Source organism: Mirounga angustirostris, unplaced genomic scaffold (genome assembly GCF_029215605.1).
Source record: "Mirounga angustirostris isolate CCGP_5_RB_7025 unplaced genomic scaffold, mMirAng1.0.hap1 SCAF_1, whole genome shotgun sequence".
Classification (NCBI taxonomy): domain Eukaryota; kingdom Metazoa; phylum Chordata; class Mammalia; order Carnivora; family Phocidae; genus Mirounga; species Mirounga angustirostris.
In genome coordinates, this window is record NW_026991709.1 from 195975713 (window position 1) to 196046134 (window position 70422).

Genomic DNA, 70422 nt, shown 5'->3' on the forward strand with positions numbered 1-70422 from the left:
GTATGGGTTTATTATTGGGCTCTCTATTCTGTCCCATCAGTCTGTGTGTCTGTTTTTATGTCAGTAAGTACTATAGCTTTGTAATACGAGTTGAAACCAGGAAGTGTGATGCCTCCAGTTTTGTTCTTTTTTTTTTTTCTCAAGATTACATTGGCTATTCAGGATTATTTGTGGCTAGATACAAATTTTAAAATTGTTTTTTCGATTTCTGTGAAAAATGCCATTGGAATTATGATAGGGATTGCACTGACTCTGTAGATCACTTTGTGTAATGTGGACATTTTAACAATATTAACTCTTCTTAACCATGAACATGGCATATGTTTCCATTTATTTGTCTCTCCTTCGGTTTCTTTCATCAGGAAGGTGAATCAGGCCTGCTTCCACCCGCAAATGAGAAATTGGTGGGTTCTGCTGCTACCACTTCTGAGGACAACTTGGGCACTGCAGCTGGCTAATGTGGGTTGTGGAGAGGGTAGATAAGCCTGGGTTCCACTACTACTGCTATGGGCAGATCATGCCTGCTGCTACCAGTGGTTATGGAGCATGGGATGGATTGACCTATCTGGGTACTAGTGTCACTACTGCAGTCAGTTTAGCCTGTTGTTGCCATTAGGTATGGGTCTCCCTGCATAGTTTCTTCTGGGCTATAGAGAGCAGGTTTTCTTGTTTCTGTTTTGTTTTTCCTATACCTGTAAGTGGTTCTGGATTGCAGACATTTCTGGTGTCCAGTCTGAGATATATGATAGACAAAAAGATAACCAAGGGAATTCATCATGGTGTACATTTTAAAACCTTGAGGTTCCTAGCTTATCCACTTTCTTCTTTCCACATTCCAGAGTCATTTTATGATTGTCTATTGAATTATTTTCAGACTATTTAGTTTCTATGTAGAGGGGAGAAGAAAGGAAAAGTGAGTTGAAACCATCTTGTGCCAGAATGGGAAGCTCCTAGATCTAGGTTTTTAACCAAATAAATAAAATAAAGTGCAAAACTTAGATTCATACAAAAAAGTACACAAGTATACATAGCATATTCATTTGTAATCACCAAAAACTGCAAACAACTCCAAGATCCTTCAACTGCCAACCAAGAATACTATGCCTAGCAATGATGTCCTTTTAACATCCATACAGTGGATTGCTACTCAGCAATAAAAAAAAATGAATCCCTACAACACCATATAGAATTCTCAAATGCATTATGCTAAGTGAAAGAAACCAGATTCAAAAGGCAACAAACTATTATTCATTCTATATGAAATTCTCATAAAGGTAAAATAATAGAGACAGAGTACAGATCAGTGGTTGCTAGGGTCTGGTGGTGGAGTAGTGGTTGACTTCAAAAGGGCACAGGGGAATTATGCTTTATGTATTTTGAGGCTCAGTTATTGGGTGCATATACATAGTCTATGGTATTAAAGAATTATTGTGAATGTTGAAAGAAGTAATAATATTGAGGTTATATTTTTTTTACAAAGTTCTCATTTATTAAATATATATTAAAGTATTTATGGATTAAATGGTGGGATTTTTGTAGTTTGCCTTTTTTACAAAATTATGTATTCCAATAAGGAGGAAGTAGTTAACTTTGTAGCCTGATGTAGAGAGGATGCATAAGGTAAAAACAGAAATAGTCATTGGATTTGGCCAGTTGGAATATTGGTAATGTTGATCAGTGCAGTCTCTGTGGAGTGAGAGTGATAGAGCCTGACTGGAATGGGTTGAAGAGGAAATGGTAGAAAGAGAAGTGGAAACAGCAACAACATGTTTTGCTATGAAGAGAAACAAAAATCTGGAACAGAAATTGATCAAGGGCATATATTGTTAAAGATGGAAGGGTAGACACTGATAATTTGGATAGTGGGGTTTGAATGCAGGATCAAATACCTTGAGATGGTAGCAGGGTAGTGGAGGGATTGGGCTTTGATGGAATCAAAGACCATTTATTTAAACTGAAGGGAAGGCAGCAATGATGGTCCAGATGGAGCTGGGTTGGATAATGTGGTGGTAGGAAGATGGGGGTCCAGTCTGCTCCCATTTCTTCAGTTAAATGTATGGTGACATCACCAACTTCAAGGGGAGAAAAAATAAAATTGGACATTTGGAAAGGAGGTGATATGGATATTCAACTCAGAAAATGGAAATGCAAGCATATCAGAGAAATGTATTGGGGAATTTGTCCAGTAGAGATCTGCAGTCATGAATATAAACTGAGACCATGCCTCAGGGTTGTTTATTTTGCTCCAGCCATGCTCGCTTTTCTGTAGGTACAGAGCAGGTAGATGGTTGAGTTCACCCCATGCATGTTTGCACAGAGACGGCTAAGAGAAGTCAAGTTGTGCAGGGCAGAGATTACAATGATTAACCATAGAATCTAAACTGGGAAAAGAAAGATGCAAGGACATGACAGGGATGGTGACTGTAAAAACTAAAAAGGTAGGGTCAATAGATTAGAAGACCTCATCTGAAGAAACATTCTATTGAGAGTATTTAAAAGGTGAACTGGAAGGAGAGAATAAAGTAATTAGAAAATGGAACAGTAGGAAAAGCAATCTGGGCAAGAGAACAATTATTCGTACTGGTGAGGTCTACAGCCACACTGTCTAATGGAATAGCCATTATCCTCGTGTGCCCATTTAAACTTAAATTAAATTAAAGATTCAGTTCTTTAAAATTGCACTAGGCAGATTTCAAGTGCTTCACAACCATATGTGGCTAGTGACTACTACATTGGACTGCACAGATACAGCACATTTCTATCATCCCAGAAAGTTCTATTGAATCGCATTGCTTTAGTATGACTATGGGAGTGAGTGGCTTTAGTATGACTATGGGAGTGAGGATGGGAGCCAAAATAACTTATTAGAGGCCAGGAGATTGAGGGGACCCTCCGGCCAATGATAAAATCACCAAAAATGGAGATAAGAGTAAGGATGGGATACTATCAGAGGGAACCCTGTTCGTATTGCAGCCCTTAGGGAGAAGGGTTTGGGTAAGGATATTGTGGAGACAGAGTTGGAGTACCATGAACTGTTTTCCATTAGTTCCCAGGGTCATCACCTGCTTATCAGCATGCCCAGCTGCACCTATCACTAAGACCAGCCTCTTGTCCTTCACCTGGAGCTGCATTGCACTGCTTCCAGTAGAGTCAGGCAAATGTTGGCATTTTCTCTAGGGGCTTGTCAAAGATACCTTGTCTGAGGTATCCCCACCGACCCCCAACCCCAGGCTGACAGAGAACAGTCTCAGCATCTCTTCTCATGTGCAGAGGTGCTCAGAGTCTTCAGGAAGATGCAGCCCACCTATTTTCAGATCCCCAGTTAAGAAAAAAGGAATGGGGCTGGGAGTGGGAACTGAGACTTCTGGCTCTGTCATATATCAGGATAGACTAGGACCTCAGTTTCTGTTTTGGCAATTGAGTAAATAGCATATGGTCATCATGAGTTCAGAATGGGGTCCATGGGCACAAAGGGAATACCTCACTGAAGTTCTTTCCCAGGAAGAAGAGGAGGTAGCATGGCCTAAGACCCAACATTTCCATTAGCTAGGGGAGAACATGAGACATACCACACCAGGTTAGATCTTTACTGGGGACAGGAGACACAGTGCCCCTTTTTGCCAGCCCTTAGGAGTTGATGATCTCAATGTGGAACTGTAGGTGAGTGGCTGTGACTACACAGTGGCCCCGAAGGAGAGCACAGGTATAGCAGTTGTGGCATTCCCAGTGGCATTGGATGACACGGATGGCATTGAGCACTTGACAGTATCGCCAGTGGATACGCCACATACGGACCAAAGACTGGATCTTGACTACTGCCCTCACTGTATTTGCGTAGGTAACCAGGGCTTCCCTTCGCTTCTTCTGCAGCAGCTTCTCCAAGGTCTGCCTCCACCAGCGCTGAATGATCCAGGCCCTGAGGGCTGCATGCAGCAATGTTCGGCGTACCAGGGTGCCACGCCACCAGGCCTGAATCTCTGAGGCTGCTTTTGTTTTTGTTTCTAAACTTTTCTGGGTGGAGATAAGAGAGACCACTCAGGGAACTTCCTGCCATCAACTTCCAAGATCTTCCTGGAAGGGGCCCAGATTCTCTTAACCATTATCACTTCTTTGGAGAGTTCAGGGGAGTTAGGACACTGCTTAGGAGCCAGAAGACCTGGGTTGTGAGCCCTCCTCTGTCACTATGGGCAGATCACCCTGTTCTCAGAGTCGCATCCTCCTCCTGACTATCTCACAGGTGTATGGATAAAGGGAAAACCTTTAGTAGCTAGGAGGGTGCATTAGGGATGTGAAGGACTTTGTTAGTCATGCTCTACCTCTTCAGTGCTTATTGGGTTTGGGAGGTTTGGCCTCATAATGCCTTTGTCTGGTATTCTCTGCTAATTCTAGTCCCAAACCATTGTTGGTTGATTTCTCTCTGCCACAACAATGTACTTCAATACTGTGGTGGGTTTTCAGCACCCTCATCCCATTTTCTACTCCAGCCCATATTTTGAACAACACCCTCATCCCATTTTCCACTCAGCCCATATTTTGAACATTGTACTCTCTAATTCAGAGTCCTCACATTCTCACCTCCCAACCCTATTCATTTCTTGATGGCTTTCATTCTCTCCATTCACTTTTCATGCCACAGTCTAACTGAGACCAAGAGAGCCCAGGTAGAGAAGGGAGTGGAGAAAAAATGAGCCAATATTGAGTTGACACCTGATTATTTTAGACTCTGGGTCCATAAAAAGCACAATTCCACAGCCTCATGACACAGACATAAATGTTCTGGATATCTCTTAACTACATGGAGATTTTACCCACCTTGAGTTTCTGCTTCTTCCTCTTCTTCAATTCAATTACTTCCTCAACATCTTCAGTTATAATTAAAATTAAACTGCCATGAGTCTGTCATCAGAATTAAATGGGAAATGAATGGATGAGGTAAGACTGCTGTTTCTCTTTAAGGCTCTGTGCTCAGATACCCCCTGCTTCAGCATCCCTTCTTTTCCCAAGACCTGTGAAGTCCCAGGTGATTTCCACCCACTCCTAGCTTGCCTACTAAATCTGGCCACGTCTCTTACGCAAAATCGGATCCCCATGGCTTGTCTATAGATGGTTCATTAGCCTTGATTTCTCTACTTCCCAAAGTCTGGCATGAGTAAAATGAGGGGGACAAGTATGAGTTCACAACTGCATTATGACATAAAGATTGGGATATCTACCACAGAGTTGAGTCTTCCTCAGAAACAAGCTCCATGGGAATTTTTACTGCCTGTTTACTTCCCCCGGATATGTCAGAGATGTACCAGAGTTCAGAATGGAAAGATAGGGCACTTGAAATACCAGGGCTCTCCTCCAGTAAGCCCATCCACATTGCTCCTCATTATCAGTCACACAGGAGAGTAGGAGGGACCATGGCAGTGTATCTCCTTATAGTTCTCCAGTGTCTTCTCAGACTTAGCATTTCCCGTCTTCCCCTGACTCAGGTTTCAGTACCTCAATACACCATAGGAAACTAGAAGAGAGAGAGCAGATGAATCTAGAAAGCAGCAAAATAGAAATAAAAATGTAAATTAAATAGAAAATTTAAAAGGTGGTATTTTTTAAAAGACCAGTATTAAAGATAAATGCTCCATGAACCGGGGTGATGGAGAAAGAGAACAAAAATGGAATGAGAAAGGCAAAACAATCACAAGGAGATTTAAATAAATATAAGAATATCATGGTAATAAATTTGAAAGCTAAGAGGAAATGATTTCCTAACAAAAAGTAAATTACCAAAATTAATTGAAGAAATATGTAAAACTTGATAAATTGAGAAGGCTATTAAAGATCCACCATAAAGGGGCGCCTGGGTGGCTCAGTCGTTAAGCATCTGCCTTCGGCTCAGGTCATGATCCCAGGGTCCTGGGATCGAGCCCCGCATCAGGCTCCTCACTCCGCGGGAAGCCTGCTTCTCCCTCTCACACTCCCCTTGCTTGTGTTCCCTCTCTCGCTGTGTCTCTCTCTGTGTCAAATAAATAAATAAAAATCTTTTAAAAATATATAAATAAATAAAGATCCACCATAAATAAGGCACCAAGACCAGGTAGAGTCATATCCAAACTCTAAAAAAACTTTACAAATTCAGATATATCCAATGTGACAAATATTCAAGCCTATTAGACAGAGATTTCCATTAAGTATTTCACAGTGTTAGTGTTAGTTCCCTGAAAAGTCCTGCTAGGATTTTCACTGTAAGTACATTGATTTGGGGAAGAAAAGCTATCTTCTGATACTAAGTTCCTTCTAAGACCATGGACTATTCCTCTCTGCTTAAGAATTCTTTTATGTCTTTCTATAATGTTTTAAAATTTTTCTCTATAAAGGTCTTCTTTTTAAAGATTTTATTTTTGAGTAATCTCTACAGCCAATGTGGAGCTCGAACTCACAACCTTGAGATTGAGAGTCACATGCTCCACCAACTGAGCCAGCCAGGCACCCCTGTGAAGGTCTTTTTGAGATATAATTTATATTCTATGAAGCTCACTGTTTAAAACTGTACAATCCAATAATTTTTAGTATATTCATAAAGTTGTGCAACTATCACTACTACCTGATTTGAGAACATTTTCATAAACCCCCAAATAAGCCTCATACCCATTAGCAGTCAATCTCCATTCTTCCCTAACCCAATCTCTGAAAACCACTGATTTACTTTATGTCCTTATAGATTTGACTATTTTGGATATTTCATATGATTTGAATCACACAGTAAATGGCTTTCTGTGTCTGACTTCTTTTGCTTAGTATAGTGTTTTCAAGGTCCACTCATGTTGTAGCATGTCAGTATTTCATTCCTTTCTATGGCCATATAATATTCCATTGCGTGTATATGCTACTTTTTTAAATCCATTGATCAATTAATGGACATTTGAGTTGTGTCTACTTTTTGACAATTTTGAATAATATAGCTATAAATATTGATGTACAAGTTTTTGTACGGGCATATGTTTTCAATTCTCTTGGGTATGTACTTAGGAGTGGAATTGTTAGGTCATATGGCAGGTTATTTTTTCCCTAAAAACAAAATAAAACACATGCATTTCTCCACTCACCCACCTGCCTCTTGCAGCCATCAATCTGTTCTCTGTATCTATGAGCTTATTTTTGTTGTTTTTGGGTTTTTTTTAGATTCCATATAAGAGAAATCATATGATATTTGTCTTTCTTTGACTTATTTCATTTAGTATAAGTGAACACTTGAGGTTCATCCATGGTGTTGCAAATAGCAAGATTTCATTATTTTTTATGGCTAAGTAACTTTCCATTGTACATACCACAATTTCTTTATCCATTCATCCATTGATGGACACTTAGGTTGTTTCCATATCTTGGCTATTGCTGCAATGAATATAGGGGTGCATATATCTTTTCAAATCAGTGTTTTTATTTTCTTCGGATAAATACCCAGAAGTGGAATTGCCAGATAGTATGATAGTTCTATTTCTAATTTTTTGAGGAAACACCATACTGTTTTCCATAGTGGCAGCACCAATTTACATGCCACCAACAGTACACAAGGGTTCCCTTTTCTCTGCATCCTCACCAACTTATTTCTTGTCTTTTTTTTTTTTTTTTTTAAATCACAGCCATTCTATGGCTAGGTGTGAGGTTATATCTCATTGTGTGTGTGTGTGTGTGTGTGTGTGTTTTAAAAGATTTTATTTATTTATTCCAGAGAGAAAGTGAGCAAGTGAGTGGGGAAGGAGCAGAGGGAGAGGGACAAGCAGACTCCGCATTACGGAGGACCCTGAGATCATGACCTGAGCTGAAACCAAGAGTCTGATGCTTAACCAACTGAGCCACCCAGGCCCCCCTCTTATTGTGGTTTTGATTTGCATTTCCCTGATGACTAATGATATTGAACATATTTTCATGTACCTGTTGGCCATCTGTATGCGTTCTTTGGAAAAATGTCTGTTAGCTTTTCTGCCCATTTTTAAGTTGGATTGTTTGATTTTTTTTTCTATTGAGTTGTATGTGTTCTTTATATATTTTGGATATTAACCCCTTATCAGGTATATGATTTGTAATTATTTTCTCCCATTCAGTAGGTTGCCTTTTTATTTTATTGATGGTTTCCTTTGCTGTGCAGAAGACTTTTAGTTTTAAGTAATCTCACTTGTTTATTTTTGTTTTTGTTGCTTTTTTACTTTTGGTGTCAGATTAAAAAAATCATCACTAAGACCTATGTTAAGGAGCTTACCACCTATATTTTCTTCTAGGAGCTTTATGATTTCAGGTTTCAAGTCTTTAATCCACTTTGAATTAATTTTTGTGCATGATATATAGATGGTGGGCCAGTATCATTCTTTTGCCTGTGGCTGTCTAATTTTCCCAACATCATTTATCAAAGAAACTGTCCTTTCCACATTGTATATCCTTGACTCCTTTGTTGTAAATTAATTGACCATGTGTATATGAGTTTATTTCTGAGATTTTTATTATGGTACTTTGACCTGTGTGTCGCTTTTATGCCAATACCATACTGTTTTAATTACTATAGATTTATAATATAGTTTGAAATCAGGGAGTGTGATGCTTCCAGTTTTGTTCTTCTTTCTCATGACTACTTTGGCTTTTCAGGGTCTTTTGTGATTCTACACTAATTTTATGACAGTTATTTTCTATTTCTGTGAAAAATACCATTGGAGTTTTGATAAGGATTGTATTGAAATCTGTAAATTGCTTTGGGTAGTATGGATATTTTAACAATGTTAATTCTTCTAATCCATGAGCATGAAATATATTACCATTTGTTTGTCTTCTTCAATTTCTTTCATTAATGTTGTGTAGTTTTTGATTTATAGGTCTTTCACCTCTTTGTTTAATTTATTCCTAGGTATTTTATTCTTTTTGGTGCAATTGTAAATGGGATTGTTTTCTTAATTTCCCTGATAGTTCATTATAAGTGTAAAGAAATGCAACAGATTTTTGTGTATTTATTTTGTATTCTGTAACTTTACTGAATTTATTTATTCTAACAGTTTCTTGATGGAATCCTTAGGGTTTCTTAATATAATATCATGCTATCTGCAAATAGTGATAGTTTTACTTCTTCCTTTCCAATTTGGATGACCTTTATTTCTTTTTCTTGCCTAATTTCTTTGGCTAGGACTTCCAATATTATGATGAATAAAAGTGGCAAGATTGGACATCCTTCTCTTGTTCCTGACCTTAGAGGAAAGCTTTTAGCTTTTCTCTATTAAGTATGATGCTAGCTGTGTGCTTGGCATATGTGACCTTTATTATGTTGAGGTACATTCCCTCTATAACCCTTTTGTTGAGAGTTTTTAAAATCATAAATGAACATTTAATTTTGTCAATTTTTTCCTGCATCTGTTGAGATGATATGATTTTTATCCTTCATTTTGTTAATGTGGTGTATCACATTGGCTGATTTGTGGATATCCAATCATCCTTGTATCCCTGGAATAAATCCCACTCAATCATGATATATGATCCTTTTAATGTATTGTTGAATTCAGTTTGCTAATATTTTGTTGAGGACTTCTACATTTATGTTTATCAGGGATACTGGTCTGTAATTTTCTTTTCTTATGGCATCCTTGTTTGGTTTTGGTATCAGGGTAATGCTGGCTTTATAAAATGAGTTTGAAAGAGTTCCTTCCTCTTCTATTTTTTGGAAGAGTTTGAGAGAGATTGGTATCAATCCTTCTTTGAATGTTTGGTAGAATTCACCAGTGAAGCTCTCTGGTCCTGAACTTTTATTTGTTGAGAGATGCTTTGTTTGTTTTTCTTAAAGGTTTATTTATTTATTTGAGAGATAGAGAGTGGGCAAGTAGGGGGAGAGGCAGAGGGAGAGCGAGAGGGGAAGCAGACTCCCTGCTGAGCATGGAGCTGGACATGGAGCTTGATCTCCCGACCAGGAGATCATGACCTGTGCCAAAACAAAGAGTCGGTTCTTCAACTGACAGGGCCACGCAGACATCCAAATGGGTTTTTGATTACTAATTCAATCTCTGCTAACAATCAGTCTGTTCAGATTTTCATTTCATCATGATCAGTCTTGGGAGGTTATATGTTTCCAGGAATTTATCAATTTCTTCTAGGTTGTATAACTGTTCAAAATAGTTTCTTATGATCGTTTGTATTTCTGTGGTATCAATTGTAACATCTCTTTCATTTCTGATTTTGAGTCCTCCTCACTTTTTTCTTCAGTGAGTCTAGGTAAGGCTTATCAATTTTGTTTATCTTTTCAAAGAACCATGTTTCATTGATATTTTTATTGTCTTTTTAGTCTCTATTTCATTATTTCTGCTCTGATCTTTGTTATTTCCTTCCTTTTACTAACTTTGGCCTCTTTTGTTCTTCTATTTCTAGTTCCTTGAGGTTCAAAGTTAATCTCTTTATTTCATACTTTTCTTGTTTCTTGAAGTAGGCATTTACCACTACGAACTTCCTTCTTAGAACTACTGTTGCTGCATCTCATAAATTTTGGTATGTTATATTTCATTTTTGTCTCAAGGCATTTTTAAATTTCTCTTTTGATTTCTTCTTTGGTCCATTGGTTATACAGTAGCATGGGGTTTAATATCCACATATTTGTGAATTTTCCAGTTTTATTCATGTAATTAATTTCTATTAGAGTCAGAAAAGGTGCTTGATATGATTTCAATCCTCTTAAATTTATTAAGACTTATTTGTAGCCTAACATATGATCTATCTTGGAAAATATTCCATGTGCACTCAAAAAGAACATGTATTCTGTTGCTTTTGGATGGCATGTTCTGTATATTTGTTAATTCCATCTGGTCTAAGATGTCATTGAAGGCAGAATTTAGGAGAATTTAGTCCATTTACATTTAAAGTAATTATTGCAAGGTATGTGCTCATTGCTATTCTGTTAATTGTTTTCTGGCTGTTTTTGTAGCTCCTCTCTGTTCTTTTCTTGCTCTCTTCCTTTGTGGTTTGAGGACTTTCTTTAGTGGTATGCTTATATTACTTTTTATCTTTTGGGTATTTACTATAGGTTTTTGCTTTGTGGTTACCATGAGGCATACATGTAACAACTTATATCCATAAGTCTATTTTAAGTTGATAAAAAACTTGTTTGGCAAACCATGAGGGACTATGGACTCTGAGAAACAAACTGAAGGTTCTAGAGGGGAGGGGGTGGGGGGATCGGTTAGCCCAGTGATGGGTATTAAAGAGGGCACGTACTGAATGGAGCACTGGGTGTTATACGCAAACAATGAATCAGGGAACACTACATCAAAAACTAATGATGTAATGTATGGTGATTAACATAACATAATAAAATAAAAAAATGTAAAATACAAAAGATTTTTTTAAAAATCAACTAAGTAGTTATATTCTAGTAATTATTAATTGAAGGGACTATTCAAATCTGGATTTTTAGATCTTTTCACTTTCCTCCATATTTCAAATGTCTGTTCAGTCAAATATTCCACTGTCTTACCTCGGTCTTCAAATAAATTTGAAAGGAAAAAAAACCTTAAGTTTGATCCCATTCTAAAGCTCAGTATTTTTACTCTTCCCAACATGTTTTGTTTTTGATGTCACATTTTACACCTTTTAATCTTATATCTTACATCTTTTTGTCTGTGTATCTCTTAACTAATTATTGTAATCATAGCTTTACTACTTTTGTCTTTTAACCTTCTACTAGCTTTATTTTATTTTATTATTTTTTAAGTATAGTTGACACATAATGTTACATTGGTTCCAGGCATACAACATTGTGATTCAACAATTCTATACATTATGCTATGCTCACCACCAGTAGCTCACCAGTAAAATAGCTACCATCTGTCACCGTGCAATGCTATTACAATACCATTGACTATATTTTATAGTCATTTTCTTTTTTCTTTTTTATTTCCTTGATTTACTCATTCTATAACTGGAAACCTATATCTCCCACTCCCCTTCATCGATTTTATGTATCCTCCACCCCCTACCCCTCTAGCAACCATCAGTTTATTCTCTGTATTTATAGGTCTGATTCTTCTTTTTGCATTTCTTTATTCATTTGTTTTGTTTCTTATCCACATATAAGTAAAACCATATTGAATTTGTTTTCCTCAGTCTGACTTATCTCACTTTAGTCTAATACTCTCTAGGTCCATGTATGTTGTTGTAAATGACCAGATATCATTCCTTTTTATGGCTGAGTAGTATATATATATAACATATTTTTTATCCATTCAACTATCGATGGACGCTTGAGCAGCTACTATGTCTTTTTGAATTAGTGTTTTGGGGGTTTTTTTTGGTAAATACCCAGTAGTGAAATTACTGGATCATATGGTATTTTTATTTATTTTTTGAGTAACCTCCATATTGTTTTCCACAATGGTTGGACCAATTTACATTCCTATAACCAATGCATAAGGGTTCCTGCTTCTCTGCATCCATGCTAACACTTGTTATTTCTCATCTTTTAGATTCTAGCCATTCTGACAGGTGATATCGAATAGTAGTTTTGACATACAAGGTTTATAAGCTATTAATCCGCTATCTTTACTATATATTGACTCTTCCAGGGAGATTAATTCTTTCATATATATTCTTGTTACTAATTAGTGCCCCAAATTTATTATACTACAAGTCCAAAAAAGGAGGTCACTGCAAGTCACACATGGTTACAGGGGAAGCAATAGGTTTCAGTCAGGTGCCAGAAAGCAAGAGTAAGAAAAGAGCTTTTCCCATGGCTTTTGTTGGAGTGGGAAAGGCAAGGCAGGATAGGGTAAACAGTTTAGGTTTGGCTGGTTTGAATGTTTTCTGTGGTCTCTAAGCTATATAGATGCCTAGTACTTGGCTTGGGATGATTAAAGCAGAGGAATATGGCCTTCTGGGGGTGTAGAGGACAAAGAGAGAGGAAGTGGCCCTGAACTTGTTCGTTTGTGGATGAAAGGCATGTTCTGGGATGAGTCCTTTGCTATCTCTAAGAACTGGCTGGCCCTGGGAGGGGCAGTCTCTCCCAACTCAGAAAGGGATTTTTTTAAGGATGACAAAATGGCCTAATATGAAGAACCTAAAAATATATATATATAATAAGATATTGGAAAGGGAGAGAGAGGGAGAAGCAGAGAGAACCTACTGACCTAGGTTCTGGGAACAGCACTGAACCCAGAGTCCTTGCTCTCCTGGAACTCGCCTGCTAGTGGGGGCAACAGAAAATAGAAAATGAGGTAAGATAAGCTTGGGTAGTGATTGGGACTTTGAAAACAGGAAAGCAGAGTCAGGTAGTAGAACATACAGTAGCGGGTGGGGAAGCCATTTCAATAAGGTGGTCAAAGAAGGTCTCCCTGAGGAGGGAGCATGGAGCAGAGACATGTGGGTGGAGGGGAGCTCCATCTGGAAAGGCTATCTAAGGAGAGGAGGCAACAAGTGAAAAGTTCTGAGATGGGAGTGTGTGTGTGGGGGGGAGATCTGAAGAGCAGGGTGGCCAGGAGGGACATAGAGAGGGTGACACGGCCAGGGCCAGATCATGCAGGCTTATGGAGACCCAGGAGGGCTTTTGGAATTGTTCTAAATTTAATGGGAAGACACTGAAGAATGAAGAGCATCAGGTGACGCAACCTCCATGTGGCACAACCACAGGGGGCGCCATGTACATGGACCACACTGTAAAGGAGTGTCTCTGGAGTTGGCTGAGTGGGCGGCCCTGCAACCCCAACTCTCCTACCCATGGCAGACACTGCTCATCAATTACAGGCCCCACTCACCCAGCACTGGATGCTCAGAATCCTTCTCCACCAGGGACCCCAAATGACCTCAGCCACTTCCTCAGAGCTGAGTGTGCCAGGCCCAGTCTCTGCCATCATTTTCCCTGACCCTGCTGACGCAGGGACCTCTGGGGCTGGTCTGACAGAGACCCAGTGACACAGAGTGGGAGCAGACCTGATCAGTTAGTTCTTTATTGGGAAGGGGATGTTGTCTGTAATCCGACACATCTGTGACCCCAGAGAGATCTCAAGTTCAAGTCCCAGATGGGTTGCTGTGAGGTCGTAGGTACCATGGAAAAAGCCACGGGAATGGCAATTATGCCAGCGCCAATAGACCTGGATGATGCGAGCTGCGTGGAGCAAATTCCAGTATCTCTGGCGGATGCGCCACATGCGGACCAAGGACTGCAGCTTGACCGTTGCCCATTCTTGCCACAAGAAAGACTCGAGGACTGCTCGTTTTCTCTTCTCCAACAGCTTTGCCAGCGTCACCTTCCACCAGTGCTGAATGATACATGCTCTGAGTGCTGCGTGTAGCAAGGTCCTGCGCACCAGAGTGCCCCGCCACCACGCCTGGATCTTTATGGCTTTCTGCTCTTGGTCAGGGTGCTTCTTTTTCTTTGGGGGGAGAGGTTGCAAAGATAAAGAAGGGATTCTCAGGGAACATTCCCCACCCACCTCAGCTCCAGGGCATGCCAAGAAAGGCTTCCTCAGAAGTTCAGGAGCACTGGGCAGGGACCCAGTAGACCAGATATGTTTCCTGTCTGTGCCCCTCTCTCTTAATGCACCTGGACACATCACATTGTCCCCTGAGGCTCAGGCTCCTCATCTGTAAAATGGAGCATTCTGGCACTAGCTATCCCACCATTACATGGACCTGGTTGGCCTGTCTGGAACAAGCATGTCATGAATCATGTTCCACCTGGGTCTGGCCACCTACCTGGGCTGCATAGTCCTTCCCTCCCCCCGCCGCACTGAGACGGCTGGAGAAGCAGCATCCTTTGTTTGCTTTCATGCCTGACTCCAGCTCAACCCACAACCTGCTGTGTCCCTCTTTCAAGTCACAGTATTAGAAGTTTCTCTGCTCCACACAGTGTGGAGTCCTTCTCATTTAGCTCTCACTTTCACTTCTTTGGGTTCTCACATCTTAAACTTCATTTAGCACGCATGCATGCACATATGTGTCTGCACGCACACACACAGTTCTAGACTCGGCTTTCCCTGTACGTGGCAATGCCTTCCCCAAACACAGCCTCACTGCCCCACTCCCCAGCTTGGCATGGTCTGATTTCCTCTTGTCAGGGGTTCCCCTCCCTCCAACCAAGTCTCTGTGCCTCAGTTACCCACCTTTCTCTGAGAAGGAACTCGGGGCAGAGGATAACTAAGGATAAACCAGAATGTCCCAGGCCAATCAGGATGAATGGTTGCCCTACTCAGTTCTGCTCTGGATAGGGCAACCATTCATCTTGATTGGCCTGGAACATTCTGGTTTATGCTTATTGTTCCTAAGGAATCACTCAGAGCCCAATCGTTTACTCACAAATGGAACCTGGTTCAGATGACAGATTCCAGGATCATGCCATGCTATGGGGCACAGAGAAGACAACTTATCACTCTTTGCAAATAGGAGTCACCCTCAACTTTGAGGGCCTCCATTGACCTACCTTTGGTGGAGGGGGTGGAATTGGAAGTAGAGGCTCTTCTTTCTCTTTCTCTTTCTCTTTCTCTTTCTTTTTCTCTTTCCCTTTCCCTTTTTCTTTTTCTTTCCCTTTCTCTTTCTTCTCTTTTTCTTTCAGCACTGTGGTTTCATCTGGATCCTTCTTAATGATTTCATCCTTATGTAATTAGAGTTTAGAAGGGAACGATATCAGTAAGAGTTCTCTGTACAACTGTGTGCCAAGTCCACCACACATTACTGCCTTGCCCAGAGATCCTAGATATAGGACGTGCAACCTGAGTTAACTGTGGAAATCCACCTTCCCCTGCCTGCAACTTTGGGTGGCTCTCACTTATACAACATCAAATTCCCATGGCTTGGATATAGATGGTTCAAATACCCTCAGGTCTGCAATCCCCTGAATTCCCCATAGTTAAGAGTTCAATTGTCCCATCACTTTCGGGTCTGCTCTCTTCTTTGAGACCCATACAATTTGTTGCATGTATCAGTAGTTTGTTCCTTTTTACTGCTGAGTAGTAGATATACCACAGTTTGATTAACCATTCACCCATTTGGGTTATGTCCACTTTTTTTGGCTATTATTCTACTATGAAATTTTTGTAGAAGTTTTTGTTTATGTTTTCAGTTTTCTTGGATATATACTTAAGAGTGGAATTGCTGGGTCTTATGGTAACTCTATATTTAGCTCTTGGGAGACCAAGAAACTGTTTCTACATCAGCCATCCCATTTTACATTCCTAAGAGCAGTGTGTGTAAGATCCAGTTTCTCCAATCCTACTATCTGCTATATTTCAGATATTACCATATTGCAGAGAGGCAGTCAACTGCATTTGCTGACGTGAATGGGGATGGATAGAGATAAGTAAAAGGGAGGGTTCAGAAAGGAACTTGAATCAAATAGATTTGGTGAATGGTCAAGGCACAAGGAGAAGCAATTTTTGGATAAGATCATGAAATTGGGGAATGAGAATCCTGTTTCTGCCACATTATGTTTGAAAGCACTGGGTGTTATACCCAACTAATGAATCATTAAACACTACATCAAAAAACTAATGATGTACTATCTGTTGGCTAAGTGAATTTAAATTAAAAAAAGAAAGAAAGAAAGAAAAAACCTATTAGACATCAAAGCAAGATGTCAAGTAGGAAGCCATACCTTGGGTATGGAATTGAAAGGAGGTATCAAGGATAGTGATATAGATTTGAGTGTCATCAGGATATAGCAGATATTTAAGACTATGTGACTGGATGATGTTATCTGAGAATACACATTAAGAGAAATTAAAAGAAGTTTTCTTTTTAAGATTTTATTCATTTATTTGTCAGAGAGGGAACACAAGCAGGGGGAGTGGGAGAGGGAGAAGCAGGCTTCCCGCCGAGCAGGGAGCCTGATGCGGAGCCTGATCCCAGGACCCTGGGGTCATGACCTGAGCTGAAGGAAGATGCTTAATGACTGAGCCACCCAGGCACCCTGAGACTAAAAGAAGTTTTAAGACAGCCTCTCGTAGGTTAGAGGCTCATCAATGAAAAAGCCATTGATAAGATTAAGAAAAAGCAGCCAGTGAAGAACACCAGAAGAGCAAAGTAGAGGGGGTGGCTTTGGATGGAGCAAAGACAAGTAATTTCTTTTCTTTTCTTTTTTTTTTAAAAAGATTTTATTTACCTGTTTTATTTTAGAGAGAGAGCCTGAGCGAGCGGGGGGAGGGGTAGAGACGGAGGGAGAGAATCTCAAGCAGAGTCCATGCTGAGTGTGGAGCCCAATGTGGGGCTTGATATCATGACCCTGAGATCATGACCTGAGCCGAAACCAAGAATCAGACACTTAACCAACTGAGCCACCCAAAAGCCCTTATTAGTCAGCTTTTAAAAGGAGGGAAATTCTGACACATACTACAACATGGATGAACCATGACAATATTATGCTCCGTGAAAGAAGCCAGTTACAAAATACTGTATTTTGGTTCTACTTCTATGAGAGACCTAGAGTATTCACATTCAGAGAGACAGAAAGGAGAAGCGTGGCTGCCTGGGGTGGTGTGGGGAGATTTGGGGAGGTATGGGGAGACTGTTTAGTGGGTGCAGTGTGTCAGTTTGGGGAGATGAAAAAGTGCTTGAGATGGATAGTGATGATGATTGCACAACAATTTGAATAGACTTAGTTACACCACAGAACTGTACACTTAAACATCGTTGCAATGGTAAATTTCATGTTATGTGTATCTTACTGCAATTTTTTTGTCCTGTTTTTTATTATTAACATATAATGTATTTGTTTCAAGGGTACATGTCTGTGATTCATCAGTCTTACACAATACACAGCACTCACCACAACACATACCCTCCCCAATGTCCATCACCCAGCCACCCCATCCCTCCCACCCCCCTCTGCTCCAGCAGTTTTGTTTCCTGAGATTAAGAGTCTCTTATGATTTGTCTCCCTCTCTGGTTTCTTCTTGTTTCATTTTTTCCTCTCTTCCCCTATGATCCTCTGCCTTGTTTTTCAAATTCCACATATCCGTGAGATCATATGATAATTGTCTTTCTCTGATTGACTTATTTTGCTTAGCATAATACCCTCTAGTTCTAATTCTAGAGCAAAAAGCAAGATTTCTTTTTTTGATGGCTGCATAATATTCCATTGTATATATATACCACATCTTCTTTATCGATTCATCAAAGACAACTCATTTTAACTCAAGGAGAGTGTGATGCTCCTGAAGCCAAATAGAGAGTGTTTCAAGTAAGATAGAGTGGTCAACCTGTAGTCTGATGCAGAGAGAGGGCAGAGGACAGAGAATTCACCATCGTCATGTGAGCAAGTTAGTTGGTGATTTTAGATGGTGTAGTTTTTATTGTTTAACCAACCACCCAAAACATAAAGGCTTAAAACAATAACCATTTACAGAGCTCATAGTTCTGTGGAGTGACAATGGGCTAGCCTCATCTGGGTGATTCTTTTCTCAGCTGGGCCCACTCAAAAATATGTGGTCAGTTGGCAGGTGTGATGGAGGCTGGTGGTGTAAGATGGCCTCATCAGAGACAGCTCATCTCTGTCCCATGTTGTGTTTACTGCTACAGCAGTAGTCTCCTTGCTCACATGGTGGATGGTTGTTCAAGACCTCTTAACGTTTAAGCTTGCAACTGGCACAATATCACTTTCACTGCATACTATTGGCCAAAGAAAGTCACAGGGAAGCTTAGATACAAAAGGAGGTTAAGTAACCTCTGTTTCTTAATTGATAAACTTGTAAAATCACATTGCAAAGCGGCGTGGATACAAGGAGGGCAGTAACATTGGTCATTTTTGCAAACAACTTTCTCGATCAATACTTTTGACCTGTGAAGTTTCTGTGGCGGGGGTGGGGAAGGGCAGCCCAATTGAACTGAGTTTAGGAGAGAATGGGAGGAGTGAAAGGAGAGACAGTGACATGTTTTGCTATGAGGAGATGCAAAGAACTGGAATAGGACCTAGTCATGAATGGAGTTTTTAATGGTGGAGAACACTGTATGCTGATAGAAATGATTTGGTGAAAAGGTAGAAACTGATTTAGAGAAACAAATGAAATTACAGAAACACATCATTGCAAAGGCAAGAGGTGATAGTGGGCAAAAGAAAAAGAAGAGCACCAGAAGAGGAATGTGTTGGGGGTGGCTTTGGATGGCGCAAAGACAACTCATTTCAACTCAAGGAAGGCAACAAGCGTGGTACGAATGGCACTGAGATGGGGGATGAGATGGTAGGGAGATAGAGGGCCAGTCCACTGCCATTTTCTCAGTTCAGTGTGTAGTAACATCATCATTTGAGGTCAAAAGGAAAGGAGAATGAAGTGCCTCTTTGAAGAGAGAAGAGGGTGAAGTCTTCAGGTCAAAAAGCAAATTTACAGAGATGTGTTTTGAGAAGTAAGTCTGTCCATCTGTGGTCCTGAATATGAACCAAAACCATGCAATATGGCGATTTGTTTTTCTTCAAGGAAATTCAGCTCTTCTGGTGCAGGATGAAGTAGGTGAAGGGTTGGGTTCATACAGAGGTGGAAAGAGGGCCAACGGTGGTAAAACTGTAAGAGAATCCTCAATAGAGAATGGAATTCGAGCTGGGCACAAGGGCAATACAACGCTGGTAAGGTCAGTCTTTGGGAAGTCCTAATTAGAGCTAAAGAACATTTGTATTGATGCATAAGAATCAGTCATTCTAACACAGAGGTTGGCAAACTTTTTCTGTAAAGGGCCAGATAGTATTTTAGGATTGATGTCAATACAGTCCTTGTCACAACCACTCAACTGCAGGCCAGAGTCTTCTGACCTTTGCCCTAAAGCATAGAAAGCAAAAGTTAGAGACCAAGATGATTGAAATCAGTATTATTGTCGCTGTGGTCAGTTATGACAAGAACCAGGGCAATGCCACCCAAAGTATGGTGAGCATTTGTTACTACTGAGATTAAGTACAAAGACTGAGATGAAACACTTAGAAACTTGTATATCAAATTGAAATAGCAGTTTTATGTGTGTTCGGTCTAACCATTCAAAACAAGCCTGTGGTGAAACCACAGCCCCTGTGAGTCTGTCCTGTCCCAAGGGTGACTTCTACTCCGCCAACCACAGGACCCTCCTGTCATCAACCACTGAGGAGAGCAAACCTTTTCTACTTATTTTTCTCATAATTCATTTTATTGTTTTACAAAAGAATTTGGTCTATGATGGATTGGACATTTAAAAAATAATGCTACTTCCTTACAGGCAATTATAGGAGTGAGTGATTCAGGTAGGATGGAAGTGAAAATCACTGGTGGTGAGAGGCAAGGGGCTTGGGCTGTCATCTAGCAATGTTGAAGTCACTAAGAATGGTAGCATACATAGGGTGGCAATGATATCAGTGGGAGCCCTATCTGTGTTTCAGCACCTTGCAGAAGTGGTCCTGAGGGTGGAGGCAGAGCTGAGGTTCCTTAGCATCATGATATATGCTATTTCCCAAAGAAAACAATATCCAGGTTAGCATAAAACTTGCAGGGCTTTGGGCCCAGTCATCACTAAGGCCAGCCTCCTGTGCATTCTCTGGGCTGTGCAGCTCCCAAGAGAGCCAACCAAATGTCTGACTTAGGTCTGGGGGCTTACCAAATAGAGAGCCAATGGCTGCGAGTCCCACCTGGCCCGCAATGGCAGGCTGTCAAAGCATGGATCCAGAGGCAATTCTTATAAGAGGAGGTGCCCAGAGTCTTTGGGAATATAAAGCCGCCCCCTCCCACCCCCAGCCAATTGCAAGTTCAGGAGACAAAGATGGCGCCGGGGCTATGGAACCGTAGACTTGGTTCTGGATGTGTGACGACAGCCTCAGGTGGCAGCTTCTGATTTGGACAGAGTCAGTGGCATTCAGCCACTGTCGGTCCAAAGCAGGGGCCATAGGCGCTAAGGGGTGGGAGTCGGGGGAGAGAGATAGCTGTCTCCCTGCGCAGAAGAGGGCAGCAGGGCTCTTGGGTCTTCATAGTGTGGGAGTCACTGAGACACACCAAACCTGGTCAGACATTTATTGGGGCAGTGGAGCCAGTTCTCCACCCTATATCACTTTTAGACTGATAGGATTTCAATGTGGAACTCGGGATGGCTGGGAGTGACTTCATACTGTTCCTGTAGAGCATCATGGGTCTGGAAGGCGAAGCAGCCCTCTGGGACCTGGAGGATGCAGAGGGCGTTGCACACGTGGCAGTAACGCCGATGGCACTGCCACATGCGAACCCAGGACTGGAGCTTGACAGCCGCCTCCTCCTGGATGACATAGATCTTCAACAGGTCCTGTCGCCGCTTAAGAACCCGCCTCCACAGGCATGTTCTCCACCAGAGCTGAATCATCCAGGCCATGAGGGCAGCCACCAGCAGGGTGCGACGCACCAGGGTGCCCCGCCACCAGGCCTGGATCTTCCCAGCCGCCTTGACTCTCTCTCTGAGGCGTTTTTCACGAAGCCGCTAACCAAGCAAAGCAGAGGACTCTGCGTGAATTTGTCACAGAAAACCACAAGTCTGGTGTCTGCCACAAAGGAGCGCTGATCTTCTCTCTTAACAACGAGGCTTCCCCCTGGTGGTTCTGGGGACCCAGGAGTCCTGGGTTGGGTTTTGCCTCTACTGTCTTGTCCGAGGCCATAGACACAAGGGCTCATCCTCTGAGTCACAGGGTCCTCATCTACAAAATGGGGATATGCTTGCTCTCTGGTCTTCACAGGTTCGTGGAATCAGTGGAAACACTTTCTGATCCAGAAGCCCTGGCATGGGTTTGAGGAACCAAGGGGTCCTCTGAGGATGAACCTCTGCATTCATGGCCTGCATCTCAGCCCAGATCCCCACCTGTGATGTTGCCTCCTGATACTTCTATGCCATGCCATGACCCCTTGAGGTCTCGCCCTTACCTCACTTTTTTTGATTCCCACTACTACCTCTCAGTCACCCCCATATCCTTCTAAACCCAGGCCGCTCCTTCTCCAGCTTTCCAGTTCCCACAGCTGTGCCCCAACTTCCAGCGACCTGCCCACATCCTGCTTCCTCACCTCACTGTTGTTTTTCCATGCTTAACACAGCTCACTCAGAACAGGAAGGGAATTTATGGGGACAGGAGAGTAACACTGAGCTGACTCCTCAGCTGTGGGACCAGAGATGGATCCTCCACAGTGACTCTGTGGCCAGATGATCAGTGATCTGTGGTTCTCTCATGTTCCTGGGCCCCACCTACCTTCAGTTTCTCTTTCTCTAGTGCATCCTTATCTGGACCAGACTTCTGCAATCAGAAAATAGGGAGAAAGCATGAGTGAGGAACAGCTTCTATGCAGAGTCCTCACAGCCCTACGTCCCCATTCTTCCTGAGTCCTTTGAAGTCATCTGGTGCTTCCTTCTGCCGTGGGCCAGCTCCCTATCCCCAGGGAGGGGGTGTCTGACTGTCTTACACAGCATTTACTGCCCATGGTTTGGGGCAGTGTTTCTGGTGTTCACACCCCCTCTGGTTGCTGCTCCATTGGTCCTGGCAGAGGCAGGAAGGGTGGGAGAGGAGGAGATAGCCATGATGTCACAAGGGCAACTATGACCCAGGAACCAGGTTGCCTTCTTCAGGCTCAAAGTTGTTGGATAAAGAGGAAACATCTGCCCATTTCCCTCCTGCCAGGGATGGACTGATGTCCTTGGTGAAACCACAGCCCCTGTGAGTCTGTCCTATCCCAAGGGTGACTTCTACTCCGCCAACCCACAGGACCCTCCTGTCATCAACCACTGAGGAGAGCACAGCTTATACAGTGCAGAGGAAGGCGTAGGGGCTCAGGCTTCTCCCTGTATCCTGCCTTCTCTGCCACTGTGCCCTTCCTCAGTGTGTGGGAAAGTCCTTTTAATGAGGATCACTGTGAGTATGGAGGGTGAGCAGAAGAGGCCAAGGAAGGGTCAGGATGGGGGTAGCCCAGTCAATTTCTACACCTTCCAGCTGCCATAACCCCCTGTCCTTCTGCAGCTGTTTGGTCCCTAGCAAGCCAATATATGTTTCTTAAAACAAAACAAGCCCTTCCATTTTGTATCTGAAACTTAGTGGGCTGGGGGAATTTTCTAAACATGAGCTATTATGTCAGAGAGTGTCCCCCAATGTAGTCTCCTCTGGTGGTGGCAATGGTCCTATTTTAAAGGGTCGCTTAGTTATTCAGGCTTGCTTCCAAGACCAGCTGCCTCTGGCTGTCCCCAGTGCCATCTCTCGGCCACGCTCACTTCTCTTAACTGATTCTAGATAGCCCCCCTCCAGCCCTCAGTAACATGCTGATGTGGTCTCTTCATTTCAAGACATCAACTCCCCACCAAAAAAGACAGGATTTGGCTTTCTGCCCCATCCCAAACAACCCCACTGTTTCTCCTCTCATCTTCCCAATTAGGGCACTTGCAATTTAGGTCTCTAGTCACAATTTAGTGTTTATTATCATCGTGACTCTGTGAGTTCCACTGACCACGGTGCTCCAGAACCTACTCTGATTCCTTATCCTTTCCTGCACAACTTCCTAAAGGCTTTTTAGTATGTTTCAATATATACAAGGTTTGACAACAGATAATGAACTCCCTATGTCCTCATGACCCGGCATAACCTGTTCTCCTCTTTTCTGCTTCACTGCTGAGTTCAGTTACTCCAGCGTTTCTCTACAGCAGACAGCACTGGGAGGAGCATCTTCCCGCGCATCTCTGTGCAGCCCTGGGAGACATTCTCCAAGGGATGTACACTGGTGTGGCTTGCTGAATCATGGGACAGGTGGCTCCTCCACGCTACTAAATGCTGACAGACTGCTCTCCACAGTGGCAGCACCAGTCCAACCTCTGTCAATCACCTCCTAATTTCTGCCGAACCGAAAGATGTGAAGTGGTGTCACCTTGCTGTTTTAATTTGCATTTCTGAGTAAGGACTTGAGCAGAACATGAGTCTTCAGGCTCCAATCTTGACACAGACCCTTTCTGGCTGTGTGAACTGGAGTAAGTCTTTCAGTGGTGTCTGTTTCTTCCTGGGCAAAGTGGAGAGAGCAACATGGCACCTCCTTTAAGGCTCTGTTGTGGAAATGCATGCAGGTGAAGTCCTTGGAATGGCACCTGGTCCTGGAACAGCTCTGTGTCTTTCAGTTCTCAGGATTATTTCATCTTGGCCTCCTGTCACCTCTGTGCAATTGCCTGATCTAGTCCTTGGCCTATTTTTCTACTGGAATCCCATCATCCTCTTGTAGGACTTCCTTGGACTGGACTTCCTTTGCTGGATAGAAATGTTGCAAATATCTTTTCCCAGACAACCACCTGCCAGCTGACTTTTTTCATGGTGTCATTCATTGCACAGATATCATTCCATCCATGTCCCCCTTTATAATTGTGCTTTTGAAATTTTTTAAACTGCTGCTTTCCCATCCAGGATCACATGTTTTCTTATTAAATTCTGGTTTACATCTTACATTGAGGTCTTCAGCAAGTGACAGGAACATGATCCTGCGCACTGTGTCTCCCTCTTTCTTGGATTCAGTCCCTCATTTGGATAGAGCATATGCTATGATAGTTTCCTAAGGAAAGGTGCATGGATATAAATATGTAGAGATTGCAAGCCTGAAAATGACTTTTTTCTACCCTCAAATATGATTGATAGTTTTGCTCAGTACGGAATACCAGATTGCAAATAGTTTTCCTTCAAAATTTTGAGGAATTTGTTTTACTTTTTTTCTAGAGGTCTAATGTTATTCTGATTCCTTTGTCCATGTGATGTGACTTATTTTTTCCTCTCTGGAAGCTTTTAGGATCTTCTCTTTATCCCTGTAGTTTTTAGGATGTTCTGAAATTATTGTTGTTTCAATAAGTAATTATGAAATGAAGGAATACGTGATTCCATATAGGTCTTAGATTTGTGGCTTCATCAGGGTTCAAATCCTACTCCCTAGAAACAACTGTCCTAACATCTCTGAGACAAACCATCCAAGATTCCTCATACCCAATAGACATGTTGTTCTCAGCCTCTCTGAGATGTTCCCCCCCGCATTCATTGTATGGGGCATGTTAGTTTATAAAATTTGTATGATCCAACTCTGGAAAACCTTACTGGGTTTTTAAAAAAAATAATTTCTACCAGGGCGCCTGGTTGGCTCAGTCAGTTAAGTGCCTGCCTTCAGCTCAGGTCGTGATCCCAGGGTCCTGGAATTGAGCTCTGCATCAGGCTCCTCGTGGGGAGCCTGCTTCTCCCTCTCCCCCTGCTGCTCCCCCACTTGTGCTATCTTGCTCTTTCTCTCTGTCAAATAAATGAATAAAAGTCTTTAAAAAAATAACAAACGAAATAATTTCTACCTTTCAATTTTCTCAATTTAATACATATACAAATCTTACTAGTCAAATCATTGACTGATCCTCTAATTTTCCAATATTTTCTACACTAGTTTATTTTTTAAAAAGATTTATTTATTTATTTATTTATTTATTATTTTTGAGAGAGAGAGCGTGAGTGGGGCAGGAGCAGAGGGAGAGGGACAAGCAGACTCTACGCTTAGCATGGAGCCCGATATGGGGTTTGACCCAACGACCCTGAGATCATGACCTGAGCTGAAATCAAGAGTGGGACATTTAACCAACTGAGCCACACAGGCACCCCTATGCTATTTTCTAACTCTGTTTTTTTATTTTACTTTTTGGAAGATTTTCTCCATTTTTAAGAGTTTTAACTTTCAAGAGCTCTTTCCTGGCCTCAGACTATTCTCCTTTTAGAGCACACTATTCTTGTTTCATTGATCTTTTATCTCTTATTAGGAATATTAGTTATGATTGTTAGTTTGGGTTTTTAAACCTTTTTCTTCTGTTCCTCGTATTGTCTCTATTTCTTTTAATTCCCCTTTTTTCTATTTCTGTTTTTATCTCAGTCTCTCATGTTGATGATCCTTGGTTGTCTATTCATGTGTATGAGCTTGGTGCTAGAATGCCAAAGGGAAGCTCCATGTGCATCTGTAGGACTTACTAACTGGTACCACTCAGTGTGGGTTAATAAGGCAGAGCTGGGTTTTGTTTCAATGGGGGACCCCAAATATCAGCATTCAATTTTTTTATTCTTTGGAGCTTGTGGTAGATTATTTTAGCGGTCCTATATGCGTACTTTTTCCTATGGGACTTTGTACTTTCTTCCCATTTGGCAGCACATGCTTTGGCCAGCAGAATAAGGTGGAATGATGATAGGCAAGTTTGGCCTTGGCTTCAAAAGTCTTTGTCAATTTATATTTGCCCTCTTGTACTTCTGCCATTGCCAACAAGGAAGTGCCCAGGCAGCCTGCTGGTATGAAGAGGAGGATGGGAAACGCATGGAGCAGAGCTTCCCCAACCAAGCTCTCCCACCAAAACACAGCCTGGGGCAACATGCTTACTGTTGTAGGTCACTGATGCTGTGGCAGTTTGCTAGACAGCATTTGTGTAACAATAATTAACTGATGCCCCAGAGAGGAATCCCAGAACATCCAGTCAGAGAGTAGAATGAAACCTGACTGCAAGCTTCAGGGAGGTGAACTGGCACAGAAGGCTGGAGGCCTCACTGTCCAGCCTACACACTTTCAATTAATCCCTCCATTTTGGTATGGTGCTTCACCTCTGCCTTTAGCCATGACTGAAATCCCTGAGTCTAGATGCTCTCTCATTCAACTTATGCAGAAAATAAACCTCTCTTCTGTCAGGGTGGAGGAGGGCTATTTTCCAGCTGTACACAGGAAGGAGGAGAATGGGGTGAAGGAAAAATACAACAAATTCTTATTTAAATGTTTATTCCTCATCTCAGATTCTTAGTAGTTGGTGCCTCAATTACATATTGTTGTTATTATTATAGTCTTGTGGTGTATTTAAATGTGACTTATCATACTCTTACCTTCTAGTCTCTTTTTTCAAAATTGTCTTGACTAACTGTGGACACTTAGTCAATGTGATTTTTTTTTTTTGTATCAGTTTGTCAAATTCCCAAAAACTCCTGATGATATTTTTATAGGAATTGAATTTAACTTATAGATAAACTTGGAGATAACTGACAACTTTACAATGGTAAGTCATTCTATCAATAACTATATGGTATATTTCTCCTTTTATTTGGTCTCCTTGTATATCCTTTGAGCTGTGGACAGAAGTGGCATGTGTAACTTCAAGGATATGCCCTAAAAGAGAAGGAGCATGCCTTTCTCCTCCTCTTTCCTCCTTGCTGGCTAGACTGTGGATAGGAATATTGAAATTGAAGCAGCTGGGACACCTGGGCAGCTCATTTGATTAAGCTCTGACTCTTGATCTCAGCTCAGGTCTTGATTTCAGGGTCGAGAGTTCGAGCCCTAGGTTGGGCTCCACCAATGTGGAGTCTCCTTAAAAAACAAAACAATAACAATGAACAGAAACCTCAGAAGCCATTTGGGATCATGAAGTGACCTTGGGCTAGATACCATATATAGCTGAGTAACAAGTTAGAAGGGGCCAGGATTCCTCCCCCTGTGAAGTTCCATCTGGGCCTAGACACCTATTTCTGAACTTCTTTGGGAAAGAGAAATAAAACTCCAATTTATCTGAATCTCTGTTACTTCACAGTGACCACATAGTTATGTTCTACTCAGTGGTTCTCAAAGTGGGGTTCCCTAGAATAGGAGCCACAGCAACACCTGGAACTTATTAGAAATACCCATTCTTGGGACCCTCTACTGAATCAGAAGTGCTGGGTAGGGCCCAGCAATCTGCTTTAATGAGCCCTCCATGTGATTGTGACGTGTGCTACCATTTGAAAAGCATTATTCTATTTCTCTCCTAAGTCCAACACATACAATAGTATGTCCATGGGACGACTGCCCACTTTCTTTAGGAGACAGAGCTCAGAGGTTATCCTGGAAGTGAAGGCTTCCACACATATACTTTGTGTAAGTTGAGTAGAGGGCAAGAGAAGGATGTGACAATTTTATTTATTCCTAATACAGTTGTTTCATGAGTGGCTGATGGTTGCCCATGTCTCCTTCCTGCTGACTTGTTGAACTAGGCTAATTAAAGACTCCACATTCGGGCGCCTGGGTGGCTCAGTCGGTTAAGCGACTGCCTTCGGCTGAGGTCATGATCCTGGAGTCCCGGGATCGAGTCCCGCATCGGGCTCCCTGCTCGGCAGGGAGTCTGCTTCTCCCTCTGACCCTCCCCCCTCTCATGCTCTCTCTCTCAAATAAATAAATAAAATCTTAAAAAAAAAAAAAAAGACTCCACATTTGGCTCATAGGTCACCAATCCATGATTAGATTCATATTCAGGCCATTCTGATTCTAGATAATTAGAACATTTACCCATTAATCCACAGCATTTTCCCCTTTTACTGCACTACACAGCATTACAAGAATGTTCCGGTCCTCTGGGCACATTAAATGAGAGATAATTCCGCACTTACTGTCAAGAATTCCCTAGGACACCATCTGCCAAGTTTCTAATTCAAAGACCAATTTTTGAAAACCACTTTCTGAAAACCAGCTCACATCAAATTCAATCTCTTTAAGTGTTTATTAATCTATTGAGAGCTCCTATTCTTTTGCTATCTGTCTCAGCAAACTGACTTAAATGCAAATGAGGGTTTATTGGCTCACAAAATGAATTCCTATAGTATAGGTAGTGGTAGCCTCAGGCGTGGCTGGATCCAGAGGCCCAAAGGAATCCTCAGGGCTTCATCTCTTTCCCGGCACCTGTTGGATCTACTTTCCTCTGTGTCGGCTCCATTCTCAGCTATTTCCATGTAGTGCCTGTAGCAGCTCTGGTTTCATAATCTTTATAGTTGGCAATCCTAGGAGTTCCAAAACGGCACCAGAATGGAGACCCAGTGGCCCGGTTTGTGTCATGTGCTCATCCCTGAACCACAGGCATAAAATATTCGGACATTCCTGTAAAGCACTTGCACATCCTAGGCTGAGTCTGGGTTAGGTAAGTGCCTCCATCATCCAGGAGCAACCATGTTCGTGCCCTCCATGAGACTTCTCCCACTTATCTTTGTGAGGCTCTTAGGGATAAGGAGTAAGCAGGGCCTAGAAGAGCATAACTTTATCTGAGGATTGGCAGGTTAACTATTAATGATCTTTACCAAAAATGTACAGATCCAGAAAATCCAGTGAATTGAAAAAATAGAGGCAAGGAGACATGACATTATGAAATGGGTAGAGAGGAAGGCCTGGACTGAGGGAGAAAGATACTGAGGATCATAAACAGATAATTATAGATATAGTGAAAGACAAACTTATGAGGGGTAAACAGAGACACATAGAGAGATGAAAACCAATAGGACAGGATCTGTAGCTGAAATGGAGAGACAACAATAGATCCTCCCTCCACCACCCGGTACACACACACACGGAAACATTGCCACAGAGAAATAATAATTCAAGGAGCCTGAAAATAACACGTCTATTGGGTATGAGGGATCTAGGATGGTTATCTGAGAGATTCATTCAGGGATGGTGGGATAGGTGTTTCTAGAAAGTAGGATGTGAACCATGGTGTAACCACAAATCCAAGTCTGGTAGGATCGTGTACTCATTCATTTTGTAGTTACTGAAACCACAAAAGAAAGCCACAACTTAATGAAAAGTTTATTTCAAAACTTGAACAGACTTTCCTCCAAAGGGGTGCAAATGGCCAAAAAGCACACGAAGATGTCCAATATCATTCATCATGAGGGAAATGCAAATCATACTGCAGTGAAGTACCACTTCCCACCAGTTGGCTAGAATTTGAAAAAATGAAAATAACAAGTGTCAGCAAGGATGTAGAAAAATTGGAGCCCTGTACATTGTTGGTGGGAATGTAAAATGGTGTAGATGCTAAATACTCATAGTGGTATCATTCACAGTAGCACAAAAAGTGCACACAATCCATAGGTCTATCAAAAGACGAGTGGATAAACAAAAGCTGGTATAGCCATACAATGACATATCAATCAGCTATAAAAAGTAACAAAGAAGGGCACCTGGGTGGCTCAGTCAGTTAAGCGTCTGCCTTCCGCTCAGGTCATGATCCCAGGCTCCTGGGATCAAGCCCTGCGCCAGGCTCCTTGCTTGGCGGGGAGCCTGCATCTCCCTCTCCCTCTCCCTCTGCCTGCAGTTCCCCCTGCTTGTGCTGTCAAATAAATAAATAGAATATTTTTTAAAAAGTAACAAAGAACATGGGGCGCCTGGATGGCTCAGTTGGTTAAGCGTCCAACTTGATAGAGGCTCAGATCCAAGCCCCACACTGGGTTCCATGCTCAGTGGGGTGTCTGCTCGAGATTCTCTTCCTCTACCCCTCCCCCACCCCTGCACTCTCTCTAAAATAATAAATCTTTTTAAAAAAGTAATGAAGGACTGATGCATGCTACAGTGTGGATGAGCCTCAAAAACATATTAAGTAAAACCAACACAGAATATTTTATGATTTCATTTATATGAAAAGTCCCCAGGAGGGAAATCTATGGAGACAGGCTGCAGATTGGTGGTTGCCATTGGCTGGAGGATGGGATGCAGGCAAGTGATTGCTTCAGGGGCACAGGGTTCTCATTTAGGACAGTGAAAATGTTTTAGAACTGGATACAGATCATAGTGGTTGCTTAACACTGTGAAGGTACTAAATGCCACTGAATTTGTTATTATGTGGTGAATCTAAAAATGGTTATGTGAATTTTACTTAAATTAGATTCATGTTCTGTGTTCTTTTATGTGATGGTCTGTCAGGTGCGGCCACAAGAGAACAGAAGCCCAAGAACACAAAATTTATTATACTCCAAGGTCTGAAAGAGGAGGTCACTGCCGGTCCCCCAGGGTCACAGGGCAGCATCAGGTATGGTCAGGTGGCAGAAGGCAGGACTGAGAAAACAGCTTTTCCCATGGCCTTTGTTGGAGTGGGAAAGGCAAGGCAGGATAGGGTAAACAGTTTAGGATTGGCTGGTTTGAGTATTTTCTGTGGTCTCTAAGTTGTTGGGGGGACCTCAGATGCCTCGTACCTGGCTTGGGATGATTAAAGCAGAGGAATATGGCCTTCTGGGGGTGTACAGGACAAAGAGAGAGGAGGTATGGCCCTGAACTTGTTCGTTTGTGGATGAAAGGCATGTTCTGGGATGAGTCCTTTGCTATCTCTAAGAACTGGCTGGCCCTGGGAGGGGCAGTCTCTCCCAACTCAGACAGGGATTTTTTTAAGGACGACAAAATGGCCTAATATGAAGAACCTAAAAAATATACACATATATAATAAGATATTGGAAAGGGAGAGAGAGGGAGAAGCAGAGAGAACCTACTGACCTAGGTTCTGGGAACAGCACTGAACCCAGAGTCCTTGCTCTCCTGGAACTCGCCTGCTAGTGGGGGCAACAGAAAATAGAAAATGAGGTAAGATAAGCTTGGGTAGTAATTGGGACTTTGAAAACAGGAAAGCAGAGTCAGGTAGTAGAACATACAGTAGCAGGTGGGGAAGCCATTTCAATAAGATGGTCAAAGAAGGTCTCCCTGAGGAGGGAGCATGGAGCAGAGACATGTGAGTGGAGGGGAGCTCCATCTGGAAAGGCTATCTAAGGAGAGGAGGCAACAAGTGAAAAGTTCTGAGATGAGAGTGTGAGTCAGGGGGGGAGATCTGAAGAGCAGGGTGGCCAGGAGGGACATAGAGAGGGTGACACGGCCAGGGCCAGATCATGCAGGCTTATGGAGACCCAGGAGGGCTTTTGGAATTGTTCTAAATTTAATGGGAAGACACTGAAGAATGAAGAGCATCAGATGACGCAACCTCCATGTGGCACAACCACAGGGGGCGCCATGTACATGGACCACACTGTAAAGGAGTGTCTCTGGAGTTGGCTGAGTGGGCGGCCCTGCAACCTCAACTCTCCTACCCATGGCAGACATTGCTCATCAATTACAGGCCCCACTCACCCAGCACTGGATGCTCAGAATCCTTCTCCACCAGGGACCCCAAATGACCTCAGCCACTTCCTCAGAGCTGAGCGTGCCAGTCTCTGCCATCATTTTCCCTGACCCTTTGCTGACACAGGGACCTCCTGGGGCTGGTCTGACAGAGACACGGTAACACAGAGTGGGAGCAGACCTGATCAGTTAGTTCTTTATTGGGAAGGGGATGTTGTCTGTAATCCGACACATCTGTGACCCCAAAAAAATCTCGAGTTCAAGACCCAGATGGGTTGCTGTGAGGTCATAGTTGCCACGGAAAAAGCCACGGGTACGGTAATTATGCCAACGCCAATAGACCTGGATGATGCGGGCTGCATGGAGCAAACGGCAGTATCTCTGGCGGATGCGCCACATGCGGACCAAGGACTGCAGCTTGACCGCTGCCCATTCTTGCCACAGGAAAGACTCGAGGACTGCTCGTTTTCTCTTCTCCAGCAGCTTTGCCAGCGTCACCTTCCACCAGTGCTGAATGATACATGCTCTGAGTGCTGCGTGTAGCAAGGTCCTGCGCACCAGAGTGCCCCGCCACCACGCCTGGATCTTTATGGCTTTCTGCTCTTGGTCAGGGCGCTTCTTTTTCTTTGGGGGGAGAGGTTGCAAAGATAAAGAAGGGATTCTCAGGGAACGTTCCCCACCCACCTCAGCTCCAGGGCATGCCAAGAAAGGCTTTCTCAGAAGTTCAGGAGCACTGGGCAGGGACCCAGTAGACCAGATATGTTTCCTGTCTGTGCCCCTCTCTTTTAATGCACCTGGACACATCACGTTGTCCCCTGAGGCTCAGGCTCCTCATCTGTAAAATGGAGCATTCTGGCACTAGCTATCCCACCATTACATGGACCTGGTTGGCCTGTCTGGAACAGGCATGTCATGAATCATGTTCCACCTGGGTCTGGCCACCTACCTGGGCTGCATAGTCCTTCCCTCCCACTGCCGCACTGAGACGGCTGGAGAAGCAGCATCCTTTGTTTGCTTTCATGCTTGACTCCAGCTCAAGCTGTGTCCCTCTGTCAAGTCACAGTATTAGAAGTTTCCCTGCTCCACACAGTGTGGAGCCTTTCTCATCTAGCTCTCAATTTCACTTGTGTTCTCACATCTTAAACTTCAGTTAGCACGCATACAAGCACATATGTGTCTGCACGCACACACACAGTTCTAGACGGGGCTTTCCCTGTCCGTGGCAATGCCCTCCCCAAACACAACTTCACTGTCCCATGCCCCAGCTTGGCATGGTCTGATTCCCACTCGTCAGGGGTTCCCCTCCCTCCAACCAAGTCTCTGTGCCTCAGTCACCCCCCTTTCTCTGACCGAGAAGGAATTCGGAGGAGAGGATAACCAAGGATGAGCTGGAATGAATGCTCTGGATAGGGCAAGCATTCATCCTGGTTGGCCTGGGACATTCTCAGTTTATGCTTATTATTCCTGAGGAATCATTCATAGCACTACCTGTCACATACAAATGGAACCTGGTTCAGATGACAGATTCCAGGATCAAGCCATGCTATGGGGCACAGAGAAGACAACCCATCAGTCCTTGAGAATAGGAGTCACCCTCAACTTTGAGGGCCTTCAGTGACCTACCTTTGGTGGACAGGGTTGGGGTGGAGATGGAGGAGGTGTGGGTGGAGGCTCTTTTTTCTTTTTCTTCTGTTTTTCTTTCTCTTTCAGCAATGTGGTTTCATCAACATCTTCTATTATGATTTCGCAAAACTGGCCATCCTTCTGTAATCAGAGTTTAGAGGGGAAAGGTATGGGTAGGTGTTCTCTGTACAACCTTGTGCCACATCTGCCTCATACTCAACTTCCTGCCTGGCCCAGAGTCCCTAGATGTAGAACTTGCATCCTGAGTTAACTGTGGGAATCCATCTTCCCCTGCCTGCAATTCCGGGTGACTCTCTCTTACACAAAACCGAATGCCCATGACTTGGCTATAGATGGTTCAAAGCCCCTCAGGTCTGTAATCCCTTGAATTTCCCATGGTTAGGAGCGTAATGGTTCCATTGCTCCCAGGTCTGTACTCTCCCAGCCGCAGCCTGGCAGGAAGAGACAGGGATATGATGTCATAAGGGCACCTATGACTCAGGCACAAGGATGGTTCCAGACAGTTGAGTTCTTTTTGGTGAAAATATGGAAGTCCTTGCCCACTCTTTCCTACCACAAGGGCCCAAAATTTGGCAAAAAAGGCAGCACACAGAAAATACTGCCCATGGACACAAAAGTTTACAGAGACAGTCATTTCCTGCTGGTCGATAAAAACATAAATTTGAGACAATTTAAACATCCATTAATAAAGCATTCCCTTAGATGCATTTCATTTCAATCGAACAATGGAACCAAATAATGATTAGAAAGAATGAGTTTTCAGCAAAATCTTAAACAAGCACTTCACTAAAGATCCATGAATGGCTAGGAAGCACATGAAAAAATCCCCAACATCAGTCACACGGGAAAGGAAAATCAGAACCACAGTTACTCAGTTCTTTATTCACCTCTTCTCAGCAAAAGGATGATCCTAATGACTCAGCGCACTATTATCTGACGTGGAAATCTCTCCAGATTATATGTGCTTTTTTCAAACTGAAGCACAGTTAACACACCCGGTTACATTAGTTTTGGGTGTACAACACAGGGACTGGACACGTTTAACCCCTGCTATATTTTTATCCACACCTTATTTTCAACTTCTCATCACGTTTTGTTAACAAAATAGAGGTGTCTTTTTTTCCCTCAGCATTCTTATATTTATTCAAATTCAAAAATCAAAATTTTTTTTTTAAAGATTTTATTTATTTGGGGGTGCCTGGGTGGCTCAGATGGTTAAGCGTCTGCCTTCAGCTCGGGTCATGATCCCCGGGTCCTGGGATCGAGTCCTGCATCGGGCTCCCTGCTCGGCGGGGAGCCTGCTTCTCCCTCTGCCTCTGCCTCTCTCTCTCTCTCTGACTCTCATGAATAAATAAAAAAAAAAAAGATTTTATTTATTTGACAGAGAGAGAGATAGCGAGAGTAGGAACACAAGCTGGGGGAAAGGGAAGAGGGAGAAGCAGGCTTCCCGTGGGGCAGGGAGCCCGATGCGGGGCTCGATCCCAGGACCCTGGGATCATGACCTGAGCCGAAGGCAGACGCTTAACAACTGAGCCACCCAGGCGCCCCTCAAAAATCAAAATTTGATTCCCGTACCGCTAGGTACACAGAGCACATACGATCACATACAGAGCGCATGTAACGGCGAAGAGCAAACCCCCTGGGAAACCTTCTAGAATAGCAGTCACCCTGGAAGAATTCTGAAGACCAAGAGCTGCTAATGAAGGAACGTGTTGAAGTCAGCCAGATGCGGAGCCTGGGGGCCAGGTCACTCTCGTTCAGCTCAGCCTGTGGCGCCGTCTCGGGACCGTCCCCGCCACGACAGCTTCTCGTGCTTTCACGCCATCCTTGGGTTTCTGTGCATGTGCGTGGGGAAAGATGACAGCACCACAGGCTTCCGAGGCACGCCATCAGCGTGGGAGCGCGCCCTCCCAGGCAAAGCGACAAGACCCGTGTGGGTGGCGGAGGGACGGTCCCAGCTTGCGGAGAATACCCTTTGGGTAGCACCATTTCTCTCTCTTTAAAAAAAAAAAAAAAGTATTAAATTCAATATGCTGGCTAACTGAACAGAAAAAAAATAAACAGTATTAAATTCAGATGCCCACAGAACCACAAAAATAGTAATCTACTATGTTTTATTATGAACACATCTTAAATTCTTACCTTGCTCTTTCACCAAGGGTATTAACGTTTTTGGAAACATCTAAACAAGAGACCTATCAATCAAAATAATTCTGCAGAATCTTGCTGAAATGACCCAGAGAAGAATGTGAAGTGGTGTTCCCGGGTCCATTGCACAGAATCTCTGTGACTTCCTGGAATTCTAGAAATCTCCAGTGCAGCCATATGCTGAGGGGACCGGATGCAAAATGTTCAGCAGGTAGCTCAGACGGCTTTCAGCATTTGTGTGAAAGAATTACCTTTGCCTCACAGAAGAGATCCAACACAGAGTCAGTATCTCGAGGTGGAAAGTCAGGACAGGGGACAAAGGCACTGAGCAATCAGTGAGCTCCAGGGAGAGCAGCCTCTGGAAAGAGAAGCACCAAGACAGGGATGCGGCTGCCCACTGATGGCCCTTCCTTGGATGTCCAAGGTCAGTGCGATCCTGGTCGCACCAGGGCTAGAGGAGATGCATGAAAGAATCTCACTGTAATCCTTCGTCTTCAGAATAACATCTTGGGCGCCTGGGTGGCTCAGTTGGTTAAGCGACTGCCTTCGGCTCAGGTCATGATCCTGGAGTCCCGGGATCGAGTCCCGCATCGGGCTCCCTGCTCGGCGGGGAGTCTGCTTCTCCCTCTGACCCTCCCCCCTCTCATGTCCTCTCTCTCATTCTCTCTCTCTCAAATAAATAAATAAAATCTTTAAAAAAAAAAAAGAATAACATCTGGGCCACCACCACCTCGGCTGAGGATCTACGCATCTGCTCCTTGGTCAGCTCAGAGCCCCCGCGGGCGACCTGCGGCTGCTCGGCCTCCTCGCTCACCGTCAGCTTCCTGGAGAGGTATATGCCCGTGGCCTGATCCTCCTGGAGGAATCTCTCCACGTCTTTCTACGCTTTTGTGTATTTGTACTTAACAATGAGATCATACCCCCGATGGCAAACCTCTGCATCCTGCTGGGGGAGGTGGTATGTGGAGTGGAGGTTTTGCAGAGTTTTTCGGGGGTTGAGAGTCTTCTGCTTCAAGAGATGCTCCAGAAGCAAGACAAGCTGGTCTGGGAGGAGCTTTGCAAACACTTCTTTGGTCTCCCTTTGTTTCTGTTTTCAGGGTCTCTGGTCACTCATATTCATTTCTTGACCGTGTGAGCCTGGCACTCCCTCTGCAGAGGCTCACCCCCTAGAAGGGGAGGGTGGGGGGGAGCTGGCTGTCAGGAGAGGAGGAGGAGTGCGGGGGCCTGCAACACCTAAGGCACAGCTCGGGAGGTGGGCGGCAGGGGCGATAAAATAAATCAAGGTGTCTCTTGATTCAGCAAGGAAGTCTGTATTTTTAATAGATGAATGCTGCAAATTCACATTTATCATGATTTCTAATATGACTGGAGTTATTGTGATACTGTTTTATGGCTTCCACGCCTGGTTTTCCCAGGAAGTGGCCACAGAAGGGAGGAATGCTTTGTGTCGCAGCCCCTGGGGAGGGAGGGTGTTGCCCCTCAGCTCCTGGCCTGGCCTTCCCAGCTGGCTCTGGCTACAGACAGACTCTCTGTTGTCCTACCCTGAGTGGAGGAGATGCCTGGGCCGGGGATGCAGAATAATAAAGGCCAAGTCCTATACTCCCTGGGGACAAGCATTAGACCATGTTCCCTGTCCCTATTTGCATCCCAGTGAGCCTGAAACCTAGGGTCTATTTTAGAGAGGAAATTTTCCAGCTCTGCCTTGGGTGGACTAGACCCAGCCCCCCACCCCCTTCTATGTAATAGATTTCCATAAGTGGTCATCAGGTTGGGTAGGCTAGGGTATCCTACGTCATGGCCTTCTTTATTTCAAGCTCCATCTGGCTTTGCGGACCGTACAGTTGTAACAGGAATCAAGGAGGGACCTGGTAACATTGTCTGGGGGCCTGAATCTAGGTGCAGCTACATCCATATTTGCCCCTTGAAAAACGGGCCTCCAAGAGATAACCATGTCAAATCCCTGGAACCTGGGAAGGTTACCTCCTACAGTAAAAGATGGGATTAAGTGAAGGGTCTTGCGAGGAGGGGCTTATCCCGGATTATCTGGGTAAGACCTACATGCGATCACACGCATGCCTCATCAGAGAGAGGCTGTGGGAGTTTTGAGAGAGACACAGAAGGAAAGACGATGTAAAGATGCAGGCAGAGATCACAGCGGAAGCTGGAAGAGGCGAGGAAGGAATTCTGTAGAGCTTCTTGGGGGAGTCTGGCTCTCCTGATGCCTCGATTTCAGGCTCCAGCCTACAGAATGTCAAGAGAACACATTTCTATTGTTTTAAGCTCCCATGTTTGTGGTAATGTGTCCCAGCAGCCATGTAAACTCATACACCCCCTAAATTTAAGTAGGGCAGTGAAGTCTCTTTTTTGCTTAAGCTAAGTCGGTTTTCTATCATTTGCAACTGAAAGAGTCCTAATTCAGACAGGAGTTTAAGAGAAGAGAGAGGCAAAAGAATAGAGTGTTATCTGAGCACAATGGAGGAGAGAAGAGGGGGAGCTAAAGGCGGGGGAGGGGGTAGCCAGGCAGGCACTGCCCCGGGAAGGAAAGGACAGGTGGAGACAGCGCAGCAATGGGAATTTTATCCAGGCCGCCATGGTGGTAATAATCATTGATGGGACTGTTACAATGATCAGTTATGACATAGGAACATCCATGCCATTATCTCCAACTGTGTGTGTGCACATGTGTGTGTCAGAGAGACAGAGACACACAGAGAGACAGAGGCCAGAGAGAGGAAGCTGATCTGAGACATAACCCAAAGCTGCCAATCTAAGTCTGCCTGAAAACCTAAATGATGGAGCACCAGCTTTTTGAGAGGAAAGGTGGCAAATAGGGATAAGCCAAATTCCATTACCTAATAGAGCAACACTGGGCCTTGTTTGTTTTATGCAAAGACATAAAAATCTTGGCCACATACTAAGAAGGAGTCAAGGTAATTCGAGGTTGGGGGCAGGTGCTAGAAAAAGCAGAACTTGCCTGAGGAAGGAGAAGGAAAAAGAAGGGGGAGTGGTCCCTTCTCAAACCCACGAAATTGCCAAATGTGCAGGAGCCCTTTATTGGTACATGCAAGGGCAGATCCAGCCATGGGGAATGCCCAGCCATGAGGGGGGATGTCTACACATTGGAAGAATGTCCAGCCATGGGTGGGAACATTTAGCCATAATGAGGCTGTCCAGTCATGGAAAGAGGTCCTGCCATGGGGTCGACGCTCAGCTATGATTAGGGATGTCCAACCATGAATAAAGCTATCTCTCAGAAGCTCAGCTGAGCTGGAGAGAGTTGAGAGTTGGCAAGTATCAGAGTAGATGTCCTGACTGTGACCTTGAGGCCCTCAGGGGAAGAGGAGGACAGGAGACTACTTGAGGCCACTTGAGCCTGAGATGGGTGCCCTGGTTGGTCCTTGAGGCTTCATGGGTTTTTTGGCCTGTGTGGGTCCTGCTCTCCCAGAAGGCTGATAACTGGGTACCTGGAAGATGGGCCAGACACAGGGGATTCAGCCACAGTGCGGGAGTTTACTGTCACGCCAATTCCACTATCCTCGTCAAAGATGATTGCTAAATTTTATAGTGTTTATTTCTCTAATCCTCTCCTTTAAAAAATAATGCCTTTATAACATATATATAGAATATGTACCTAGATAGGAACCATATTATACAATTAAATTTGTTTTACTTACACCTTCCCTGTCAGTCCGTAGAGAACAAACTCATTCTTTGTGATTTTGTTGTTTCTTAATGGGGTTTGATGAGTTTTCACAATTCTGTATTCCCTGGTAACCACCACCCAAAACAAGACACAGCAAATTTCTGTCTCTTTGTGCTGTTTGTAGGCAATACCACTTACACCCCCACCCAGATGTAAACTGTTCTGAATTATTTTACCTATAGTTTAGTTTTGCCTGTTTTCTAAGTTTTTCTAAGTGGAATCATCCTGTAAGTATGATTTCATGTCTGGTATCTTTCATGTCTGGCTTCTTCAATTTAGCTTAACATTTTTGAGATCCACCTATGCTGTCGTGGGTGTCAGTAGCTTACTAATTCTTGTGTTTCTTTTTTTTAAAGATTTTATTTATTTATTTATTTATTTATTTATTTATTTATTTGAGAGAAAGAGCACAAGCAGGGGGAGTGGCAGGCAGAGGGAGAGGGAGAAGCAGGCTCCCCACAGAGCAGGGGGAGCCCGATGTGGGACTCGATCCTGGGACCCCCGGATCATGACCTGAGCCGAAGGCAGCCGCTTAACCAACTGAGCCACCCAGGCACCCTTGTGTTAAATTTTCTAAGTCCTATGGAATTTGATTCCCTGAGGTACCTCATGTACGTGGAATCATATGGTATTTTTCTTTCTGTGACTGGCTTATTTCACTCAGCATAGTGTTCTCAAGGTTTATCCATGCTGTAGCATGTGCCAGAATTTCTTTCCTTTTAAAGGCTGAATAATGTTCCATTGCGTGTATATACCACATTCTGTTTATCTATACATTCGTCAATGGCCACTTGGGTTGCTTCCATATTTTAGCTCTCATGAACAATGCTGCTATGAACACTGCTATGAACATGGGTGTATAAACATCTCATTGAGACCTGTTTTCAATTATTTGGGGTATATACCCAGAAGTGGGATTGCTGGATCATATGGTAGTTCTATTTTTAATTTTTTGAGGGCCCACCATACTGTTTTCTACAGTGGCTACACCATTCTACATTCCCACCAACAATGCATGAGGGTTCCGATTTCCCCACATTCTCACCAACATTTGTTATTTGCTGGTTTTTTTTTTTTTTAAAGATTTTATTTATTTATTTGAGAGAGAGAGAATGAGAGAGAGCACATGAGAGTGGGGAGGGTCAGAGGGAGAAGCAGACTCCCTGCTGAGCAGGGAGCCCGATGCGGGACTCGATCCAGGGACTCCAGGATCATGACCTGAGCCGAAGGCAGTCGCTTAACCAACTGAGCCACCCAGGCGCCCCAGCTGGGTTTTTTAAAAAAATAATATCCATCCTAATGAGTGTGAGGTGTGTCTCACTGTAGTTTTGATTTGCACTTCCCCCATGATTAGTGATGTTGAGCATCTTTACATGGACTTACTGGCCATCTTTATGTCTTCTTTGGAGAAATGCTTATTCAGGTCCTTCTCTCATTTTTAAATTGGGTTGTTTCTTGTTGGTGTTGAATTTTAGGAGTTCTCTATATATTCTTGATATTAATCTCTTACCAGATACATGATTTCAAATATTTTCTCCCGTTCTGTGGGGTGCCTTTTTACTCTGATGATAGTGTCTTTTAATGAACAAAATTGTAGTCTAATTTGTCTTTTTTCTTTTGTTTCCTGTGCCTTTGGTGCCATATCCAAGAAACCATTGCCAAGTCCAATGTGCAATTTTTACCCTATGTTTTCTTCTGAGAGTTTAAGAGTGTTTTAGGTCTTGCATTTAGGTGTTTGATCCACTTTGAATTTTTTTATATGGTGTTAGATAAGGGTCCAAAGTCCTTCTTTTGCATATAGAGAACCAGTTTTCCCAACACCATTTTTTTGAAAGCACTGTCCTTTCCCTATTGAGTGGTCTTGGCATCCTTGTCAAAAATCACTTGACCATATATGTGAGGACCATATATGGGGGCTCTCTGTTCTATTCCGTTGGTCTGTCTTCATGCCAGTTCCACAGTGCCTTGATTACTGTAACACTGTGGTAACTTGAAAAAAACCCTTTTGTAGTAATTTTTGAAATCAGGAATCAAGGATGTGTGAGTCCCTCAGCTTCATTCTTTTTCAAGACTGTCTTGGCTATTTAGAGTTCTTTGAGATCCCATATAAATTTTATGTTTTAATTTATTTTTCAAACAAGAAGTCTCACATATTTATTACTGAACCAACCTACCAGTGCAGAAGCATAGTAACAGAGAAAAATCATTTCTTCAATAAAGCACATCTATTGTTCAGATAGTAGTGATGTTTACACATGACCTTCATTCAGCATGAATATATATGTACCATCTCATGTTTGATCCCTTATAGACCTAGCTTCATTCTTCTCCAGTGCCTCCTCTTGGAGTTGTACCTGCCTTTATTACCAGTTTTCATCTGAATCCCCAGAGGAATGGGATGATTCTGCTTATGTTTCTTGGTCAAGAATCGGTTGATCTTGAAAGTCTTGTGAGAAGACATGGCAAGGAACAGTCAAGTGCACACACCACAACTGTGGAGAAAAGAAGAGAAGATTCCATAAGGATTTTAGAATGGATTTTTTTCTATTTTTTCTGAAAAAAAGAAGTTTTTGGAATTTTGATTGGGATCGCATTGAATCTGTAGATTATCTTGGGTAGTACTGACAACTTTACAATATTAAGTCTTCTAATTCATGAATGTGGCATGTGTTTCCGTCTATTTTTGTCCTCTTTAATTATTTTCAGCAATGTTTTGTAGTTTTAATTGAACTATTGTCTTTCATTTTCTTGGTTACGTTTGTTCCTATTTTTTTCTTTTTTATGTTACTGCAAATGAATTTTTTAATAATTTCCTTTTCAGATTGTTCATTGTTGGTGTATAGGAATACAACTCATTTTTATCATTGACTTTGCATCCTGCTACTTTGCTGAATTCATTTATTAGTTATAACAGTTATTTAGTGGAATCTTTAAGGTTTTCTACATATAAGATCCTATCATCTATGAATTGAGATAATTTTATGTTTTCCTTTACAATTTGGATGCCTTTTATTTCTCTTTCTTGCCCAATTGCTCTGGCTAACACTATGTTGAAATAGAGGTGGTGAAAATAGGGCACCTGGGTGGCTCAGTTGGTTAAGCCACTGCCTTCAGCTCAGGTCATGATCCTGGAGTCCCGGGATCGAGTCCCGCATCGGGCTCCCTGCTCAGCAAGGAGCCTGCTTCTCCCTCTAACCCTCCCCCCTCTCATGTACTCTCTCTCTCTCATTCTCGCTCTCTCAAATAAATAAATAAATCTTTAAAAAAAAAAAAAAAGAAGTGGTGAAAATAGACATCCTCATCTTGTTCCTGACCTTAGAGGAAAAGCCATTAGTCTTTCACCATTGAGTATGATGTTCACTGTGGGTTTTTCATATGTGGCTTTTATTATGTTGACTTAGTTTTTTTCAACTCCTAGTTTGTCGAGTGTTTTTATCATGAGAAGGTATTGAATTTTGTCAAATGCTTTTTCTGCAACAGTTGAAATGATCATGTGGGTTTTTCCTTCATACTGTTAATGTGGTATATTATATTGATGGGTTCTGTATGTTGAACCATCCTTGCATTTCAGGAATAAACCCCACTTGGTCATGTGTATAATCCTTTTAATATGCTGCTGAATTCAGTTTGCTGGTATTTTTTTTTTAAAGGATATGACACTGTTTTGTTTTGTTTTTTAAAGATTTTATTTATTTATTTGACAGAGACACAGTGAGAGAGGGAACACAAGCAGCGGGAGTGGGAGAGGGAGAAGCAGGCTTCCCGCCGAGCAGGGAGCCAGAAGTGGGGCTCGATCCCAGGACCCTGGGATCATGACCTGAGCCGAAGGCAGACGCTTAACGACTGAGCCACCCAGGTGCCCCTGCTGGTATTTTTTTTAAGGATTTTTGCATCAATGTTCATAAGGGATATTGGTTCAAAGTTTTCTTTCTAGCCAGCCCTGCACATGCTTTTCATGGCCTGATCCTTTGTCCTTGGGTACTTGACGATGTCCTTCTGTGGGTACCTGAAGATGTCCCTCTCAGCTAAATCTAGATGCCACCCAGCACATATCCCGCAAGCTCTCCTCAGTGCCTCACAAACACACTGTTTATTTTTATTTTTTAGATACTGTACATGAAGAACACAAAATAACCAAGTAGGCATTGCGGCAAAGTTTATAAAACTCCTGGTCCTTACTACACATGAGATGGTACAGGAAACCCAGGCACCCACAGGTTTGTTTTAGTATCTCGGGGCTGGTACGGCCATTTTCTTCCATAGGCAGCCAGCGCCTCAAGATTTGCTGCACCAGCCAATGCCAGGATACGCTCCCCCAGGACTTCCTTCCTGGCAGACCAGCTTCTCCTGGGCTTTTACCCACCCATCTAGATGTCTGCCATGGCACTGGGTCAGGAGGAGATTTTACTTTGTTTTCCCTCATGGCTTCCCTTGGACTAACTCACGTGATGGAGGACAAATACAAGTAAGAGGATGTTCTGGAGATGCAGGTAAAGAAATGGTCATAAAATGGAACACCTTAAAGATGTGAATGGAATTCAAGGCAGCTCTGGGGCTCTCAGGGTGTTGGTGGCATTCATTCTGGGCTACATTCTCCAGTTTGGTAACTTTTTAAAGTTTTTATTATTATTTTTTAAAGATTTTATTTATTTACTTGTCAGAGAGAGCAAGCACAAGCAGGGGAAACGGCAGGCAGAGGGAGAAGCAGGCTCCTCGCTGACAACATGCAGGGCTCGAGCCTGATCCAGGGCTCGATCCCAGGACTCTGGGATCATGACCTGAGCCGAAGGCTGATGCTTAACTGACTGAGCCACCCAGGCGTCCCTTTTTTTAAAAATTTAAATTCAATTAGCCAACATATATTACATCATTAATTTCAGACGTAGAGTTTAGTAATTCATCGGTTGCATATAACACTCACTGCTCATCACATTCCAGTTTGGTAACTTTTTATGTTCTAACTTCTCTTGCTACTACCATTTCTTTGTGACCTTTATTTTCTTTGGTTTCTCTGCCTTGTAACATTGATTACTGAAGAATTTGGGCTTGGCCATGACCACTCATGACCCTCACGCATCTATGCATGAGATCCTCAGCTCTGCTACTTCCTTTCCAGCTGTCTTTACTTTTTACAATTCAAACTTCAGGGAACAAGAATGTTTTCTCTCTCTTGTTTAAAAATTTTAAAATTTTGGGCGCCTGGGTGGCTCAGTTGGTTAAGCGACTGCCTTCGGCTCAGGTTGTGATCCTGGAGTCCCGGGATCGAGTCCCGCATCGAGCTCCCTGCTCGGCAGGGAGCCTGCTTCTCCCTCTGACCCTCCTCCCTCTCATGCTCTCTGTCTCTCATTCTCTCTCTCGCAAATAAATAAAATCTTAAAAAAAAAAAAATGCTTTAAAAAAAAATAAAAATTTTTAAATTTTTAAATAATCTCAACACCCAATGTGGGGCTCAAACTCACAACCCCAAGATCAGGAGTCACACGCTCTCTGAACTGAACCAGCTAGGCGCCCCACGAATGTTTTCTGGTAGTGTTCTGTGTGTGCTTGAAAACAAGGCTTTTTTTTTTGTCTGCTTGATTCTATGAGTGTCCGAGATAGGTAGAAGTGTAGAATTTTCTACTTGTTTCTGTAATTCTATCAGTTTTTTACTTTATGTTTTGAAGTTATTTGTTGAATACATACAAACTCCCAGTTATTATCGTTTCTTAGAATAATGTTCCTTTCGTTGGTTTAAAACAGGAGCTGCAAAGTTCTTCTATAAAGAGCCAGATAGTAATACGTTGGGCTCTGCCAGCCATCCAGTCTCTGTAGCAACTACTCAAACCTGCCACTGTAATGCCAGAGCAACCACATACAAAATAAAATATTTCCTATAAAAACAGGTAGTGGGTTGGATTGGCCAGTGGGCCTCAGTTTGCTGACCCCTAGCACAAAACGCTATTACTCCTTTTAATGATTACATTTCATCTTATGTCCTATTTATTCTATTCTATGTTACAATAGCTTTCTTTTGTTGAGAATTTGCCTGATAAATCTTTACCCTTTTGTTTTCAAGCTTCTGTGTTACTTTGTTGTAGGTGTCCCTCTTCTACACATTTCGTAGATGCATTTAACGTATTGAATTCCATCTAGGAACCTGCGTTTTAATTGCTGAGTGAATGCATTACACTTACGGTGATTGCTAATATATTTGGACTTCTTTCTGTCCTCCATCTGAAAGTTCAGATCTGTCCCACCCCCAGCAGGTAGGTTAGTCATCAAACTCAAGACACAATGGACTTTAATCTAGCACGAAGTTTGCTTAGCGCTGCAGAAAACGCAGGCCAGGAAATCAGCACGCATGGCAATGGCAGTCTCCTCAGGAGCCCACGCGTGCAGGTGCTTGCTCTTCCCCACCGTCCACCCACAAGGAGCACCCTGGCACGGAGAACTCTCTCTTAGTTGCCTTCTGTTCTTTTACAACATTCCAGTCCCACAGTCACAAGGTCAGCATTATAACTTGCGGCTCTCCCGGTCCCGAGGTTTCAGAGTAACCAAGACGGATAACCCGCCCCTGGTTCATGGCTTTCTGTCAAGCACACTCAACACACATGACAAGGGAAACCTGAGGCCAAGGCCTGATTGGTCTTACTGGTAAGGATACAGTGGGCCACCTTAGATTCAGACACTTTATGACTCAGATAGACAGTGAAAGCAAGATTAGCCAAAGTGCCAGGTCCCTGTGGTTCTCGTCCCACAGAACAACAGGGATGACATGAAATAAAAGGGCCAGATGACAGCAGTGCAATTTGTCACCGAGGAGCCTGATCTAGGCTGCGGCCTAGTGGTTTTATCTTCTGCAGCCCTACTTGGGGGAGGCTGGCCAGAGAGCCCTGCTCCTCATTGGAACCCAGGGGGAGAAGGCAACTGTCTCAAGATAGCCTCCCAGGGAAGACAGCAGCTCCTCATAAGCCCCCCATCTTCTCCTGTTCCAGCAGGATCCCAAGACATCCGGCCAAGACTCAGATTCCCTGTGGTTCAAGCTTCTGCCTTCGTAACCTATGTGGATATATGCAAGCCTGCCATGGCAAGATCATTCCTCTATAGCTCTATCCCCTGATTCCCGTGTGTCCACTAAGATGTCTCAGGGGCCCAGGCCACTCCATACCCTCATTAGTTGTGCAGTTTGGGGCCTGAGCCTTATTTGTCTTAAGGCAGCATTGGATGAATGACCGTAACATGACTCCCAGGTGGGTGATCAGGCCCACTGAGAGTACTGGACTGCAGCCATGCTCTGCAGTCTGGAGCCGAGCCAGCTGAGTAGGTCATTCATCCAGATGCGGCAGAGATGTTGGCAAAAGCACACACCCGACCACCCCTAGCCAGCTGAGAGCCCAGAGTAATGCCATTGTCTATCACCAATCCCACTAGAAAGCTTAGCACGATTAGCAGTCTGTGAAAAGGTATAAAAGAGTCCAAAAAAACAGGATGAAGCTGCAGGGAATCATACCAGTGTTCAGAAAGTCTCAAATGGAGGCTATTCCTTTCTGGAATCAGCAGATGCTGGTGGGTGTTGAGAGTTTTCATTTCAAGGTTCTCATTTGTCAGTGAGGGTGGTGGTGGCAGTCTGGGTGATGCTGACCAGATGCCCTGCAGACAAGAGCTGAGAGAGAGTAATGGTCCCTCCAGTCCTGACCCTTAGGGTCTAAGGTGTTTTCTTTTGCAGGGGAAGGCAGAGGGAGAGGGAGAATCTTAAGCAGACTCCACAGCCATCGCAGAGCTGGACGTGGGGCTCGATTTCACAACCCTGAGATCATGACCTGAGCTGAAATCAAGAGTTGGATGCTTAACTGACTGAGCCACCCAGGCACCCCTAAGGTGCTCTCTTCTTAATTCAACTTCCTTCAGCAAGAATCTGGTTCTGCGGTCATCCTCACGTACCTTGTGCCATCCCAGCATGCCTCCCGTCTCCTGACATGTGGGCCACATCATCACCACCTCAGGAGTTGTCACCTCATGGTCGTGATCAGACTCTTTCCAAGGAAAGGATCTCTGACAAGGCAGCCTGGAAGCCACCTTTGGAAGTAGAGATGTCTGTGGGAAGAGCCCAGCCCCGCTTCTGCCCTTGACTCACAAGGTCCTTCCTCATTGCTGGAAAAATCTCAGTCATCCTCTCTAGGCATTTCACGTCTCTGCGGCACGTCTCCTAAATTTCTCTGACTTCATCCTCCTCCCCCTTCCCCTCTCTTCCTCTGCTTCTGCCACACCAGCCTTGTTGGTGTCCCTCAAACATGCCAGATTCAGTGTCTTAACACCTCTCCACCCCCGAGATGCCTGCAGAGCTTCCTCCCCGCCTCCTTCACCTCAAAGTGATTTCACCCACTCTCTGACCACCATATAAAAGTGAGACCTCCTTTCCATCCAGCATGCTCTGTCTCCCCCTGCCTGACTTTTCCTCATAACATTACTATCCAAACACTCTCTACATAACTGTTCCAGAAGCACAGGAATCTTGCCTGCTTTTTTTTACTGTTGGATCCCCAGCCCCTACAACACTGTGGCACAGAGTGGACGCTCAATAAACAAGTGTTGAGTGAATACCTTTGGTCCAAACCAGTAAAATGAATCCCACTGAGCACAGACCATTCAGCCTTGGGACACAGACAAGTGCCTTCCCTGGGCCACAGGGCCTAGTCATGGATTCCAAGCAACACTAAGCAAAGAACTTTTGTTCATAGATTCACTCATTCGTCCATGCAACAATCATTGAACCCCCTACTATGTGCCAGGTACTATTATAGGTACTTGTTAAAGCCAAGAGTAAGACAGGGAGAAAGTCCCTACCTATATAGAGGTCACATTCCAGGGAGGAAAACAAACCAACAAATAAATGTGCTTTCCATGCATTGGGACAGGTGGCCATTTGTGATTGCTGTGCACTGACAAAGGAGTTTATGGATCACACTGTCTAGTTTTGACAATGCTAACCCTCACCAACAAGGGCAAGTGTGTTACAAAGATGCCTGCAAAAAAATCCTACACAGAAGTGTTACTAACTCACAAGCGCAAGCTACCCAACGAAACCCTGGTGATGAAATTTTTCTAGCCTCTGGAGGGAGCTCCTCATCAGCCAAAATAAGATGCCATGGAAAATGCTTTTAGAAAACGGATGTTTTGAAACATTTCCTTTACATGATTTTGTTGCCAAAAAGTTCACTCACAAAAACTCTTATAGCTGAACACTTAAAACTTTGAAAATATAATTTCCTCATCTATTTATCATTTACGTATCTCTCACCTCTACCCCCCTCAAATTGTATTAGTTGTCAGTGTTCAGGACAAAAGAATTAACCAACAAACTGTTAGATGTATGAAATGCAGGGATAATAGGATCATTATTGTAAGAGATTTCAACATCATTAACCAAAACTAAGGACATAGGGGAACTGAATAAATAATAAACAAAATTCATGAGACACATGCAGAACTTTAGATTTTTCAAATAGAGTAATCACTTATTTCATACATCCACAGAATATTTACAAAGAAGTGGCACACACCTGGCCAGCAAGAAAAGCTTAATTTACAAGTATAATCAGTGATCATGTCTAGGGTTATGTCAGAAACAAATAAGTTAAAATTTTTTAAAAGTCTCATCTCATTGGAAATTAAGGAAAACCTTCGATGGAAGGCAAAACCAAAATAAAATTGCAAACTACCAAAAGAGCAAAAAGAAAAAGAAGACTACTTCTTTTTTTTCTGAGAAGAGACTATTTCCTAACAAAGCCTGGGCTTGGAGGGCTGTCATAGTCTCGAATGCCTCCAATTATCAAGAAAGATAGACCAAAAATGTGGAAACCCAGTACTCATCCCTCAAATGAAAACAAAAACAGAAACAACAGAAGAATCCAAAAGAAATGACAGGGGCACCGGCTCAGTTGGTTAAGCGGCTGCTTTCAGCTCAGGTCATGATCCTGGGGTCCTGGGATCGAGCCCCACGTACGGCTCCCTGCTCAGTGGAGAGCCTGCTTCTCCCTCTCCCTCTGCCTGCTGCTCTGCCTACTTGTCCTCTCTCTCTATCTGTCAAATAAATAAATAAAATCTTTAAAAAAAAAGAAATGAGGACAAAGGAGATAATAATAATTTTTAAAAGCTCAAATTACTGAAACAGAAACCCTCCCCCTTCAAAAAAAAAAAACCACAGGAAAGATAAATGAGCTTAAAAGCTGTTATTTGAAAAAGACTAATAAAATAGATAAACATCTATGAGCCAGATTTTTTAAAAAAGAGAGAGGGTAAAAATATACAAGATAAGAAATGAGAGCTGGGGAATGACTACAGATGTGGGGAAGATTAAAATTATTTGGAGAGAATACTCTGTGCAATTTTATGGCTAACCAAATTTGAAACTATTGAGGAAATGGATGATTTCCTAGCAAAACATATATTATCAAAATCAACCCAAGAACATTTGAAAACTTGAATAGATCAATTACCACAGAAGATTATATTTATTATGTATTAAATATTGCCTGGGAACCAGATGGTTTCATGGCTGAGTCTTATTTAACATTTACAGAGGCGACAATTCCAAATCTATTTAAATGATTCCACATAATAGAAAAAAAAGAAGGAAAACTCTCCAGTTCATTTCATGAAGCCAACTTAACATTAACACCAAACCTGATAAAGATAGGCCCCAAAAAGAAAGCTAGATAGACCAGGGGTTGGCAAACTTTTCCTGTAAAGAGCTAAGTAGTCTATATTTAAGGTTTGCAGGCCATACGGTGCCTGTTACAATTACTCAACTCTGTGCTGGAGCACAAAGACAGCCACAGATATTACGTAAATAGATGAGTGTGGTAGTGTTCCAATAAATCTTTATTATGGATACTGAAATTTGATATCATTTTCAAGTGTCACAAAAGATTATTCTTCTTCTGGTTGTTTTTTTCTTTCCTCAGCCATTTAAAAATGTGAAAACCATTCTTAGGTCGTGGGTTGTACCAAAATGGGCATTGAGCCAAACTTGGCCTGGCCATGGAGGGTGGGTGGGTGGGGCAATATTTTGCTGACCAATGACCAATGTAATAGCCCATTCTCACTAATCATTGTAGATGTAAAAATGTAAAATAAAACATTACCAGATAGAATCCAGCAATATGTCAAAAGAATAATACAATAAGATTAAACAAAGTTTATTCCAGGAATGGCTTGATATCAGGAAGAATTAGTGTATGTCCTTAGTGAACAATTTAAAGGAAAAATGAATAGCCTCTTGATCAAATCAATATATGCCAAAAGGATGCTTATAAAGTTCAGCAGCTAATCTTAATAACGTTCTGGATAAAACTGGAATAGGAAGAAACTACTTAAAACTGATGAAAACTTATTTTGTTTTGCTTGAGGCAAACAGCATTCTAAATGGTGGTGGGAAAGAAAACTATTACCAATAAAATTACCAATAAAATCAGGAACCTGACAGGGATGCCTATCATTCCTATTATATACAGCGTTTTGGTTCCAGCAAATGCAATAGAATGGGAAAATCAGTATAAATTTTGAAAAGGAAATAAAAATTATTTCTTTCTGCTGCTGATATGATCATATACCTAGAAATTCCAAGAGAACCTAATGAGAAAAAACAATCAATGAGAAATAATAGAACATTTGATATGTGGCCTGATATAAAATAAATATATAGAAATCAATGGTGTTTCTCTGTATTAATAGTAACCAAATTGAAATTGGGTTGGATAAAACATTCCATCCACAACAACAACAACAAACTATTAAATACTTAAGAATAAATTAAAATGTAAGGACAAAAACAACATAAAATAGGGTGGAGTGATATAGGACCAAAGTTTTTATCTACTATTGAAACTAAATCGAACTAATTTGACTAGGTTGTTATAATTTAAGATGCTAATTGTAATCCTCAGAGTGACACTAACAAAACATTAAAAAATATATAGTAAAGGAAACAAGAAAGGAATCAAAATGGTAAACTAAAAAAATCTAACACAAAAGAAGGCAGTAAGGGAGGAATTAAAAAAAAAAAACACAAGGATATGACATATAGAAAACAAACAGCAAAATGGCAGAAGGAAGTTCTTTCATATCAATGATTACATTAAACAGATTAAACTCTCCAATCAAAAAGCACAGGATGGCAGAATAGATTTAAAAACAAAACAGTGTACCTGAGTGGCTCGGTTAAGCGTCCAATTCTTGATTTTGGCTCAAGTCATGATCTCAGGGTTGTGAGATCAAACCCCATGTCAGGCTCTGCGCTGGGCATGGAGCCTGCTTAAGATTGTCTCCCTCTCCTTCTGTCCCTCCCCCTTTCTCCCTCTCTAAAATTTAAAAAAAAACAACCACATGGTCCACTATATTCTGTCTACGAGACACTCTCTTTGCATCCAAAAACACACGTTGAAAGTGGAAGGATGGAAAAAGATATCCCAGGCAAATCATATACCAAAAGAGATCTGGGTAGATATACTGACATCAGACACAGTAGACTTTAAGACAAAAATTGTATAAGAGATAAAAAAGACATTATATAGTGATACAAGGGTCAATCTATCAAGAATATGTAATAATTATAAACACATATGCACATAACGAGAGTTCCAAAATATAGGAAACAAAACCTGACAGAAATCTTGGGAGAAATAGAAAGTTCAACAATAATAGTTGGAGACTAACCAATAGATCAATTAGACAAAAGATGGACAAGGAAATGGAAAATGTGGACATCACTATACAGCAACCAGACCTGACGGACCTCTACAGAACACCCCACCCAACAACAGCAGAACACCCATTCTCCTGGAGGGCATGTTAAACATTCTTCAGGACAGACCATACGTTAGACGACAAAACAAGTCTCAATAAATTGAAAATGACTGAAATCATACAGAGTATCTTTTCTGACCACAATGGAATGATAATAGAAATATGTATGAATAGCAGAATATTAATAAAAATTAATCATTCATAATAGAAGGAAATCTGGGGGTGTCTGGGTGGCTCAGTCGTTAAGTGTCTGCCTTGGGGTCAGGTCATGATCCCAGGATCCTGGGATCGAGCCCCGCATCGGGCTCCTTGCTTCGCGGGAAGCCGCTTCTCCCTCTCCCATTCCCCCTGCTTGTGTTCCCTCTCTCGCTATGTCTCTCTCTGTCAAGGAAATAAATAAAATCTTTTTAAAAAAATAGAAGGGAATCTGGAAAATTCACCACTTTGTGGAAATCAAAAACACACTTTTAGGGGCACCTAGGTGTCTCAGTCAGTTACGCATCCGACTCTTGATTTTGGCTCAGGTCATGATCTCAGGGTCATGAGATCGAACCCAACAACAGGCTCAGTGCTCAGCTCGGAGTCTGCTTGAGGTTCTCTTTCTCTCTCCCTCTGCCCCTCTCCCAGCTCACACATGTGCACGTGCTCTCTAAATAAATAAATAAAATCTTTAAAAAAACAAAAACAAACCACACTTTTAAACGACTAATGGGTCAAAAAGAAATCACAAGAAAAATTAGAAAATACCTTTATATGATTTTTAAAAAACCCACAACATCCCCAAATGAGGGGTGGTGCTCAGAGGGAAATTTAGAGCTATAAATGCCTCAATTAAAAAAGAAGAAGTATCTCGGGGCACCTGGCTAGCTCAATTGGAAGAGCGTGTGACTCTTGATCTCAGGGTCATGAATTCAAGCCCCATGTTCAGGGTAGAGCTTACTTAAATAAATAAACTTTTTATTTTATTTTCTTTTAATAAATAAACTTTTTATTTGATTTTATTTTAAATCAAGAGTCGGATGCGTAACTGACTGAGACACCTAGGTGCCCCTAAAAGTGTGTTTAAAGATTTTATTTATTTATTTGAGAGAGAGAGCACAAGCAGGGGGAGTGGCAGAGGGAGAGGGAGAAGCAGGCTCCCCGCTGAGCAGGGAACCCAACGAGGGGCTCCATCCCAGGACCCTGAGATCATGACCCGAGCCGAAGGCAGACACTCAACTGACTGAGCCACCCAGGGGCCCCTACTTAAATAAATAAACTTTTAAAAAAGACTATTTCAAGTTAATAAACTTCCACTTCAAAAAACTAGAAAAAAGAAGAGCAAACTAAACGCAAAGGAAGCAGGACAGAAATAAAGATTAGAGCTGAGATGAACAAAATAGAAAATAGAAAAACAACAGGTATGCTTGGGTAGCTCAGCCGGTTAAGCATCTGACTCTTGGTTTTGGCTTGGGTTGTGATCTCAGGGTCATGAGATCACGCCCTGCACTGGGCTCTGTGTTGGGCATGGAGTCTGCTTGGGATTCTCTCTCCCTCTTGAGAGCCTCTGCCCCTCCCGCTCATGTTCTCTTTCTCTCAAATAAATAATCTTTTTAAAAAAGAAAAGCAACAGATCAATAAAACCAAAAGTTGATTCTCTAAAAAGACTAAGAGAATTTACAAACATTTTGCTAGACAGAACAAGGGAAAAGAGAAAAGACTCAAATTACTAAAATCAGGAATGAAAGTGGGGACCTGGGGCTCCTGGGTGGCTCGGTCAGTTGATCATCTGCCTTCGACTCAGGTCGTGATTCCAGGGTCTTGGGATCGAGTCCCACATTGGGCTCCTTGCTCAGCAGGGAGCCTGCTTCTCCCTCTACCTGCCTCTCCCCCTGCTTGTGCTCTCTCTCTCTCTCTGACAAATAAATAAATAAAATCTTGTTAAAAAAAAGAAAGTGGGGACCTTATAAAATAAAAAAGATCATAAGAGAGTCTTATAAAAAACTGTATGCCAGCAAATTAGATAACCAAGGTGAAATAGGCAAATTCCTGGACAAAAACAAAGAACCAAAACTGACTAAAGAAGAAATAGAAAATCTGAAAAGGCCTATAACAAGGAAAGAGATTGAAGCAGTAATTTAAAAATTTCCAATAAAGAGAAGTCCTGGACCAGTTGACTTCATTGGTGAATTTTATCAAACATTAAAGAACTGATACCATTCATTCTAACATGCTTCCCAAAAACAGAAGAGAAGGGAACCCTCCCTAATTCATTCTTTGAGGCCAATATTGCCATGATACCAATGCCAGACAAAGATACCATCAGACAAAAAAAAAAGCTTAAAGACCAACAACAATTATAAGTGCAATGCAAAACCCTCAGCAAAATACTAGGAAATCAAATCCAAGAGCATATTTAAAGGATTATACACTGTGATTTAATGGGATTTATCGCAGGAATGCAAGCAAGGTAGGTGCAACATATGAAAATCTACGTTAATAGAATAAAGGGGGGAAATCACATGATCATCTCAACTGATAAAAAAGAATTTGACAAAATCTAATAGCCCTTCATGGTAAAAAAAAAAAAAATCAATAAACTAGGAATAGAAGGAAGTTTCTCAACCCGATAAAGGGCAGCTACGAAAAGCCCACAACTGACATCATACTTAACGGTGAAAGACTGAAAGTTTTTTCTCTAAGATGAGGAGTAGACAAAGATATCAGCTCTCATCACTGCTATTCAACAAAGTACTGGAAGTTTTAACCAAGGCAATTAAGCAAGAAAAAGAACTAAAATGCATCCAAACTGGAAACGTAGAGGTAAAACTATCTCTACTTGCAGATGACATGATCTTACATATAGAAAATGCTAAAGAATCCACCAAAAAATTATTACAGTTAATAAACTAATTCAGCAAAGTTGCAATACAAAATAAACACACAAAAATCATTTGTATTTCTATACACCAGTAATGGAAAATTCAGAAATGAAATTAAGGATATAATTATATTTATAGTAGCATCAAAAAGAATAAAAATACTTAGGAATAAATTTAACCAAGCAGGTGCAGGACTTGTACGCTTAAAACTATAAAACCTTGTTTAAAGAAATTAAAGGAGACCTAAATACATGGAAAGATATTCTGTGTTCATGGATCAGAAGACTTAATATTCCCCAAATTGATTTACAGAGTCAACATTATCCCTTTCATTTCCACTGCTTTTTTTTTTTTTACAGAAATGGAAAGCTGATCTTCAAGTTCATATGGAATTGCAAAGGTCTCAGAATAGCCAAAACAATCTTGAAAAAGATAAATTTGGAGGACACAAACTTCTTAATTTGAAAACTTACTGCATTGCTACAGTAATCAAGATGGTGTGGTACTGGTATAAAGACAGACATGTAGATCAATGGACTAGAATTGAAAGACTAGAAACAAACCTATAGCTCTATGTTCAATTAATTTTCAATAAGGCTACCAAGACTCAGGGGAAAGAATAATCTCTTCAGCAAATGGTGCCGGGACAACTGGGTAACCCCCTGCAAAAGCATGGAGTTGGATTCTTATCTCACAGCATATATAAATATTAACTCATAATTGAAGTCCTAAAGGTAAGAAATAAAACTATAAAACTCTTGGAAGAAAGAACAGGAGTAAATCTTTACAACCTTGGATTTGGCAGTGGATTCTTAGCTATGACACCAAAGCACAACCAACAGAAGAAATAGATTAACTGGATGTCATCAAAATTAGGAACTATTGTGCATCAGAGGACATTATGAGGAAAGTGAAAAGACAACCTGCAAAATGGGAGAAAATATTTTCAAATCATATATCTGATAAGGACCTAGTGTCCAGAATATATAAAGAGCACTTACAACTCAACAACAAAAAGACAAAGAAGCCAATTAAAAAGTGGTCAACAGACTTGAACAGGCATTTCTCCAAAGAAAAATAGACAAATGCCCCAAAAGCACATGAAAAGATGTTCAACATCATTTATCGTAGGGAAATGCAAATCATAACCCCAAATGAGATGCTATAGTATTTAAAAATGGGAGATAATGAACATTGGCAAGCATGTGGAGACTGGTGGGAATGTAAAATGGTCTGGCTGCTGTGGAAAACAGTTTGGTGGTTCCTCAAAGGGTTAAACACAGAATTCCCACATGACCCAGCAATTCCACTCCTGGGTATATAACTAAAAGAACTGAAAACAGGTGTTCAAACCAATACTTGTACACAAATGCTCAGGGCAATACTATTCCAATCACCAAAGAGTGAAAATCACTCAAATACCTGGCAAGTTATGAATGGATACACAAAATGTGGTCTATCCATGCAGTGGAATAGTATTTAGCTACAGAAAGGAATTGAAGAAGGACTGACACGTGCTATATATGCCATGGACGAACCTGGAACACAAGCTAAGTGAAAGAAGCCAGTCATAAAAGGCATGTGGTCTCTGATTCCATTTATATGCAACATCTGGAATAGGCACATCCATAGAGACTAAAAGCAGATTCACGGTTGCCAGGGCCTGGGGTGACAGAAGGGTGATGGGAAGTGACTGCGTAATGGCTACATGGTTTCTGTCTGGGGGGACGAAATTAGAACGAAAACAAGTTGAAAACAGAAACTGGAAGTAGATATGGGCGATGGTTGTACAACATGGTGTGGGTACTAATAGTCATTCAATTATATACTTTAAAATGGTTAAAAATGGTCAATGTTATGTTCTATGATTTTTACCCCAATTGACTTAAAAAGATACATAACAACACTCAAAACAGTTTTACATTTCTTTAGGTACATATAAAGGCATAACTCATTGTCTAGGATGCCCTCCTAGCGGGGAACAGTAATAATGTAAAGGATTGCCAAGGGAAATTTCAGCTTGAAATGTATGTATTTCAGTATGAAATGTATGAATTAAAAATAAATTATTTTGGGGGCGCCTGGGAGGCTCAGTCGGTTAAACATCTGACATTGGCTCAAGTCATGATCCCAGGGTCTTGTTGGGATCCAGCCCCACATTGAGCTCTCTGCTCAGCGGGGAGTCTGCTTCTCCCTCTCCCTCTGCCCCTCTGCCCCACTTGTGTTTTCTCTCTCTCAAATAAATAAGTAAAATCTTAAAAATAAATAAATAAATAAATAAATAAATAAATAAATAAATAAATTTTAATAGAAAATTTAAGCTAGTCTGTGCATGGTATAAATTCCGGAGGAAGAGCTTCAGGGGCAAATTTCATGGGAAATTCACTTTCCACCTTATATATTTCTGCATTATTTGAAATTTTAGCAACAGGTATACCATATTTATAATCAGAGCAAGAAATCAAGCAGAAGAGAGCTGGAAGCTGGGGAGGGGAGAACTGATGAAACGGAGACCAAGGCTCGTGCAATGTGATCTGACCCCTCAGCCTCATCTGCTGCCACTTTGTAAATACCTGCAAAAAAGTGAACATAAAGGGATGAGCAGATTTTTCCAGAGACTTCTAAGAAGGAGACAAAGCCAGAATATTCTGGCAACAACCCAACCAGGCCAGAGTTGGAGTAGGGGAGAGATCCACAAGGAATAGTGGGATCTGGCATCTTGACCATGGCAACCTGGCCCAGATGAACTGAGTCTCAGAGCACCGGCCACACCCCTAGCCTGTGGATCCCTTCTGCACAGTCTGGCGGACCGGGCTGGGAGTGGATGGATCCCTGATGCCCCCTGATGCACAGTTAGTGCAGCAATGGAGGCCTTTGAGAGACTGATACCAGCGCTGGTGACTGACAGTCATTAAAGGAAGCAATAGGGTCTGCCGCCTAGGACTTTTAACATGATGCAAGAGTGGTTGTGTGGTTGACAACAGGGTCAGAACCTGTGAGACACCCAATGGCCAGTGCCTCAAATACACAAAAACAGGAACCACAGACAGAGCATAGCCCAACAAGCAGTGGGCCCCCAGCAAACCCACATGCAGAAAAATGAATGCTAGGACACATGCTAAAGCCAGAGCCAGAACGGCCTTCCAAATCCCAAAGGACTCCCAGCATCTCTGCATCACCTGCGTCTGCACTTCTGGTCCTAACTCTGAATCCTAGAAACGCAGCTTTCCCTGAGCTCCCAGGAGACCTGGCTGCACAAGGCAGGGCAGAGCCAGGTTTTGTGGGACCTGAAGCTTACATAATTTGGAAGTCCTACTTTAAGAAAAAGAATGCAAAATTAGAGGCTTAAAATTAGGCAAGTGAGTATGTAGGACAAACAAAGAAATCACAACAAATTGTAAATTTTCAAAACTTGGCAAATACCAAAACATAACATAATGTTTATATTAAGTCACTATCCCACTTCTATCATGTTTTTCCAACATTTTTTTGCAGCATAATCTGCGATTACTTCTTCGTATGATTTTGCAATATCATTTTTTTTTAAGATTTTATTTATTTATTTGATAGAGAGAGACACAGTGAGAGAGGGAACACAAGCAGGGGGAGTGAGAGAGGGAAAAGCAGGCTTCCCGCCGAGCAAGGAGCCCGATGCGGGGCTCGATCCCAGGACCCTGTGACTATGACTTGAGCCGAAGGCAGACGCTTAACAACTGAGCCACCCAGCGCCCCTGCAATATCATTTTTGATAAAAATGTGTTTTTTATGGATGCTCCAGATGCATAAAATGTTATTTCTCATGCTGCCTTATGCACTGTTCATAGTAGCTCTACTAGTTGCTGCCCTGAAATCATAGGAATTCTGATCAATTCTCTTTCATAAAATTCAAGCCAAAATAAGAATGTATGTTTTATAATTGTCTCACTGCATTATCAAGTATATTCCCAACAAGACAAAACTTCAGTTTTAATCAGGCATCAGTTGAGAACAGAATCTTCCATTTATGGTTTTACATAAATGGATAACAGGAAGAACTTTCTACAGACCGACTCGTCTCCACACTTTTCAAACCTCCCTTTCCCTCCCCCGCCCACCTACTTCTGGTGCCAGGCGCTGGAGGACACGTTCATATCATTCACACCACCGTAGCAGCCTTTGTTCCCGCAAATTCATCCCGTGGCACGGTAACTGGTAGGAGCCATCTCCTAGCTGAATGGCTAGCAAGGACATGTCTAATTCCAGGCGTGCCTGTGAACCAGATAAATCTGCCTCATTTAACCCAAACTAAGTACGCACATCCTAGCTCTGCTTCTCCTTAGTCATGTCCCCAAAGGGGCTGCAGCCCGTCCCCCCCCCACCATAGAAGGGCGACAAAGGGCGTCAGAGAGGCAGAGACAGAGGCCCTCTCCAATTGCAGCTAAAGGATTTTGCTTTCACAAATTTTACATGAAATCATACTTGCCTGTGAACACAGTGCTTGGGGGCCCTCCCACGGGCTCTCCCACTTAAGCTTCCGGAAATCCAAACTGCCTGTGGGTATTCCTAAAGTAAAACCCCTTACTTGAAGGAGAGTTGTGTGCCTCTCTCTTTGCTGCCACCAGCAGGAGCAGAAAGAAGTGACTGGAAGGTGTAGAAAGAGCAGGACTTAAGATGCCAGTGGGGTCTGAGGAAAATACTGCAAGCAAGAGATAACAGCAGGCCCCCCAAATGACGGGAACCAACAAATGAGGGGACTGGTCAGTCCGTAAGGAGACACGAACAAGAGGAGAGAGATGTGGCAAAAATGTGTATGGATAAGGCCTGATGAGGGGGGAGCCTTGTGTGCAGGTGGGCGGAGTCTAATGGGGGGGTGACTAACAGTTGAGGGCGGGGCCAAAGACTAAGGTATCCTAACTGATAGATGAGTGGACTCTGAAGACCGGGGCCATGGACACACAAAATGTGAGTAAGGCCCGCATGGCCGGGGTCTGCCTGGCGGATGATGAGCAGTGACTACAGATGAGTGGGAGACTGGAAATAAGGTGGATGGGCCTGGAAACGAGGGGGCAGGGCCACTTGTGCCGGGCCCCCTTTGTTCCCAGCACCACAGACGGGGATAGCAAGGGGAGGGTACCCCACTGAGCATGTCCGTGTTCTTCCCTCCCCTGATCAGTCAGAGAAGGCAGCCGTAAAGATTCAGTCATGGTGGCGTGGCAACATGGTGCGCCGGACGTTACTGCACGCGGCACTCAGGGCCTGGGTCATCCAGTGCTGGTGGAGGTCGATGCAGGCCAAGATGCTGGAGCAGAGACGGCGCCTGGCACTAAGACTCTACACCTGCCAGGAGTGGGCAGTGGTGAAGGTGCAGGCACAGGTTCGAATGTGGCAGGCCCGCAGACGGTTTCTCCAGGCACGCCACGCAGCCTGCATCATCCAGTCTCACTGGCGCTGGCATACCAGCCAAACCCGGGGCCTGATCCGGGGCCGCTATGAGGTCAAAGCCAGCCGGCTGGAGCTGGACATCGAAATCCTCTTGACCTAGGGAGCTAGCAGAGCCAAGGAGACTGGATCTCTCTTCCAATAAAGACACTTACTGACCACGGTCTTGCCCTTTGGAAATCAGACCCATAAAAGAGGGATCGGCCCCTAAATAATGGTCTAGAGCCCGTCTCAGGGCACGCCACCCTAGGTCCTTGCACCTACTGCAAACCTGAGCCATCTTGCACCCAAAAGAGACCCCAGGGGCCCAGGATAGGCTCTGACACCTTAGCCAGCCTGATCCCAGCTCCACAAGCAGGGCTATGCACTGGGCTGAATCTTTCTGCAGCCCCTCCCTGGGCTTCTCCATTCAGGAGAGGACACCAGAGAGTCAGGCCGCAGCCAGAGCCGGCTGGGAAGGCCAGGATTCCACAGCCCTGTGCAGGGCAGGGCCCTCAGGGCCGGTGCAGGCTTGGCAGGGAGCCAGGAGGACAGGGCACCCAGCTGAGTAACAGCAGGCCAGGCGCTGTGCCCCACTGGGGGATAGTCTGCCAGTCAGCCCTGGGGAAGGCCGGGGCAGGAACTGAGGAGCAGCAAGCTGTGCCTGCCCGTTCGGCCCCAGGGCCTGAGACAAGGCTTCCCTCCCCTCTGCCGGCCTCTCCCTGAGAGAACCAGGCGCGGTGAGGGAGGGGAGAGAAAGCAAAGGAAGGTGGGGCTAAGGAAACAAGCGGAGGGAGAGTAGGGGTGGGCGGGGGAAGGACTGTCCCAATGCCACTGGAAGTCATTGGTTTGGGGATACAACCTCTAAATCTTACCACATCCTCAGAAGCAGCTGTTCTGGCATCCCCCCCAAGATCCCCCGTATTGGCCCCAACCCTCCCACAGACGGCTACAGCCTCTGCAAGACCTGCCTCCAGGGGGTGCCAATGGGCCTCCGAGGGCTGAGTCTCCTGCTAACACTGAGCCCTCTAGGGTCAGCCCTCTGTGTACCAGTCTCTCACAGCCTCTGCTTTAGCATTAAAGCAGGTCCCTCCGCTCTTTGTCTCTGAACCTGCCTCCTGGAAGCCTGAGGCTCGTGACCCTCCCTAGGGGTCTGCGATGGGTGGCCTTGCCTGAGGGGTGGGAGGACCAGTTGGAGAGGTGTACAGATGTCAGAGGTCCTCATGGGCCTTGCAGCTGGGTAAGGCTTTCCCTCCCCTCAGGGACGCCTGTGTGCGTGCGTGTGTGCGGACGTGTGTGTGTTTGGGGCTGAGGGGAGGGTGTCTCCAGAACAACTGTGGCAGGTCTGGGGGTTCAGGGATCAGTCTGACACCCAATGCCTTCAGTAGCTGCAGGTGGCAATGATGCAGCCAGGTACCTTGCTCTTCCAAAGGAGCCCCTTCAGGAACTTTGGACATGGCTCTCATCTGCCCGCCTTGCAGGAGTGAGTGGTAGGAGACTAGTTAGGTCTGCGTGCTGAACATGATGGAATTCTGCATGACTATGCCTGCAGGCGCCACCCCTGCAGTGAGAAGTAGTTAAATCCAAGGTTGGCAAGGCTTTAAGTCTCTGATTCTCAACCTACAGTGGACATTGGAATCCTCTGGGACACAAAACATACCAACGCCTGGGCCCACCCAGAGATTCTGCTTTAAGTAGTCTGGGGAGAGGCCTGGACACTGGAATTCAGTGTGCAGCCACGATTTGGAATCTGCTGAGTTAAGCCCTTCCCAGGCCCAGGCAGAGGAAGTGAATGAAACATAGGATGGGAGTCCACAGAAAGGATCGCCTTAGGGGCCTGGTCAGCTAGCGTTGGCCTGGGTGGGGGGAGCCACGGATACATCTTCGACAGAGGTAAGGCTGCAGGTGGGGCTTTCAGGGGCAGACACCCTCATGGAACATCACAGACCCTCCCTTCTCTTCCCCACTGTCATTGAGAATTGGGCTGCTGAAGGAACTCTCCCTTACACTAACAGAATTGAGGTTTGGGGGGGGGTGATGCTTGCAGACTTGGGACAGGAGGGGGCCTGAGGGCACTCTGGAGGACTTTGTATCCCCATTCTTGCTCCTCTCCCAGGTGACACTGTGTCCCCAAGAGATATGTGCCCTAGGCCTGATCAACAAAGAAATATATTGACCCTCAGACTGGTCCAGCATACTGGGCCCCTAAGAAGATAGTTCAGCAAGTGAGCCCATCCCCTACTGGTCCCTTCCAGCCCTGAAAAAGGATTCCCAGGTGGCTTTTCATCTCCTTGCTCCCAGGATGCCCATCCCATGCTCTCAAGCCCCTCACCCGATACATCTCCAACCTCAGTTCTGATCCCACCATTCAGGGTCTCCATCCTGCCTTGTCTTCTGCTTCTCTCTGTCCCACATGGCAAACCCAAAATGAGATGGCACTGTGCAATTTCAAGATTTACAGTAAAGCTACAGTAATCAAGACAGTGTGGTATTGTTGAAAGAACAGACAAATAGATCAATGGGATGGAAGAGAGAGCTCAGAAATAGGCCCACACAGATACAGTCAACTGAACTTTGAAAACAGAGCAAAGGCAATCCAACGGAGAAAGTCTTCACAACAAATGATGTTGAAAAAACTGGACATCCACATGCAAAAAAAAAGTGAAGCTAGTCATAGAGCTTACACCCGTCACAAAAATTAACTCAAAATGGATCACAGAAGTGTAGTGCTCCTAGAGAAATGAAAGAAATTACTCACAAGCTGGATTTCATTAAAATAAAAACTTCTGTTCTGCAAAAGACACTGCTGAGAGAATGAAAAGACAAGCCGCAAACTGGAAGAAAATATTTGCAAAAGACACATCTGATAAAGATTTGTTAACTAAAAAAGACAAAGGACCCTGAAAACTCAACACTAAGAAAATGAACAACTCATTAAAAATTAAGAAAAGCCCTGAGCAGATACTTCCCCTGAAAAGATGTACAGATGGCAAATTGGCCTATTAAAAGATGTGCAACATCATATGTTATTACAGAATTGAAAATTAAAAATGAAATAACCTTATACATCTATTATTAGAAAGTCTAAAGTCCAAAACACCGACAGCACCAAATGCTGATAAGGATGTGGAGCAACAGGAACTCTCATTCAGTGCTGGTGGGAATGCTAAATGGCACAGCCACTCTGGAAGACAGTGTGGCAGTTTAATACAAAACTAAAGTAGGCTGCCCATGTGATCCAGCAATTGAGCTTCTTTGAATTTACTCAAGTGAGTTGAAAACATATGTCTACACAAAAATCTGCGTATGAATGTTTACAGCAGTTGTATTCATAATTGTCAAAAGTTGAAAGCAACCAAGAAGTCCTTCCAAAGGGTAAACTGATAAACTTACTGCGGTACATCCACACCACAATGGAATATTTAGTGAGAAAAAGAAATGAGCTGTCAAGCCACGAAAAAGACATGGAGGAAACTTAAATGCATATTGTGAAGTAAAAGTGGTCTGCAAAGGCTACATATTACATGATTCCAACTATATGACATTCTGGAAAAGGCAAACTATAGAGAGGGTAAATGATTGGCAGGTGTTTGGTGGAGGGAATGAGGGATAAATAGGTGAAGCATAGGAGAGTTTTATGGTATTAGAACTATTCTGGGGGCGCCTGGGTGGCTCAGTCATTAAGCGTATGCCTTCGGCTGAGGTCATGATCCCAGGATTGTGGGATAGAGCCCTGCATCAGGCTCCCTGCTCTGCGGGAAGCCTGCTTCTCCCTCTCCTGCTCCCCCTGCTCTCTCTGTCAAATAAATAAAAATAAAAAATAAATTAAAAAAAGAACTATTCTGTATGATATTATAAATGCGGATACATGAAATTATATATTTGACAAAAACCATAGAGCTACATACACAAAGTGAACTCTAATATAAATTATGGACTTTAGTTAATAATAATGTATCAATATCAGTTTGTCAATTATAATAAATGTACCACACTAATGCAAGATATTAATAATAAGTTAAACTGTGTGCAGCAGGATGGGGAGCAGGGAGCCATGGGAACTCTATTTTCTGCTCAATTTTTCCATAAACCTAAAAATGCTCTAAAAGGAAAATCTGTTAATAAAAAATAAAAGGCATAATGATTAGAACAAAAGTGCCAAGGCTGTCTGCATTTTTAAACAGCCTGATTATGTCTATAGAAAGTCATAAAGAATCTACCCAAAAAGCTACTTGAATACATGAGTTTAGAACAGTCATGGGATATAAAAATCAGTTGTCCAAAGAAGATATACAAATGGCCAACAAGCACATGAAATGATGTGCAACATCACCAATCATTAAGGAAATGCAAATCAAAACCACAATGAGATACCACTTCATACCCATTAGGATGAATTTTATTAAAAACAAAAAACCAAAAAAACAAATGTTGGCAAGGATGTGGAGAAACTGGAACATTTGTGTACTGCTGGAGGGAATGCAAAATGGTACGGCTGTTGTAGAAAATGGTATGGCAATTCTCAAAATATTAAAAATGGAATTACCATATGACACAGTAAGCCTAATTCTGGGTATATACCCAAAAGAAGTGAAAGAAGAAATTCAACAGATACTCGTACACACATGATCATAGCAACATATTTGCAATAGTCAAAAAGTGGAAGCAAGCCAAGTGTCCATTGATAGATGTAGCACATATGGAATGTGTTTCTGCCTTCAAAAAGAAGGAAATTTTGACATAATTTACCATATGAATGAACCCCGAGGACATAATGCTAAATGAAATAAGCCAGTCACAAAAGAACAAACACTGTATGATTCCTCTTATATGAAACTTCTAGAGTAGTCAAATTCATAGAGGCAGAAAGTAGAATGGTGTTTGCCAGGGGTAGGGGGAGGAGGGAATGGGAAGTTAGTGTTTAATGGGTACAGAGTCAGGTGCAGAAGATGAAACAGATTTGGATTTGGATGGTAGTGATGGTTACATAACAATGTGAATGTATTTAACCCCGTAGAAATGTACTCTTAAAAATAGTTAAGATAGCAAATTTTATGTCATATATATTTTACCACAGTAAAAAAGTAAGTTGTATCTAACAACAAACTTCAAACTGAAATTAAACTTAAAAAAGCATTTCCAATAGCATCAAAAAAATCAAATGCAGGGGTACCTGGGTGGCGCAGTCAGTTAAGCATCTGACTTTGGCTCAGATCATGATCTCAGAGTCCTGGGATCTGGCCAGTGGAGTCTGCTTGTCTCTCTCCCTCTGCCCTTTCCCTCACTCATGCTCTCTCTCTCTCTAATAAATAAAATCTTTAAAAAATCAAACGCCTAAGAAACAGCATAAATAGAAGACTCCTAGGGGTGCCTGGGTGGCTCAGTTGTTAAAGCGTCTGCCTTCGGCTCAGGTCATGATCCCAGGGTCCTGGGATGGAGCGCCGCATCGGGCTCCCTGCTCTGCGAGAAGCCTGCTTCTCCCTCTCCCACTCCCCCTGCTTGTGTTCCCTCTCTCGCTGTCTCTCTCTCTCTCTGTCAAATAAAATCTTTAAAAAAAATAAAAAGAAGAAGACTCCTACACTGAAAACTATACAACACTGCTGAGAGAAATTAAAGACTGAAATAAATAAAAAGATATGCCATTATTCATGAATTGAATGACAATACTGTTAAGATTACAGTTTCCCACAAATTGATCTATATATTCAATGCAATCCCAAACAAAATTCTAAAAGATTGTTTCTGTAAAATTCAAAAGGCTGATTCTAAAAACCTATATTGAAATGCAGAGGACCTAGAACAACCAAGACAATCTTGAAAAAAATAAAAAAAAATGAAGGGCTTACCTGACCTGACCTCAAGATTTACTGTAAGCTCAGTAATTAAGACAGTGTGGTGATTATTAGGGTAAAAAATACATCAATGAGACAAAATAGAATCTGGACATAGTCCCACCCATTTATGGTCAACTAATTTTTAAAAAGGGTGCCAATATAATTCAGTGAGGAAAGTAGAGTCTTTTTAACAAAGATGCTGGAACAACTGAATATCCATAAAGATTAAGCTAATATTGGCCCCTATCTCACATCACAAGCAAAAATTAATTCAACAAAGATCTAAGTCCCAAATGTAAGAGCTAAAAGAAAAGTTTCTAGATAAAAAGCAGGAGTGGAGCAGTATCAGTGAAAATGACAAAGCAGGTAGGTCCAAGGGCCCATTCCTCCACAGAAACATCAAAAGTCAAACAAAAACTATCAGAATCAACTTTGTCCACACTCTGGAAAACAGTCAAAAGTTTACAGCAACCAAATGAATGTTGACTAAAGAAAAAGACTTTTTTTTTTTTTTTAAAGTAGGCTCCATGCCCAGCATGGAGCCCAACACAGGGCTTGAACTCATGACCCTGAAATCAAGAGTCAGACACTTAATCAACTGAGCCACTCAGGCACCCCAAAGAAAAATACAATTTAAAAACAGTAGGAAGATTTTGTGGAATTTTTATTTTCCATTGTTCCATTCCCCCACCCCCTGTCTACAGAATGAGGGCTGTCTTGAAGATGGCAGCCCACATCCTCAGTGCAGGAACTGGTTACTGATTCCAGAGCAGAGCAGACCATACTCCCACGGAATTGTGTTTGCTGGTCTAATTTGTCCAGGTGTTACCTGAAGGACTAATGCAAGGCACTTGCTTTTGGTTTGCCTATCTCAGAGTTCATTTGGGGTGGAAAAGCAGTAAGCATTCCTGGAACAATATAAGGCAGGTGAACAACCTCAGCTGCCTGGGGAAAAAGATTATAGTTGAGGCATACAATAGAGTGCTAAAGGCCTCACAGGAAAATCTGGGGATAGTTTCTTTCAGAAATTAGGGCATTCAAAGTGCCTGTGTATACTGGGAGTTTTAAAAAGTTGTGTTCATGACCAGGGCAAGACTTATGCCCAGAAAACACCTGCAAAGACCTGAAAACCCCTGCAAAGACCTGAAGCTTTTACCTCTCTCTGATCTCTAAGCTAAGAGCAAACAGGAAGTGAAGGCTAAGGCAGAGTCCTACATGGCCTGGCTAAGTGTTGAAGGAGTGTCCCAGTGCAGAAACACTTTGCAAAAACCAGGGGAGTCCTTTTTCTTTTCTTTGTTTCTTCTCTCTCCTGGCATTCAAGAAATTTTCCAATAAATCACTAGCTGAACACAGCTAAAGGAAGACAGACTTCAGAGACCACATATTAAGGAGAACACAGACTTAAAATAATAATTTAGAAAAGTCAATAATCAACTATAGCCCACAGCAAGCCATAAAAAGATAACTTGGGGAGAGAGAAGATTCTGATTTCCAGAGTTACCACATTATAATCAAAACATTCAGTTTTCAACAAAAAAGTTACAAAACATGCAAAGAAACAGGGAAGTATGACCCATTCACAGAAGAAATTAACATAAATTGTCCCTGAGGAAGCACAGACATTGAACCAACCAGACAAAGACTCTAAATCAACTGTCTTAAATATTCTCAAAGACCTATAGGAAACCATAGACAAAGAGCTAATGGAAACTGGGACAACAACATATGAACAAATAGAGAATACTGACAAAGAGAAAGAAATTATAAAAAGGCACCAAATAGAAATTCTGGTGTTGAAATGTACAATAACCAATATGAAAACTACAAGAGGGTTTCAATAGCAGATTTAAGCAGGCAGAAGAAAGAATCCATGAACTTGAAGATAGGCCAACTGAATTATCCAGTCTGAGGAGAAGAAATAAAAAGAGAACAGAGAAAAATGAATAGAGCTTAAGAGAATGAGACACGATCAAAAGTCTAAAATATGCATAACAGGAGCCCAGATTAAGAGGAGAGAGAAAAGGGGGCAGACAGAATATCTGAAGACACAGTGGCTAAAAACTTCCCAAATTTAATAAAATAAAATAATCTAAATCTCCTAGAAGTTCAATAAACTCCAAGAAAGATAAACATAAAGAAACCCACACTGAGTCACTTTATAATTAAATTGTCTAAGGCAAATGACAAAAAGAGAATCTTGAAATTAGCAAAAGAAAAATTCATCATGCATAAAAGACCCTTAGTGAAATCAACAGATTTCTCATCAGAAACCAGGGAGACCAGAAGGGAGTAGGATGATAGTTTTAAAGAGCTAAAAGAAAAATCTGTCAACCAAAAATTCCATATTCAGCAAAACTCTCTTTCAAAAATGAAGGAGAAATTAAGACTTTCCCAGAAAGCTGAAAGTGAGCACCACAAATAGACTGCCTATAAGAAATACTAAAGGGTGTACTTCAGACTGAAATGAAAGGGCACTAGACAGTATTTTAAAACCTTATCAAGATATAAAGAACTCCAGTAAAGGTAACTATACACATAAAAATAAAAGCTAGTATTATTGTGTGGGCCTTTTTTTTTTTTCATTTGTAGTTCTTCTTTTTATTTCCTATATTATTTAAAAGACAAATGTATGAAAAAATAATATATCAATGTAAATGAACACTGCATAATGATAGAATTTGTGGCAATAACAACTTTGTGGGAATGGAGCTTTTTGGACAAAATTTTTATATGCTACTGAAGCTAAGTTGGTATCAATTCAAATTAGATTGTTATAAATTTAGGATGTTAATATTAATCCCCTCATAAACACTAAGAAAATATCTTTTTAAAAGTACACAAAAACATTTGGGCTCCTGGGTGGCTCAGTTGGTTAAGCATCTGCCTTCGGCTCAGGTCATGATCCCAGGGTCCTGGGATCAAGCCCCACACTGGGCTCCTTCTCAGTGGGGAGCCTGCTTCTCCCTCTCCCACTCCCCCTGCTTGTGCTCTCTCTTTCTTTCTGTCAAATAAATAAATAAAATCTTAAAAAAATAGTAAACAAAAGAGCCGTAATGGCTGCACTTTTACTATTATAAAATGTCTATTTTAAAAATAAATATCTCAAATTAAATAATCTAACTTTAAATCTTCTAGGACTAAAAACAGAAGAGCAAACTAAACCCAAAGATAGCAGAGGGATGAAAATAATAAAAATTAGAGTGGAAATAAATGAAATAGAGAATACAAAAATGATAGAATCAATAAAACAAAAAATTGGTTCTTTGAGATCACAAAATTGACAAACCTTTATCTAGACTTACCAAGAGAGAAAGAGAGATATAAATAACTAAAATAAAAAAAAGAAAACTAGTCCATTACTACTGACTCTAAAGATAAAAGAATTATACCCCAGTGGTGGGCTTGCTGCCACAGACCTAAAGCAGTCCAGCCCACCTGTGGACCTGGCAGAACGCTACTCACACCTCTGGTAGTGGACCCACCACACGCCAATACAATAAGGTAGCAGGAGATGTTAATACCCCACTCTCAGTAATGGGTAAATCATCCAGACAGAAAATCAATAAGGAAACAGCAGAACTGAACAACGCTATTGACCAAATGGATCTAATAGGCATATGCAAAACATTCCCCCCAACAGCAGCAGCATATTCATTCTCCTCAAGTGCACACAGAATATTCTCCAGGATAGATCATATGCTAGGTCACAAAACAAATCTTAATGAACGGAAGAAGAGTGAACTCCTTCCAAGTATCTTTTCCAATCACAATGCAACGAAAATAGAAATCAATAATAGAAAGAAAAGGGGAAAATTCACTAATACATAGAAATTAAACAACAAACTCTTAACCATTGGGCCAAAGAAGAAATAAAAAAGGAAATTAGAAAATATACTGAGAGACAAACAAAAGTCGAAAGACCACATACCACATACTTTATGAGATGTAGCAAAAGCAGTTATACGAAGGAAATTTATAGCAATCAATGTCTACCTAAAATAGAAGATCTCAAACAACCTAATTTTATGCCCCAAGGAACTAGAAAAAGAACAAACTAAACCCAAAATTAGTTGAAGGAAGAAAATAGATTAAAGCAGAAATAAATGAAACAGAATAGAAAAATTTTTAAATTGATGAAACTAAGGGTTGTGTTTTTTTTTTTTAAGATAAACAAAATCAACAAACCCTTAGCTGGACTAATTAAGAAAAAGAAGATTCAAATAAAATTGTGAGTAAAAGAGGAGATTTTACAA

The 70422-nt window shown here is 42.5% G+C and overlaps 4 protein-coding genes and 1 long non-coding RNA gene across 5 annotated transcripts in view; 2 read left to right on the top strand and 3 right to left on the bottom strand.

Annotated features, from left to right (window-relative positions):
• The window catches only part of LOC123834781 (IQ domain-containing protein F5-like), a 19958-nt gene extending 19381 nt beyond the window's left edge, over window positions 1-577 (top strand). The window contains exon 4 of the transcript XR_010406871.1: window positions 363-577. The gene's annotated coding sequence lies outside the window, so the exon portion shown is untranslated. The remainder of the gene's footprint in view (window positions 1-362) is intronic.
• Window positions 578-3627: 3050 nt separating this feature from the next.
• On the bottom strand, window positions 3628-5090 carry IQCF2 (IQ motif containing F2). Its single transcript, XM_045863808.1, has 3 exons — window positions 5073-5090; window positions 4813-4896; window positions 3628-4011 (listed from the first exon to the last, which is right to left on the bottom strand). Exons 1-3 carry the CDS (start codon window positions 5088-5090, stop codon window positions 3628-3630), a joined length of 486 nt encoding a protein of 161 aa, XP_045719764.1.
• Window positions 5091-20985: 15895 nt separating this feature from the next.
• On the bottom strand, window positions 20986-22367 carry IQCF3 (IQ motif containing F3). The gene is made up of 3 exons (XM_045863809.1): window positions 22350-22367; window positions 22139-22183; window positions 20986-21381 (listed from the first exon to the last, which is right to left on the bottom strand). Exons 1-3 carry the CDS (start codon window positions 22365-22367, stop codon window positions 20986-20988), a joined length of 459 nt encoding a protein of 152 aa, XP_045719765.1.
• Window positions 22368-30214: 7847 nt separating this feature from the next.
• LOC135365088 (uncharacterized) lies at window positions 30215-36124 on the bottom strand. The gene is made up of 3 exons (XR_010412859.1): window positions 35052-36124; window positions 33423-33563; window positions 30215-32423 (listed from the first exon to the last, which is right to left on the bottom strand). It is a non-coding gene; the product is annotated as an uncharacterized LOC135365088 (long non-coding RNA).
• Window positions 36125-60034: 23910 nt separating this feature from the next.
• Window positions 60035-60459, top strand: IQCF6 (IQ motif containing F6). The gene has a single exon (XM_045862256.2). The coding sequence runs from the start codon at window positions 60136-60138 to the stop codon at window positions 60457-60459; it is 324 nt and encodes a 107-aa protein (XP_045718212.1). The 5' UTR covers window positions 60035-60135.
• The last annotated feature ends 9963 nt before the right edge of the window (window positions 60460-70422 follow it).

Bases quoted from the DNA above. Each gene is read 5' to 3' on its own strand.
- IQCF2 (XM_045863808.1), bottom strand. The intron at 4,012-4,812 runs GTGGGTAAAATC...ATCTCCACCCAG, and splicing joins GGAAGAAGCAGAAACTCAAG to AAAAGTTTAGAAACAAAAAC.
- IQCF3 (XM_045863809.1), bottom strand. The intron at 21,382-22,138 runs GTAGGTGGGGCC...TTGCTTGGTTAG, and splicing joins TAGAGAAAGAGAAACTGAAG to CGGCTTCGTGAAAAACGCCT.
- IQCF6 (XM_045862256.2), top strand. From the start codon at position 60,136: ATGGTGCGCCGGACGTTACTGCACGCGGCACTCAGGGCCTGGGTCATC.